Here is a 72,089-nt window from a genome sequence, read left to right on the forward strand (position 1 = left end):
TTTAGAAAGTCACCTACAGCTTCCGCTGCCCTTGCCGTGTTTCAGCAGCGTTTGCAGCTTCCGGCTCACAGACTGGTGTGTGATGTCCCCACGCATTGGAACTCTATACTGCAGATGTTGGGAAGGATTTGTGAGCAGAAGAGGGCAGTTGTTGAGTACCAGCATCAACAAGGCCGTCGGTATTCAGTTCAGACTCCACACATAAGACCTCAGGAGTGGACATAGATGTCAGACATATGTACCATCCTCCAAAACTTTGAGGACTCCACCAAGATGGTGAGCAGCGATGATGCCATAATTAGCATCACCATCCCGCTTCTCTGTCTTCTGAAATGCTCACAATCAAAGAGAATGCATTGCAGGCAGAGCATGATGAGATGGAGCAAGGAACCATACAGGGTGATTACACACAGCCCAGCCTCATCTCATCCCAACGTGGATTGGGTGATAATGAGGAAGAGGAGGAGGAGGAGAAAGAACAGGAGCTAGTTTCATGCGCTATAGACGGTACTACCTGCACAGCTGTAATACCGTCTGTTCAGCATCGATGGCCAGAGGACAGAGAGGAGGAGGAAGAGGAGAGCATGGTCAGTCACCCTCTTGGTGAGGACATGGAAGTCTTGCCTGTTAGTAGTCTGGCACGCATGGCTGAGTTTATGTTACGCTGCCTTTCCCATGACCCTCTCGTTCTCAAAATTTTGGGTGACAGTCATTACTGGTTGGTGACACTTTTAGACCCACGCTACAAGGAGAACTTTATATCTCTTTTTCCTGAGAAGGACAGGTCTACAAAAATGGGGCTGTACCAGAAGGCCCTTGTTTGGGAACTATTAAAAAAATTCCCATCTGAAAACGCTGGCGGCAGAGGGCACACTTCATTGGACAACCAAGGAGTACAGGCGAGAGAGGCACAACTTCAATCCAGCAGAGGTAGGGGAACACTGTCAAAGTTCTGGGAGAATTTTCTCAGCCCCTCCCATTACACAGGCCCTGAGGCGCGGGGTACTCTCACAAGGAGTGCAAAGTTTGGGAAGATGCTGAGGGAGTACCTTGCCGACCGTGCCAATGTCCTCCCTGATTCCTCTGTGCCTTATAATTATTGGGTATCCAAGCTGGATATGTGTAATGAACTGGCTCTCTATGCCTTGGAGGTCCTGGCCTGCCCTGCCACCAGCGTTTTATCAGAGCGGGTTTTTAGTGCCGCTGGTGGAATTATAACTGATAAGCGCATCCGTCTGTCAACTGAAAATGCTGACAGGCTGACTCTTATAAAAATGAACAAGGGCTGGATTGGGCCAGACTTCTCAACACCACAGAATGATAGCAGCGTAACATAAACTCAAATCCAGTGTCTTTTCTTGGGAGGTGTATTCCCATGCACCTTTTCACACCCAGACATGGGTATACGCTTCCTGATTTTGGTTATTTGCTCTTGTCCTCCTCCTTCTCCTCATCCTCCACCACCATATCACCAGGGTGAACATGGTCCGTGATGCAACACCCACATAATTTTTTTAAAGGGTGTTTATGATGCCCGTAAAAAATTTTTTTTATACAGTATGTTCATGTATACCTCCCAGGGGTAAATGTTTGTCAGCCCATACACTTAGTGCATGGGCATTACAAGTATAGGAGGCCCACTCCTTTCTAATGGGAAAATTTTTTTATGAGGCCCTCCTCCCCATCTCTTCCAAGGGGCATTGGAGTGCCTCCAATTTTTGGCAGCCCTTGCACTCACTGCATAGGCAAACACAATGGGAGACCCACTTCCTAATAATGGGAACATTGTTTTGAGGAGGCCCTCTGACCTCCATGTCTCTTCCAAGGGGCATTGGAATGCCTCCAAATTTTTGACAACCTTTGCATTCACTGCATAGGCCAGCACTATGGGAGACCCACTTCCTAATAATGGGAGCATTGTTTTGAGGAGGCCCTCTGACCTCCATGTCTCTTCCAAGGGGCATTGAAGTGCCTCCAAATTCTTGGCAACCCTTGCATTCACCGCATAGGTCAACACTATGGGAGACCCACTTCCTAATAATGGGAACTTTTTTTTTATGAAGCCCTCCTCCCCGTCTCTTCCAAGGGGCATTGGTGTGCCTTCAAATTTTTGGCAACCCTTACATTCACTGCATACGAAACACAATGGGAGACCCACTTCCTAATAATGGGAACATTGTTTTCAGGAGGCTCTCCTCTAAGTCTCTTCAAAGGGGTATTGGGGTGCATCCAAATTTTCAAAGTGGTATTGGGGTGCGTCCAAATTTTGGGCAGCCCTGCCACTAACTGCATACGCAATAACAGTATAGGAGAGCCACTCTTTAGTAATGGAACAATAAAACATAACCGGCTGATGGCTCTCTAAAAATAGTGAGGGCCGCCTGATGGCCCTATAAAAATAGGCTTTGTGACTTTCAGAGTCCCTCCTTCATAAATGAAACACAATGTGTCTGATGATATCTCACATACCACATGGCCAGATAAGGTTGTAAAATGTTAAAATAACATTTCCTGGTAAATGCATTTGTCATGGTTGAAAGCAATGCAAAAGTAAAAAACGCATAAAAAACGCAACATGTGAACATAGCCCAAGGTGAGGAGGAGCATTTTTGTTTTTGGTTATTTATTTTGCTTTATATACAAGTCATTACCCTGGAAAGGATGTTCCTTAACATATTTCCCAGGAAAATCCATTTTGGTTTCGTTTTGGTATGTTTTATTGTGAGTCCGTAAAAGTGGCATAATACCTGCTTCCAGGGGTCTTCCCCATGCTGTTCCCATGTCATTTGAGCACTGTTCCCATCGATTGGGCAATTTTTAGGCCCTCTGCAGACCGCCGGGGGTAGCCGCCTGAAAAATGCTCGAGTTTCCCATAGACTTACATTGGGCTCATTGCTCGGGTTGAGCACCCGAGTATTCCAATGTGCTCGACCCGTGCATCGAGCACCCGAGCATTTTAGTGCTCGCTTATCACTACATGGCATTTCTCGATCAATTAGAATCACTATTTCTAATCCTTACTTAATATTGGTTTCTTCCCACCAAATTAATTTTTTTCTGGGTGGAAGATTGTCAAACTTCATTACCGTTACGGGGGGGATGAAATAAAGCTCTTTTATTGCTTTGCATTTTGGCCTCTTTCCAACATACTTTTTTCACATACAGTTAGGTCCATATATATTTGGACAGAGACAACATTTTTCTAATTTTGGTTCTAGACATTACCACAATGAATTTTAAACAAAACAATTCAGATGCAGTTGAATTTCAGACTTTCAGCTTTCAGTCGAGGGTATCCACATTAAAATTGGATGAAGGGTTTAGGAGTTTCAGCTCCTTAACATGTGCCACCCTGTTTTTAAAGGGACCAAAAGTAATTGGACAGATTAAATAATTGTAAATAAAATGTTCATTTCTAGTACTTGGTTGAAAACCCTTTGTTGGCAATGACTGCCTGAAGTCTTGAACTCATGGACACCACCAGACGCTGTTTCCTCCTTTTTGATGCTCCGCCAGGCCTTCACTGCGGTGGTTTTCAGTTGCTGTTTGTTTGTGGACCTTTCTGTCTGAAGTTTAAGGCCCCGTCACACTAAGCAATGCAGCAGCGATCCCGACAACGATACGACCTGTCAGGGATCGTTGCTGCGTCGCTATGTGGTCGCTGGTGAGCTGTCAAACAGGCAGGCTCACCAGCGATCAGGGGAGCAGCGATATCGTGGAAAGAATCTTTCCACGATGTCCTGCTCCCGGTTACCAGCCTGCTGCTGAAGCAGGAGCAGGCTGGTAACTATGATAAACATCGGGTTACTAAGTGCGCGTGTGCCCCTAGTAACCCAATGTTTACCATGGATACCACTCTGCTATGGTGCGCGGGAGGTTACCGTTCACCTTAGCAGAGTCGTATCCATGATAAACATTGGGTTACTAGGGGCATACCTGCACTTAGTAACCCGATGTTTATCATGGATACGACTCTGCTAAGGTGAACGGTAACCTCCCGCGCACCGTAGCAGAGTGGTATCCATGGTAAACAGCGGGTTACTAAGTGCGCGCGTGCCCCTAGTAACCCGATGTTTACCATGGATACCAGCCTGATCGTTGGTCCCGCTGGTCACACACAGCGATGTGTGCTGGCCAGCGGGAGGCCAACGACCAAAAAATGGTCCAGGACACTTTGCAGCGATCAGTGACCTCACAGCAGGGGCCTGATCGCTGCAAAGTGTCACACATAGCGACATCGCTGGTGAGGTCGCTGTTGCGTCACCAAAACCGTGACTCAGCAGCGATCTCGCTAGCAATATCGCTATGTGAGACGGGGGCTTTAGTCTTTAACAAGTGAAATGCATGCTCAATTGTGTTGAGATCAGGTGACTGACTTGGCCATTCAAGAATATTCCACTTCTTTGCTTTAATAAACTCCTGGGTTGCTTTGGCTTTATGTTTTGGGTCATTGTCCATCTGTAGTATGAAATGACGACCAATCAGTTTGGCTGCATTTGGCTGGATCTGAGCACACATTATGGCTCTGAATACATCAGAATTCATTCGGCTGCTTCTGTCCTGTGTCACATCATCAATAAACACTAGTGACCCAGTGCCACTGGCAGCCATGCATGCCCAAGCCATCACACTGCCTCCGCTGTGTTTTACAGATGATGTGGTATGCTTTGGATCATGAGCTTCGCCATACTCTTGATGCGCCCCCTGGGCCTGTGCTGTGCAGGGGGATACCAGGAGCCGGATCGCTGGGGGTTGTAGTCTCAATGTGGCGGTGACCCGGTCCGTGCCCAGGGCGGTCAAACCAGTGGCAGTCTATTGGTATTGTAATTGTCCGACTATGCCACCCGTGGATTGCGGTCAGTGGGGACCGCCGCTGCGCTGCAGACCGCTGAGGCTGATGTTGTTTGCACAGCCGAGTATGGGATAACTCCCCACGGGAGAAGTATTGCCTCAGGGCAGCTAATGTGGATGATGGGAGTGATGGTGTGAGCGTCCCAGTAGTAATGGTGCTGGTGCGGCAAGGAATCACAGAGACGTGTGGTGCAGTTCAGGGTCTTTACTGATGGTATAAAGCAGACCCTCCCGGGAGTACTGGTTAGCAGTAGGGGCCTGGTCAGTCTGTGAGCAAGCAGGATCTCCCCTGGCCAGGTGGAGTTGTAGGCCTCCCCGACTATCTGCACTCTTTCCTGGCTACCTTGCTGTATGCGGGTAGAAGTAGCCCACGTCCCTGAGTATACCGTGTGGTGCTCACCCGTATGGCCGGTGACTTGGGGCCTTCCATTAGCCTTCGCTTCACGATGGCGGTGCTGGTCCCTTGCTTGTGACCGTGCCTTCGGGTTTCTAAGGCCAGAGAACATGGAATCCCCTGCCGGTTGGATTCTGCTGCTGGACCTGGATGTCCCCACAGCCTCGGACTCCGTGTCCGAGTTAGTGTCTTCAGCCAAGGCGAGCCTTCTAGCTTCCAGCCTCTGGCACTCGCTCCTGCTCCTACAGAGCTCCTGGTTCTTCCTTTCCCTGTGTCTGGAACTCAACTCTTTCTCTCACTTAATCCCGCCCCACACCCAGTTTATAAGGGCAGATTCCTCCCCTCCCAGGTCTGGGTGGGCCGTGTTGCATGCTTAGGGCTCCTGACCAGAGAAACCTCCCACTTGCTCTCAGACATAATATCTCCATTACTGTGGCAACCAGACCCCTGGGGTGTCACACTTTTCTCTTTCCATCATTCTGGTAGAGGTTGATCTTGGTTTCATCTGTCCAAAGAATGTTCTTCCAGAACTGTGCTGGCTTTTTTAGATGTTTTTTTTTAGCAAAGTCCAGTCTAGCCTTTTTATTCTTGATGCTTATGAGTGGCTTGCACCGTGCAGTGAACCCTCTGTATTTACTTTCATGCAGTCTTCTCTTTATGGTAGATTTGGATATTGATACGCCTACCTCCTGGAGAGTGTTGTTCACTTGGTTGGCTGTTGCGAAAGGGTTTCTCTTCACCATGGAGATTATTCTGCGATCATGCACCACTGTTGTCTTCCATTGGCGCCCAGGTCTTTTTGCATTGATGAGTTCACCAGTGCTTTCTTTCTTTCTCAGGATGTACCAAACTGTAGATTTTGCCACTCTTAATATTGTAGCAATTTCTCGGATGCGTTTTTTCTGTTTTTGCAGCTTAAGGATGGCTTGTTTCACCTGCATGGAGAGCTCCTTTGACCGCATGTTTACTTCAAAGCAAAACCTGCCAAATGCAAGCACCACACCTCAAATCAACTCCAGGCCTTTTATCTGCTTAATTGAGAATGACATAACGAAGGGATTGCCCACACCTGTCCATGAAATAGCCTTGGAGTCAATTGTCCAATTACTTTTGGTCCCTTTAAAAACAGGCTGGCACATGATAAGGAGCTGAAACTCCTAAACCCTTCATCCAATTTTAGTGTGGATACCCTCAAATGAAAGCTGAAAGTCTGAACTTCAACTGCATCTGAATTGTTTTGTTTAAAATTCATTGTGGTAATGTCTAGAACCAAAATTAGAAAAATGTTGTCTCTGTCCAAATATATATGGACCTAACTGTATGTGTTCTAGCCATGGTTTTCACGGATTAACCCATTAAGGTCTATGGGGCTGTTCATATGTCTGTGCTTTTTTTGCGGTCTGTTTGTGACTGGCATCAAGGATAAAAAGGACCATTACAAGTTTATGGGTCCGTGAAAATCACAGACAGCAGAAGGATGGCGTCAGTGTGCAGCCCACATGCTGTCCGTGTTTAACATTGCAACGGATAGTAGAAGCTTTGTAATTTATTTATTCCTACATGAGAAAATCTCTGATGAAAATCTGATGGTAAAAACTGACATTGATCAAACACTGATGAACCTCGGACCCAAAACACTGATGACACTCATGACATTTTTTTGCGTACTGAACAAACATGGATTTTGGAATGAAGCCGAAGGTGTGCATATGTAGTAATATCATAGTAATACTGACAGTTCAGTATCTGATAATTGCATAAAAATCAAGGGTATAAGGGTATGTTCACACATTATGTTTTTGCAGCATTTCTATTTGCACCTAAAACAACTGTGGTGGCAGGGAAAATGCTGAATACAATACACACGTTTTTGTCATGTTTTTACATGCGGTTTTTGCAGGGTTTATTCTTGCATTTTTAACCCATTCATTTGAATAGGTGAAAAGCGCAGAAATAATTTACATCTTGGCAAAAACGCAGCAGGGCTCAGCAAAACGCAAGGAAAATTAACCTAGCCTGTGGACTTAGATTTGAGAAATCTCATTGATTATGCTGATACTTTAAACAGAGTATTTTATACACCGAATACGCTTAGTTAAATATGCAGCAAAAATGCCACATGTGAACATATAAGAAGAAGAGATCTCATTTTGGTAGATATGTGGTGACCAATCTGTGTACCTGGTCACTAGGCTTTTCTGGGAAAAATATGTGAGAACCAGTATGAATGATATTACTCACTGGAGTTGTCATTTAGTTTTCAAGACTCCTGAACAGGAAAAATTAGCATAACATGTGTAGAGGTAGCCAGTGTCGGACTGGGGAGCCAAGGGCCCATCAGTAACCAACTCCAGAGCCCCACTTTTCAGCTTCATGCAAATGTGACATTATCCTCAATCACAAATTTATATAACAATGAACTGGGTAGATTGATAAATGAATAAGATGCTGCCTCTGTCTGTACATAGTGATTCAGGTATATTGTGCCAAGTACTGCTCATATAAGCGGGTGGTGGCTCACTCTTGTATAGGGGCCCACCGGAGGATTCTCCTGTTCTCCCGTGGGCCAGTGCAAGCCTGGAGGTAGCTGTTACACATGGACCCTGGTCTAAGAGGGCTCCCTACAACATAAGAAGAGTCCCTTATACAGTAGGTACGGAAAGTATTCAGACCCCTTTAAATTTTTCACTCTTTATTTCATTGCAGCCATTTGGTAAATTCTAAAAAGTTAATTTTTAGTTTTTCCTTTTTAATAAATTAGCAAAAATTTCTACCTTTCTGTTTTTTTCTCAGTCAAGATGGGGTGCAGAGTGTACTTTAATGAGAAAAAAAATGGACTTTTTAGAATTTACCTAATGGCTGCAACGAAATAAAGAGTGAAAAATTTAAAGGGGTCTGAATACTTTCCGTACTCACTGTAAATGGTAAATCGTAGATGGGAAGACCTTCGCCAGATTTTGCATTGGGGCTTAAGTGATACTCATATGTCTTCTGACCCTGCATATCCATGCAGATTTTGATTCTGACTTCTCAGTACGAGCTGTCACTTCCTCTGTGTCTGGCATTTACCCTATAACAAAAACAAGTTGGATTGGGTGGGTTTTCATTTGTTCGGAAATCTAGAGCATTGCTTGTTAATGTCAAAGCCAGTGATGAAAGGTCACCGGTTCCACCCTAGGAGGAGTCCCGTGGTGCATCTTTGCCTTTCTAGAGTTATTAATTCTCAGTCTCCCCCTCAGGAAGCCCACTCGCAGATGATTCCTGTACAATGTTTTCTTCAAACAAAAGATTTCAGGGAGATTCTGCTGCCCGGTAAGGAGGTCAGCTTTTTCTCAATGGGATGATTGAAAAATACCTTTCTTAAGTAAACACTTCTTTCCTTTCTTCCATGAGAGCGGACATGCCACACGTCTTCCCTAAGCAAAGAGTTCTGCAGCTATCTGTCTACAAGAGCGGTACTTGGGGTCTCTCATGAGAGAGGTCAATTCCACTATGTAGAATTTCTTTCTTTCATCATATAACAAGTAGTTAAATAAAGAATAAAGTCTGATAGGTTATGAATGGTATCTCAACTTGGAGTAAACGATCAAAGGTGGCCACAGGCAAAAAAAATAGTGGCCTCAGTCACTGTCACACAGAAGCAAGGTTTATTTTTGTAAACATTTGTTTAGGCAGAATTTCCTAAATGTAATGTTCTATGATAACCGCATTAAAGAGATCTTATCATGAACATAACACCTCCTCTAATAGCAGCTCAGAACTTTTGGCTGGACTCCTGGAACCCCCAATGATCAGATGTTTTGGCTGGTGGAAGGTCTACACACTCATTCATTTCCCCTCTTGTAGGCACTAGAGCAAAAATGGGGTATTTCATTCAAATTAATGTAAAACCAAGTAATACATGGAGGAGTTTGGTCTACCAGATAGGGAGCCACTCTTACTTCACCAATGGTGGTTAATAACACTAGCCGGTGCCTGCACTTAGACGGACTCTGCAGGGAGAAAATTAACTTTATTCCTCCCGGCAGCATTTGGCTTCCAGTCATAGGGGCGGCTGTAACCATGCCCCCTGCACTGACTGATACTGGCTCTGCATTTCAGCCGGCTGTCAGTCAGTGCGGGTGCGCGGTTACAGCTGCAGCGCTCTGTACACAGAGCGGTGACTGAACCCACGCCGCCCACCGTGAATGGAAGCCGAACGCTGCCGGTGGGAATAAAATTTTCTTCCGACAGTGTTTGGTTAAGTGCGTGTGCTGAGCAGGTTAATAACACTATTAACCTGCAGATTAACCGCATCTCTGCAGGTCAATAGCGTTTTTTCTGGTAACAGGTTCCCTTTAAGGGGAATGTATTATTAGATTATTTTGATTAAATCAGACTTTTGTTACATGTATTTTTTTTTTTTTTAATTTGCATTTTTTTCATATCACAACCTGTATTAAAGGGAATCTGTCAGTGGGGTTTTGCTATGTAATCTGACAGCACCATGATGTAGGGACACAGACACTGATTCCAGCAATGTGTTACTTAGAATACTGAGTGCAGCAGTTATGATAGAATCATTTTTTTCTGCTGCAGATCTAGCAGAGCTCAGTTGTTGACTTTGAGCTGTGTATAATGCTGTCTGCACCACAGCTTTCTGTGTACATGGTATTGTGACAGATTCTCTATGGGGTTAAGGTCAGGCGAGTTTTCTGGCCAATCAAGCACAGTGATACTGTTGTTTTTAAACCAGGTATTGGTACTTTTGACAGTGTGGACAGGTGCCAAGTCCTGCTGGAGAATAACATTTCCATCTCCAAATAGCTTGTCGGCAGAGGGAAGCATGAAGTGCTCTAAAATTTCCTGGTAGACGGCTGCGCTGACTTTGGTCTTGATAAAACACAGTGGACCTACACCAGCAGATGACATGGCTCCCCAAACCATCACTGATTGTGGAAACTTCACACTAGACCTCAAGCAGCTTGGATTGTGGCCTCTCCACTCTTCCTCCAGACTCTGGGACCTTGATTTCCAAATGAAATGCAAAATTTACTTTCATCTGAAAACAACACCTTGGACCACTGAGCAACAGTCCAGGTCTTTCTCCTTGGCCCAGGTAAGACGCTTCTGGCGTTGTCTATTGGTTATGAGTGGCTTGACACAAGGAATGCGACACTTGTAGCCCATGTCCTGGATACGTCTGTGTGTGGTGGCTCTTGAAGCAATGACTCCAGCAGCAGTCCACTCCTTGTGAATCTCCCCCAAATTTTTGAATGGCCTTTTCTTAACAATCCTTTCAAGGCTGCGGTTGCTTGTTCACCTTTTTCTACCACACTTTTTCCTTCCACTCAACTGTCCATTAATATGTTTGGATACAGCACTCTGTGAACAGTCAGCTTCTTTAGCAATAACCTTTTGTGGCTTACCCTCCTTGTGGAGTGTGTCAATGACTGCCTTCTGAACATCTGTCAAGTCAGCAGTCTTCCCCATGATTGTGGAGTCTACTGAAACAGACTAAGGGACCTTTTTAAATGCTTAGGAAGCTTTTGTAGGTGTTTGTTGTTAATTATTCTAATTTACTGAGATAATGACTTTTGTGTTTTCATTGGCTGTAAGCCAATCATCAACATTAACAGAAATATACACTTGAAATAGATCACTCTTTGGTAATGACTCTATATAATATATGAGTTTCACTTTTTGTATTGAAGAACTGAAATAAATTAACTTTTTGATGATATTCTAATTTAGTGAGAAGCACTTGTATATACACAGTCATACACACTGACATACACAGATATTCCTATCATGCTTGCACACACAGACATCAAAATATTTTCAATATGGGGATTGGGGAAGCCGGCAACAAGCCTCGCTCACCTGCCCCGGCCTGCCTCCCATCCAGCTCCTCAAGCATCTGGCAGTGCAGGGCCGCCAGCGTGTGTTTGATGGCCGTCACAGACAAGGCTCTGGACCATCAGGTGGGCCCACTCGCCGCTCCCCCAGCATCTGAGCAGGACCGCTGGCGCTGTTTGATTGCTGTCACTTTACCAGACATGGGCGCGTGCAGTGTGCTGTGCGGCTGTGTCTGCTAGTAAATGAGGGGGCTGGAGACAGCACAGCTAGGGGGAAGCCACCCATGACCGGGATTGGCCTGGAGGTTTCACCTCCCCTTTTTTAAAAGTGGCGGTTGTGGGGATTGGACAATGGGAAGTTGGGAGCGGGCAGTGGGAGAGACGGATATATAGGGAAAAGTGCGGGAAAACCGCCATTCCCTGAGGAGCAGCAGAGAGAGTTTACCTGGAAAATGGAATCCCTGGTGGTCCAGCTGAGAGACGTCACCCGGTCATGCAGCGGAGGATGGCTAGAGGCCCAGCTGTCTGCCCTGCTTGAAGCAGCTGGAAATCAGGAGGCGCCGTCAGGAGCGGGGAGAAGAAGCAGGAGGACCAGGCCCTCGGAGAGACTGTCACCGGAGGTATCCACACGCAACAGGCGCAGGCTCCGGAGCCCCTCCGGTCCCTGCCCGCCACGCTCGCCCTGGCAGGAATCCGCCCAGCCGGTCTGTTGGCGCTGCACAACGACGAGCGCGGCCCGCACCGGAAGTCAGGGCCGCGCCGGAAGTAAAGGCCGTACCGGAAGTGAGGGCCGCACCAGAAGTGCGGCCTGCGGGAGCAGCGTTGCCGGAGCTGGAGGTCCGGGCCCCGGCCGACCGGCGCATGCGCAATGCAGCTGAGCCGCGCAGGCCAGCTGTTACTAGTAGAGTGGGCCACAGTACCGGGAGGGGGGACCAGGAGAAACTGGGGAGCTGTACATCATGCGGCAGGCACCACTGGCGTTACTCCTGTCGGGGTGCCTGCTGGGAGTAACACCAGGAGACCAGGGAGCAGTGCATCTGCGGGCAGGCAGCACTCCAGGGAACCCCTGCTGCCTGGCTCATGTGGAAGATGAGGAGTGGAGGTAGAGGCGGGCAGCGGCACCGCTTTGCCCAGCAGCGTTCATCTAGTCGGAGCCCGTGTGTCTGGGTCTGGAAGTCGGAGGACGCCCACAGCTGCATCCAGGAGTGCAAGGAGGTCCGGCGGGAGGCGATCCTCGGTGAGAAGCCCATCTGCAGCGTCTGTTCAGGTCCCCCCTGGTGATGTGGAGGCCAGGGTCATGGGCCTTGAGCAGCGAACTGATTCAGAAGGATCTGATTCCAGCGGCGACCGTGACGGAGGGAGAGATCGTCAGGACTCAGGATTTGCGGCTGGCGGGGACACAGCACCTGCGCAGCAGCGTGAGTATGAATCTATGTCTGGTTTGTCGCCCACAGGGGCTGTATTGCTTGGGGAAGGTAGTGGTCAGTTTGCAGGGCCAGGGTGGAGGACTTTAGGTGGTTCCGGGGGTGCAGAGGTATCAGGGATTAGGGATATCTTGCATAGTATGTCACACATTTTGTTAAGAATGGAGGGCGGGGCGGCGAGAGGGTCAAGGGCATCCCCCGTAGGAGCCTGGTTGCCAGGTCAGGATGTATTGCCACAGTCTAGTAACGGTGTGGCTGGGTCTGCGGCGGGCACAGAGGTAGCATCTATGGGTGTTTCAGTGTCGGTTCAGACGGAAAAAGACAAGGGCGATACGGTGTAGCTGGATGACAGGGCAAAGGGTGAGGTTTATGTGTGCTTCGAGGGGCCGCTGGGGGCACATTTAAAAAAAGAGGTGAAGGAGAAAATTTGGCGCGATGAGAATGTCGAAATTTTCTCCCTCCTTCCCTTGGAGAAGTTTAATTTAGATAAAGGGAAGAAGGATGATGGCAAAATGGAGGAGGAGGAGCAGCGCAGGTAGCGCTTGATTCCTCAGACATTTGTTAATTGGCTTCAAGCGTTTGCTATATTGGCCGGGGTCATTGGGGAGAAGTTTCCTGAGAATTGCTCGGGTTTATTCTGTTATTTAGATTCTATTGGAGAAGCGCATCGTACATACGGGGGACAGACATGGCTGAGGTACGACGAGCAATTCAGACAGAGGAAGGCGGTGCGGCTTGAGATTAAATGGGACCAGAAAGATATTGGCCTTTGGTTGAAAGTCATGGCCCCCGCTAGGTACGGGCAGTCCTTTCATGGGTGCGGAGGAAGCGGGAGTCAACCGTCAGGGCAGGGGGGAGGTAGTCAGGGAACACAGGGAGGAAAAGAGAAGTCTGGAACGTGCTGGCAATTTAATGACGGCCAGTGCAAATACGGGAACACCTGTAAGTTCAAACATGTTTGTTCCCATTGCAATGGGAGCTCCCATGTGGCCGCAAAATGCTTTAAAAAAGGGAAAGGAAAGCTGCCTATGGGTGCCGGTCAAGGGGGTGACTCCAGTGAATCTGGTAGGGATGGCCCCCTTTCTAAGTAGATATCCTGATCAATTGAAGGCTACTATTATTAGGAATGGGTTTTTGGAAGGTTTCAGGATCCCGCCACTGGATCATAAAGTCCCTTTCTCTATTAAGAATTTGAGGTCTGCTTTGTTGCATCCAGAGGTTGTTAGTGCTAAGTTGTCGAAGGAGGTGGAGTTAGGTCGTATGGCTGGACCGTTTGATAGTCTACCGGTTGAAGGGGTGATCATTTCTCCCTTGGGGTAGTTCCTAAGAAGGAGCCGAATAAATTTCGTTTGATTCAGCATTTGTCGTATCCAAAAGGTTGTTTGGTCAATGACGGTATCGCGCCAGAATTATGTTCGGTTGAATATACATCATTTGATGCTGCGGTGTCTTGGGTGCGGCGGTACGGGCGGGGGTTGTGATGAACCTGTAGCCGCCATCTTGGTAATGATAAATCATATCCAGGGATGGCCACACTTCAGCAGCCCCCACCCTTGGGACCTTCTGTTAAAACGTCAACTAGATAGTTTCCCCCCATCCAGGCTCCTGTAAGATAAGAAGCCTACTTCACACTTGAATGCTAGGAGCTTCAAAGACTTCGAGAGGAAACACAGCCAGCAGGGGGGGGTGCTTCGTCTATCTGTACCTGACCATTTGTCCCATAGGACTAGTTTCTTTGTCTGTCACAAGCATGGAGGCATAAGATATAGAAACATGAATAGTACACGCATGTTGCGTGGGATGGGCCAATAAAAAAATATCACGGCGTCCCGGAGCCATTGCGCACACAAGCCTCCGCGGTAGACGTTTGTACGTGCTCTGGAAGCCAAGATATAGCGCGGAGCCATTCCTGAGGACCGTATGGTATCATAATTGATATCAAAAGGTCGGTTACGGCGGCCCGAATCCATGGGAACCCCTGGGGGTATCATGAGACCATCCCAGAAGAAGTTATTGGGTTCCATAGAATTTGGGCTTCTGATCGAAGTTAGACCTGAGGGTGGAGACTGAGCCAGCTGACCTCACCAGCAGTGGGCGGGACGGGGCAGGTAAGATAGCAGGACAGACAAGAGACAAGTCAGTCTTGACCCAAGAGTGGTGTGCTGAACATCTGAGCACCAGCTGAGGCCACCAAGGGGAGGAGCAGTTTGACCATGCGGTGGTAGGCCTCAGCCTGTAACAAAGAACCGTGCCTGCGATCGCAGAATCCTCTCCCTGCGTCACAAGAAAATCAAGAAACCGGTAACTGATATGCTGTGGTGATTCTGTGTGTTGTATTCCATTGTTGTATAGTTTAGCCTGACCTTATACCTGTGTATATTTAGTTGTATATCGTGTATCTAGTGTATTATTATAATCAATTACCTCAAGTAATTGTGGGCCTGCCTTTTATTCTGCATAACGAACGCACGTCCGGGTGAGCTCGGCTCAAGCCAAAACGCTACCCAGGGTTGGTTCCTGACCCGATATAGGCCCATTCACGGACTGGGCGTATATCTAAAATAGGGACTGGTGGCAGCATACCAACTGGGGATTGGGGAAGGCTGGTAGTGACGGTCGGAGGTTCAGATATATATATTCCTGGCGCGGCCAAGGAAGATATATATACCGCCCTCACTACAGAGGGCCCCGATACCCAGTAGGTTACAGGACAGTCTCCCTGGCGACCGCTTATCCTAGGTGCAGTTCCTTGACTGACCTGAGGCTAAGAGGGCGCTAGCGAGTTGTGCTGTGTAGTGACGTTACGGTTTAGTGACGTTGAAGGGATAACACACTACCGTGTTCCCTGCGCTGGTTGCAGCTTCCTGGCACTACTTTCTCTAGGTGCAGTACCTTGACTGACCTGAGAGGTAAGGGGGCGCCAGAGAGCTGCACCCACCGGCCGGCTTTCATCACATTGGTGGCAGAGCGGTGGGATTGCAAAATAATAGTGTTGTGGGACCCCTACTCCCAGGCACTAAAGACTGCCAGTGGTAACTTCCACTGCTGGAGTCTTAAGGTCAGCCCAACATTAGACGGTCAGGCTAAAAGTATAACAAGGTGTGTGCAAACTCAGGGTTGCAGCGGTGTCGGTTACCAAGATGGCAGACGGCACCAGGAGCAAGACCCTGCAGGAGGCTAATGCTACGGTCCGTGTGGCAGGAGGGGAGGACATTGTTACTCATGGCGAGGAGGAGTCCAGCCCGGGCACCTCAGGGAGCCAGTCCCCAGTATACGGTCCCGCAGTGGGCTGCCCACCACCTACCCAGCCCAGCCTGTCCAGATCACAAGCCCTTTTACAAGCGGCTATGGCAAGTCTCCAGTCTCATGGCGATGCCGTCTACAAAACCCTCCTGGCAGCATCAGAGAAGGCAGCGGAGGAGGAGCGCGAAGCTGCGGAGCGCCGGGAGGCTGCGGAGCGTGCAGAGCGGGCTGCAGAGCGCCGGGAGGCTGCGGAGCGTGAAGCTGCAGAGCGTGCAGAGCGAGCTGCGGAGCGCCAGCACCAACTGGACCTGGCCCAGCGGGGGCTTCCGCTAGAGCAACCAACCCATCAGGAGACCAAGTCGTCCAAAGTCCGAGCTGAGGACTTCCCTCTACTGGAGAAGGATGGGGACCTGGACTCCTTTCTGGTGGCATTTGAACGGACCTGTCTTCAGCACCATCTGGCCCGGGATCAGTGGGCCAGATACCTGACCCCCCGTTTGAGGGGTAAGTCCCTGGATGCCTTGGGGGACTTACCTGCCGGGGAGGTACAGAACTACGACTGCATCAAGCGGGCCCTGATCCGGCAGTACAACCTCACTCCCGAGTCGTACCGCCAGAAGTTCCGGAGCCTGCTGCGTGGCCCCAAGGACACCTGGACCGATCATATGCGGGCGCTGTTGAGAGCCGCAGAGCACTGGACCTCGGGTCTAGCGCTTACTACCCGCCAGGAGGTCCAGGAACTGTTCGTCACGGAGCAGTTCTTGTGGAACTGCCCAGAGGACCTCCGACAGTTCCTCCGTGACCGAAAACCAACAGGGGCTTCTGCTACAGCCGCCCTGGCAGACGAGTATGCCAATAACAGGGCGCCTGAGCTGAAGAAGTCTGCCAGCAGCACCTGGAGAGGGGGTAAGCCCAGTCATGCCCCTGTTTCCCCGGCCCCTAGAACACAAGGGGTGTATCCCCCTGTTGCCCTCTCCAGGCAAGGACCAGACGTAAGACGTTGTCATCTATGCAACAAACCAGGACACTTTAGGGCTGAGTGTCCCCAGCGCCAAAAGACCCCATCCCAGTCCCAGAGAGCGCCCAATGTTTTGTGTGTGGGAGGGGGTGGTGGTAGGTCCCTGGACAACATCCAACCCGTCACCATAGGCCGTTCTGCGGTCATGGGACTGCGGGACACGGGCGCTGAACGAACACTGGTACGGCCTGAGGTGGTGTCCCCCCAGGACTTGGTACCAGGAAAGACTCTTTCCGTCTCCGGGGTTGGAGGCGTGGAGCCGGCACTTCCCGTTGCCATGGTGTATTTGGACTGGGGTGCCGGAAGGGGGATGCGGGAGGTGGGAGTAACGCCAAATATTCCCGCAAATGTTTTATTAGGGACCGACTTGGGGCGTCTAGTATCGCAGTATGTACCCTCTGAACCCCCAAGTTCGGCCCCCCAAGAGTGTATTGATTTGTCTGCTGCTAATGCCAACCATGTTGTATGTAGTGTGTGTCCTGCTGAGGAGGAGGGAGTGAAACCTGAGGGTAACACCTGCACAGACACAACACAAACAGGGTTAGTGAAAGCAGGTGGGGAGTGTGGGGATGCCCGCAGAGGTGCTCAGCCGGCGTGCCGTGACCTCTTGTCCTCCGGTGAGGGAGGGGGCGGGCAGGATTCTGTAGAGGGAAGCTCAGGGATGGAGAGGGGGGCAGCTACCGGCAGTGTAGGGCTCCCAGGGGTATCCAGGCTGCTGAGTATAGGCCCACTGCAGGGGGAGGAACAGGCCATGGGAGGTGGGGGTGTCCCAAGAGAGGAGCCGCCAGGTAAGACCCCAGGGCAGGAGTTCCCCACATCCGAGATGTCCAAAGGCCTAGGAAGCCTGCCTGATCGGGCGGCTTGGTCAGAAACAGAGGGGAAGCAGGCACTACCCACGGTCACAGCGGTCATAGCCGCTGTCACCAGGAGTGGGAGCGCCGGAGCCCAAGGAGCCTTGCAGAGGTCCGACGGCTTCCCCACTTCTGACCAAGTGTCTGCCGGGTCAGACAGCGGCCAGGTGACATGCCCGGAGGGGCTGACAGAGGATGTGGCAGTTTCGTCGATTCTGGCCACATCAAGTCAGGAATTTCAGGCTGCGTTGGAAGCAGACGACAGCCTGAAAGCTCTCAAGGAACAGGCGGCACAGCCTCCCATGGAGTCAGACTGCGAGCGGGTGGTCTGGGACCAGGGACGGCTGTACCGGGTAACGGTCCAGCAGGGTTCACCGGAGGCGTGGCCCAGGGACCGACAGTTAGTGGTACCCTATCCGTTCAGGGCGGAATTGTTGCGGATCGCACACGAGATTCCGATGGCCGGACACCTAGGGATCGCTAAAACCAAGGCCAGGATAGCTCAGCATTTCTACTGGCCTGGGATGGGAGCCGCGGTGGGTGCCTACTGCCGTTCGTGTGACACCTGTCAGAGGGTGGGGAAGGCGGGGCCGCGCCCCAAAGCCCCACTGGTAACTCTGCCAATCATCGAAGAGCCTTTCTCGAGGGTTGCTGTGGATCTTATTGGACCTCTGTCCACTCCCAGCCACTCCGGGAAATGCTTCATACTCACGGTAGTGGACTATGCCACCCGGTACCCGGAAGCGGTAGCTTTGTCGTCCATTCGGGCCGACAAGGTGGCTACCGCCTTACTGGAGATCTTCTCCAGAGTGGGTTTCCCCCAAGAAATGCTCACCGACCGAGGGACCCAGTTCATGTCGCGGCTGATGGAGTCCCTCTGTAAGCAAATGCAGGTGCAACATCTGGTGGCCAGCCCGTATCACCCACAGACTAATGGCCTGTGTGAGCGGTTCAATGGCACCTTAAAGCAGATGCTTAAGATGTTGGTCGACTCCCACGGGAGAGACTGGGAGCGTTACCTCCCACACCTCCTATTTGCTTACCGGGAGGTTCCGCAGGCCTCAACGGGGTTCTCCCCCTTTGAGCTCCTGTACGGGCGACGGGTACGGGGCCCCCTGGCTCTGGTGAAGGAAGCATGGGAAGGGGATTTGGCCACCCCCGAGGTGTCGGTCATCGAGTATGTCGTGCGCCACCGGGACAGGATGATGGCCTTGGCAAAGCTGGTGCAGGACAATATGGCCCAGGCCCAGGCCGACCAGAAGCGGTGGTACGACCAGAATGCTTGTGAGAGGACCTACCAGGTGGGTCAAAAGGTGTGGGTACTGGTCCCCGTACCACAGAACAAGCTTCAGGCAGCCTGGGAAGGTCCCTACTTCGTGCACCAGAAACTCAATGCCGTCACCTATCTGGTCACCCTGGATCACGCCCGTGGAAGGAGGAAGGCCTTCCACGTGAACATGATGAAGGCTCATCATGAGCGGGAAGCGACTGCCCACCCAGTGTGCAACCTTCCCGAGGAAGGAGAGGTAGAAACCCTCCTGGATCTGCTCACCCAAGCCAAGGCGGGTGGGTCCATCGAGGATGTGGGGGTTGGCCACCAGCTCACGGAGGACCAACGGTCCCAGCTGGGGACCACCCTGCACCCCTTCCGGGGGCTGTTCAGCAGCCTGCCCGGAAGGACTGAGATGGCTGTCCACGACGTGGACACTGGCGATCACCCGCCGATCCGGCGTTCAGCATATCGGGTCTCTTTCGAGGTGCAGGGAAACATGCGCCAAGAGATAGACGAGATGCTGAAGCTGGGGGTGATCCAGGCATCCAGCAGCGCGTGGGCCTCGCCTGTAGTCCTCGTACCAAAGAAGGACCGAACTACACGGTTCTGCGTGGACTACCGGGGGCTCAACGCTGTAACGGCCACCGATGCGTTCCCCATACCACGCATCGATGACCTGCTCGATCGGATGGCCGGGGCTAAGTACCTGACCATCATGGATCTGAGCCGGGGGTACTGGCAGATTCCTCTGACCCCCGCGGCAAGGGAACGCTCTGCCTTTATCACCCCTTTTGGACTGTACGAGTCCACAGTGATGCCATTCGGCATGAAGAATGCCCCTGCCACTTTTCAGCGGATGGTCAATACGCTGCTTGAGGGACTTGAAGGGTACGCGGCTGCGTACTTGGACGATATTGCAGTCTTCAGTCCCACTTGGGAGGATCACCTAGAGCACCTGCGGCAGGTGCTCGGTCGGATCCACCGGGCAGGCTTGACCATCAAGCCGGAAAAGTGCCAGCTGGGCATGAGTGAGGTCCTCTACCTGGGTCACCGGGTAGGCGGGGGGGTTCTGAAGCCAGAACCGGGGAAAGTGGATGCCATCGCATCCTGGCCCACTCCTAGGACCAAAAAGCAGGTGATGTCCTTCTTGGGGACCGCCGGGTACTATAGGAGGTTCGTCCCACACTATAGCACCCTGGCCAAGCCCCTGACGGACCTCACCAAGAAGAAGCTGCCCGTCGCAGTCGACTGGACAGTCGCCTGCGAGACAGCTTTCGGGGCACTCAAGGCCGCCCTAAGTAGCTCCCCTGTACTGCAAGCTGCCGACTTCGACCGGCCGTTTGTGGTACAGACCGACGCCAGTGACTTTGGCCTCGGTGCTGTGCTAAGTCAGGTCAACACGACAGGCCAGGAACATCCTGTCTTGTACCTGAGCAGGAAGCTACTGCCCCGGGAGGTGGCTTACTCCACGGTGGAAAAAGAATGCCTGGCAATTGTATGGGCCCTGCAGCGTCTGCAGCCCTACTTGTACGGGAGCCATTTCACCGTGGAGACGGACCACAACCCCCTCAGCTGGTTACACACGGTCTCTGGGTCGAATGGCAGGTTGCTACGCTGGAGCCTCGCTCTCCAGCAGTACCACTTCTCCATTCGCCACAGAAGAGGCCGTGACCACGGTAACGCTGACGGGTTATCCCGGCAAGGGGAGGGTGCAGAAGGACGCACGGGGGAACACAGGAATGTGCTACCCCCTCGCGCCCTCGTATAGGGGGAGGTGTGATGAACCTGTAGCCGCCATCTTGGTAATGATAAATCATATCCAGGGATGGCCACACTTCAGCAGCCCCCACCCTTGGGACCTTCTGTTAAAACGTCAACTAGATAGTTTCCCCCCATCCAGGCTCCTGTAAGATAAGAAGCCTACTTAACACTTGAATGCTAGGAGCTTCAAAGACTTCGAGAGGAAACACAGCCAGCAGGGGGGGGTGCTTCGTCTATCTGTACCTGACCATTTGTCCCATAGGACTAGTTTCTTTGTCTGTCACAAGCATGGAGGCATAAGATATAGAAACATGAATAGTACACGCATGTTGCGTGGGATGGGCCAATAAAAAAATATCACGGCGTCCCGGAGCCATTGCGCACACAAGCCTCCGCGGTAGACGTTTGTACGTGCTCTGGAAGCCAAGATATAGCGCGGAGCCATTCCTGAGGACCGTATGGTATCATAATTGATATCAAAAGGTCGGTTACGGCGGCCCGAATCCATGGGAACCCCTGGGGGTATCATGAGACCATCCCAGAAGAAGTTATTGGGTTCCATAGAATTTGGGCTTCTGATCGAAGTTAGACCTGAGGGTGGAGACTGAGCCAGCTGACCTCACCAGCAGTGGGCGGGACGGGGCAGGTAAGATAGCAGGACAGACAAGAGACAAGTCAGTCTTGACCCAAGAGTGGTGTGCTGAACATCTGAGCACCAGCTGAGGCCACCAAGGGGAGGAGCAGTTTGACCATGCGGTGGTAGGCCTCAGCCTGTAACAAAGAACCGTGCCTGCGATCGCAGAATCCTCTCCCTGCGTCACAAGAAAATCAAGAAACCGGTAACTGATATGCTGTGGTGATTCTGTGTGTTGTATTCCATTGTTGTATAGTTTAGCCTGACCTTATACCTGTGTATATTTAGTTGTATATCGTGTATCTAGTGTATTATTATAATCAATTACCTCAAGTAATTGTGGGCCTGCCTTTTATTCTGCATAACGAACGCACGTCCGGGTGAGCTCGGCTCAAGCCAAAACGCTACCCAGGGTTGGTTCCTGACCCGATATAGGCCCATTCACGGACTGGGCGTATATCTAAAATAGGGACTGGTGGCAGCATACCAACTGGGGATTGGGGAAGGCTGGTAGTGACGGTCGGAGGTTCAGATATATATATTCCTGGCGCGGCCAAGGAAGATATATATACCGCCCTCACTACAGAGGGCCCCGATACCCAGTAGGTTACAGGACAGTCTCCCTGGCGACCGCTTATCCTAGGTGCAGTTCCTTGACTGACCTGAGGCTAAGAGGGCGCTAGCGAGTTGTGCTGTGTAGTGACGTTACGGTTTAGTGACGTTGAAGGGATAACACACTACCGTGTTCCCTGCGCTGGTTGCAGCTTCCTGGCACTACTTTCTCTAGGTGCAGTACCTTGACTGACCTGAGAGGTAAGGGGGCGCCAGAGAGCTGCACCCACCGGCCGGCTTTCATCACAGGGGTCATTGTTAGCAAAAACCGACATTGATTCAGCTTTTCAGTTACTTCCGGTTCACCCGGCTAGCATTTCGTTATTGGGTTGTTTTTGGGACAAAGGTTATTTCCTGGATAGGTGTTTGCCTATGGGTTGTTCAATTTCATGTTCATTGTTTGAAACTTTCCGTACTTTTCTGAAATGGGTGGTCAGGGAGGTTGCGGGGGTGCAGTCTGTCATTGATTACCTGGATGACTTTTTGTTCATAGGTCCCCCAGATTTGTTTGTTTGTGGTAATTTGTTAGCAGCCATGGTGTGGGTTGCAGAACGTTTTGGTGTTCCTTTGGCTAAAAAAACCCCCGAAGGTCCTTGTACCGTTTTGAGTTTTTTGGGAATACTGATTGATGCGGAACAAATGGAGTGCCGATTGCCCGAGGATAAATTGTCATTGCTCAGGCAGGAGGTTGAGCGAATCGGTAAGTTGCGCAAGGTAACATTGAAGGAGCTGCAGTCGCTGTTTGGGAGATTGAACTTTGCTTGTAGGATTATGCATATGGGCAGAATATTTTGTCATAGGCTGTCAAGGGCGACAGCCGGCGTGCGGGCATCTCATCATTTCATTCATTTGAATAGAGAGCACAGGGAGGATTTGTTGGTGTGGAAGCGTTTTTTGGACAATTACAATGGCAGGTCATTGATTCAGCAGGAGTTTTTGAATAGCTTTGATTGCGAGATTTACACGGACGCTGCAGGCGGTGCTGGCTATGGGGCTTTTTGTAAAGGGAAGTGGAGTGTTGGAAAATGGCCTGATTCATGGAAGGAGAAGGGTTTTACAAAGAATCTTGCTCTTTGGAGTTATTCCCAATTGTAGTCCTAGTCTCGATTTGGGGGGAGTTCTTCTTGAATCGGAGAATTAGGTTCCACTGTGATAATATGGGTGTGGTGGCGGTGATTAACAGCTTGTCGGCCTCGTCTCCTCCAGTTATTAAGTTGGTCAGGGAACTGGTACTCCGGTGTTTGGAGTTGAATGCATGGATTTCGGAGGTACATGTGCCAGGTGTGCAAAATTCTATAGCGGATGCTTTGTCTCGTTTCCAGTGGGAGCGTTTTCGGGCACTGGCACCGGAGGCAGAAGTCGCAGTAGTCGAATGCCCTTCGCAGTTGTGGCAGCTGATTATGGATGAGCTGGAAGATTGATCCAGGAGTCAGTTGCGAGTTCGACCTGGTCTTCTTATGAAGCATCGTGGCGAGTATGGCAAAGCTGGGTGTCCCAGTGGGGGGCGGTAGAGAGTGACGAAGACAGGACACTGGCGGTCTTGTTTCTTGTGGGTAAGGCTGTAGAGTTAGGGTGGTCGGCATCCAGAATCAGTAAATTTGTTGCTGGGCTTGCATTCGGTTTCAAATTGCAGGGATTGTCTGATGTTACGAAATCATTTTTAGTCAAGCAGGCACTTAGAGGTTTTCGAAAAGGTAGCAAAAGTTTGGATAAGCGTAGGCCAGTCACGTTTAGTATGTTGGAAAGGTTAGGTCATGTTTTGGAGAGGATTTGTTGTTCTATTTTCGAGTCGGATCTGTTTAAGTTAGCTTTTTCCTTAGCCTTTTTCAGAGCAATGAGAGTAGGCGAGTTGGTCTCCCCCAGCAGGAACAGGGCGGGAGGTTTATTAGCTGAAGACGTGAGTTGCCGGGCCAGGGGTATCGATTTTTGGATTAGACGTGCAAAGACTGATCAGTTGGGTAGAGGCAAGCGCGTTGTGTTGGGCAGAGTGGATGGGGCTCTGATGTGTCCAAGAAGGTGCTTGGAGGCTTATTGGCAAGTGTGGTCAGGTAGATCCGGCCCACTGTTACGTCATTGCGACGGGGCATTTCTTTCCCGTTTTCAATTTATAGCGGTCCTAAAAAGGAGGGTGCAGGAGTTGGGCCTTAGTCCAGGTGTTTATGGTTCACATTCTTTTAGGATTGGTGCAGCGTCTGAGGCTGATTGGCGCGGCTTGGGGGCGGAGGTGATAAAGCCGATTGGAAGGTGGAGTTCGGACCGTTATTTGACGTATGTTCGGCATTAAATACCGCAGGACTGTGTTATTTGCGAGTTGTTGAATAGTTGTTGAATATGCTTGTTTATTATTATTCTTTTAGGTGGCGTTCTCTTGTTAGCCTGGATTTTCGGACATTCACATGTGCATTGGGCTTTCCGAGGGAACAACTGGTTATCAGGTGGTTAGGCTTTAGGGGGATGGTATGGAGCCGGTTTATGTCGGAGTTTCACAAAGCGGCTAGATTGGACAGAACATCTGATATTCTGGTTGTAGATATGAGGGGGGAACGATTTGGGGGCTAGGCCCATGAGGGAATTAATTCGGGATATTCGTTTTGATAATTTGAGGTTGTGGTCTTCGTTTCCGGGGGTGCTGACGGTTTGGTCAGATATAGTGCCTAGGAAAAAATGGCGGGCAGCCAGATCGGTAAAAGGAATAAATAGGGCACGAGTTAAGTTAAATAGGGCCGTGTCCAGTTTTGTGTCAAGGAATGGTGGGATAAGTGTTAGGCACTTTGAGTTGGAATCGGGGGTTGGTAATTTCTGGTTGGAGGACGGTGTTCATCTGAATGCAATCGGTATCGATCTTTGGGCCCTGGCAATACAGGAGGGGATTGAAAGGGCGTTGGTGGTTTTGGGGCGCTCACGAGCCTAAGGTTTCAGGGCTGTTCGTGGTTGGCGGGGGGTGGGGTTCTTGGAGTTGGTACCGAATTGTCGGTGGAAGGAATTGGGAAAATTTCAGGTCGTTTAAATTGAGTGGGGGGTGATCTGGCAGTCGGTTCTGGGCTCTGGACGGGGTTTTACCTCGGGAGCATTTTAGTTGGTTTAGTCTTTCACGGACTGTGGAAGTTTTTGGTGCCCTCGAGCTGGTGGTGCACGGCTGAGGGTAACATGGCGGTTGAGTTCTTATAGTTGATTTAAAAGCCAGATCTATTAGCTCCAAGAACCCTCCCTCCACATATATATATATATTTATTTATTCATTGTTATTTTGATTGTTATTTGTTGTTTGTTAATAAACTGCCGCTGTGGCCAAAAATTTATCCAACAAATAACAGGTTGTAGCGTCTTTATTTTGAGGGCGGGATCACGGGATCCTGGGTATGGTGGGGAAAAGGTAAGCAAGCCATCAGGTAAGAAACCATATTGGATGTACCAGGTCATGACGCGGCAAGGGCGACACACAAGCAAAATTAAAGGCGCAGTGCCGACCCTGCCATGTCATTACTACCAGACACAGCTGCACACCGCACTGTGCGCGGACATGTGTTGTGAAGTGACAGCAATCAAACAGCACCAGCGGTCCTGCACAGATGCTGGGGGAGCGGCCCGGGCCCCGACGGCCAGTGGGCTCCCCTGATGGTCCAGGGCCCCGGCACTTACACAGGTGTGCCGGGTGCTGACGCCGGCCCTGTGTAGGAATACCCAATTAAAACAGGTGTCATGCATACGTAATGCCCAATAATGTTTGACATGGACCCTGGGTCGACTACTTGGCCATACACTTGTTACAGCCTTTAGAGCAGCTCCTGCTCGGGGTAAGCAATATGCTCATTACATGTTAGGGCTAAGGGGTAAGGTTTCTCCTTGTGGCGTGACATGCCAGGTCTGGCACACCACTATGATGAGACTTAAACACCTTGCATGCTCCTCTGGGAAATTAAATATACAAATTGTCCCTTCAGAGAGGAAGAAGACTAGAACTCTATAGTGCCACCTATTAGAAGTAGCAATCCTACAAGTCATTATTGACCCTTCAGGGCTAGACAGCTGTATATTGTCCTATACACAAAGCAAATATAATCCTGCCATAGACCTTTTCTCTGTCGCCATGACATAATTATAAGGCCTCATGAAAGAAATCATTTATTATAGAAAAACAAACAAGACATCCTGTTTTCCGGGCTCGGTACCAGACAAACTTTGGTTAAAATAACACCTTGCGTCCAGACCTTTCAGTTTCTGCAATCAGCCTCCATTAAATAGTTAAAATGTGTTTATGAAATGTTCAAGAACAAAGGGGAAACCTCCCAAAAATGGAATACCTCCCCTGCCCTAATACTCATTGGGATGATGCATTTAGATCTGAGCTACCTGTCCAGGAGGTTGTAGTGTTTACTGTCGACACGAGGCGCGGAGCAGAAATAAAACAGCTGTTACTATGGGAACAGGGCTCAGAGGATTAAGGCCGCCTTGTGGCAGGATACGGATGTCTTGCCAATAGGATGCCTTAATTACACGGCTGGAAGGCGGGCAAGGAGTCATGTAAAACTGCAAACTACTTACTTGCATGCAACAGGTTAGAAAGTCTTCTGAATGATATGTTTGTCATTATCATCAGAGGAATAAATGGCAGCAGTGTTATGCCCGCAGACTGTACAGGAACCCATGTGATATGTGGCGGGTGCCAGACATATTGTTTGCAGACTTAAGATAGCTGCACACTTGTAATTAGACTGCCGCTTGGCTTATTCCTTCTGCTCAGTCTTATAGGTCAGGACCTCTTCTAGAAGAAAAACTTCATGCATATATATTGGGCATCATTTCTTCATAGAAACAAAACTGACTATGGAGATCCGCTAAACGTGAATCTATTGTACACAAGACATCTGGCCCACCAAGTATTAATAATAATCATTTCCACAGCATTTTACATTTCATAGGGGACTTGTACTGACAACAAAGATATTACTGAGTAACACATAATTCAATATATAACAAAATGATTGCGGACCCTGCTTATAAGCTACAATCTATGAGGAAATATGGGGGAACATGAAAGGTGTAGGTAAAAAGTCATTGTATTGAACGGTCAACCATCAATATAATAAATAGGGTATTCACATAACGCTGTATGAACCAGTCACCAGTCAGTGTGTGTACAAGTACAGACATAGAGGGCTATTAACTGCATGGAGGGTGTGTAAATAGATGCTATGAGGGTCCTGATTCTGAGGAAATTTTAATTTAGGAAGGGCGAAAAGGGAATAGTTAGATTAGTGAGGTGATAGTCCAGTCTAAAGAAATACACTTTTAGGGCACGCTTAAAACTGTGGGTATTGGGATCGAATTGTCTGGGGTAGTGCATTCCAGAGAACTGGTGCAGCATGAGAGAAGTCTTGGAGACGGGAGTGGGAGGCTTGGATTATTGACGATGTTAGTCTTAGGGTACGATGACATTGTCGTTCTTTCGGGCCGATAATGCTAATGACACTCATCTCAAAATCTGTCAGAGATTGATCCAAGTGTTATGTCAGTGTGATCAGATTCTCTCGCATGAGAGAATCGCAGCACATGTGCAGAGAAGATAGAAAAATATATTTCTCCATCTCCTCCATGTCTATGTGCGTGTACATTGGACTGCACTCGGATGACATTCCCCTTGTAAAAGAGGATTGTAAAAGAGGATTTTTGGACTTAGCAAAAACATTACTTTTTTGTAGCCTTCACTGGGGACGCAGGAAACCATGGGTATACTCTGCTGCCACCAGTAGGCTGACACTAAGAATTACTACCTTAAGAAAAAGTCAGCTCCTCCTCAGCAGGTTAAACCCGCCCATTGGCAATTAATCTATTCAGTTAGTGAGAAAAGCAGCAGAAGAAGCAGAAAATAATATGAAAATGTGTCACCCTGGCCTGGATGCCACAAGTGTAATTAAAGCTGTGTCTGAGAGCAAGGGGGAGGTTCTCTAGTCAGGGGAACATTAGCATGCAATGCCTCCTGTCTCAGGCCAGTAGGGGGAGCTGGCTGCCCCTATAAAAGCTGGTGCTGGGGGCAGGGTTAGGGAGAACTTGATGGCCTGTCTCAGCACTGAGACGTGTCCCAGAGCAGAGCAGGGACAGACAGTTGCACTGCACCTAAGAGGAAGTGTGGCAGGAGGAGAGCCACAAGCCAGAGACAAGAGGCGAACAGAGCCTGTCTTGGCAGAAAGAGGACTTAATTTACCAGACTTTGGTGTCTGAGGCTGAGAGGATTCTACATCCTCCAGCAGATAACCAGTCCGCAAGGGACTGTATATTCCTTGGCCTAAGAAGCCTGGAGGCCCTGCCACAACCGAAGGGACCAGTAAAGCCGTACGAGGCTGGGAGCAGAAAGGAACCCACGTCGCAGGCCATACAGGCGAGAATACACGGAAAGCTCGGAAACGTGGGCTGTTACCCTATAACGAGGAGATAGCCAGAAGGAGCGCAGAAAGCACGGTAGGCCTACACCCTCACCCTGACCAGGGCCAATTTCCCCGTTGCTCTCAGACATCCAGGTCCCCTCCTAGCTGGGACTGTTTATGGGTCAGTTTACCTGTTTCAGTAAAGACCTGGACTGCAACCTATTGTCTGTGTGCTCCTTCGCGCCTCCAGCACTACCGGTACTGGGACTCTCACCACCATCACTCCCACCATCCACTACACTGCCCTGGGGCCGCACTCTTCCCGTGGGGAGTCACACCATCCCAGCTGCACATATCATCAGCCCCAGCGGTCTGCCTTGCAGCGGCAGTTCCTAATGACCGCAAATCCATGGGTGGCGTAGTCGGACATAATCAACAACACGTAACGGACTACCACTGGCCTGACCACCCTGAGCCACGGAACCGGGTTGCCACTACTACTCCCATCGTTCCCCCTATTGCCCAGATCCGAGTGCCCCACGGCCCAGGGGGCGAGTCAACTTTGGCGTAGTCGGCAGGATTTCGTGCCCGCAACCACCGGGTACTGTGTGCCTGAAAAAGACTTTTGTAACTTACCTGTGGCGAAGTTTCCCGCCGTCCGGAGTCGTTTCCCGCCATCCGGAGCCGAATCCCGCCATCAGACGCCATCTTGGACCGTTTCCCGCCGTCTTCTGCCGTCTTCCCGCCATCCGAAGAAGAGGGGCGTGGACGTCAAAACCGCACGAGATCCGAAGCTCCGCCCCACGCACCGACGCTGCGCAAGGTCCTGGAAGGGAGAGAGAGCGACGCTGACGTCATCAGGACGCGACGCCAGGTCCTCATCCATAGCAGCAGCAGCGGAGCCGCGGCCTACAGAAGAGGATCGTCGGAAGGTAGGCCACGCTTAACTAGGGGGGAGGAAGATGTCGGACACAGAGGCGCCCACTACCACCAACGCGGCTGCAGCAGCAGTAATGCCCTTTTCCCTGCCCTACATCCCTGGAGCGGCCTGGCTGCCCAAATTCTCAGGGGAGCCCCATGCCCTAACTGACTTCAAGGAAAGGCTATACAGTTTGTTCCACGTTTACCCCCTGACAGAGGAACAGAAGGTCAGCATATTAACAGGGCAGTTAACTGGCGCAGCCCAGCGGGAGGTAAAATCATGGCCCACTGAGGAGAAAAGGACTGTGAAGGGTATTCTGGCCCGGCTGCGGGGTACCTTTGACACACGTACCTCCGCTGAGATTAAAATGAGGTTCTATGGATGTAAGCAGCGGGCACAGGACAGCATCAGAGACTATGCCCTAAATCTGCAGGAAGCCTTGAGGGCTATTCAACAAACTGACCCTGGCAGTGTGCAGGAAACGGATAAGCTGCTAACAGAACAATTCATAGAAGGTCTGCTGTCTAGCGCCCACAGGGCCCAACTGCGCCTCATGTTCTTTCAGAACCCTGACCTGACCTGTGCCCAATTTAAGGACAGGGCCATAAGGGTGCTCCGTGAATCTGCAACCAGTGGCGCTATAAACCCCCGGCGCCCTGCTCTCACCTACCACCAGGAGGCAGCGCCCTCCTCTATGGACCCCGTGGGGGCTGATGCACAGGCCCTGAACCAAGCCCCGTCGAAAGACCTGCACCACCAAGTCCAGGAGCTTACCAGGAGCGTCGAGGCGTTGACCAGGACCGTCCAGGCGTTGCAAGTGGACCCGTCAAGACCCATCGAGTCGACTTCAAGTCCAGAGGATGTCCCGTGGCGTCGACAGAGGAGGATCCCGTCGTTCCGGGGGAGGCCCACAGACCGCTACGCAGAGGATGGACAGCCCATTTGCGGTCGATGCAACCAGCCCGGACACATTTCCAGGTACTGTAATTTAAACGGGCCTAACCTGGGGCAGAGGGCCAACCCCCAGGCATAAGATCACCAGGCCCTTATAATTGGCGTGATAAGTACGTTGGGGGGCGCCTGGTTTTACCCGTGGTGCTGGACGGTATCCCCATGAGCGCCTTGCTGGATACTGGGTCACAAGTAACCACTATCCCTTATGTACTTTTTAAGCAGTATTGGACTGATGCTGATATCACACGGTATCCAGACAGTAACTTGAGCATCATCGCCAGTAATGGCTTACCCGTGCCGCAGATGGGGTTCAAGGAGATGACCATTAAAATTGGTAAAGTTGAACTGCCGGCACAGGGGGTGATTATTGTGGACATTGACCGTCGTGAAAGTCACCCTAAAATAACTGTGGGTACTAACGTAATTGAAAATTGTCTTTCAGAGGTAATTGTAATCTTACAACAGGTGGCGGTGAATGCTAGTTCCAGCCAACAGAGAGTCCTCAACAAGGAGATAAAAGCCCTGATGAGACGGCAGCAGGTAGAACTGTTTGGTGGTGAGATCGGTAGCGTAAGACTGAGTGACCCATTCCCCATTTCCATGCCTCCCAAAAGTGAAATGATGATCTGGTGTCGGACTGCAATCGGGTTGAGAGGTAGAGACTACCAAGCCATGGTAGAACCCGTGTACTCAGACAGCAGGCCCACCATTTTGACAGCCCGGGGGGTGGTTGATGTCCGTCATGGGAGGGTGCCCGTCTGCATCCTCAACATTGGGGAGAGGGAGGTACACTTACCCAGGTACGCTACACTCGCCAAGCTGTTTGTGGTCGAACACAAAGCTATCAGGGCCGTGGAACCCTTGCCTCCATCTCCTCAGGCGGAGGGTAATGGCTCCCAGAAACAAAAGGAGGACTGGTGCCAGAAACTCCATGTGGGTGCTGACTCCACTCCCCTGCACCAAAAACAAGGAGTCTACCGGGTGGTTCAGGAGTACGAGAGAGTCTTTAGTAAGCACCCGCTAGACTTCGGCAGAGTAAAGGGGATAGAACACCACATCCCCACCGGGAGCCACCCACCAATAAAAGAGAGGCACAGACCTGTACCCCCTGCACATTATCAGAACGCAAAGGGCATGCTAAGAGAGATGAAAGAAGCTGGGGTTATTAGAGACAGCTGTAGCCCCTGGGCAGCCCCCTTGGTTCTGGTCAAAAAGAAAGACGGCACCATGAGAATGTGCGTCGACTATAGACAAATCAACCGTATCACTCACAAAGACGCATATCCGCTGCCTAGAATAGAGGAGTCTTTAGCCACACTAAAATCAGCTAACTTCTTTTCTACTTTGGACCTTACTAGCGGGTACTGGCAGGTTCCTGTGGCAGAGGCTGACAAGGAGAAGACCGCCTTCACCACCCCGATGGGACTGAGTGAGTTCAACTGTATGCCTTTCGGGCTCTGCAACGCACCAGGGACCTTCCAGCGGCTGATGGAATGCTGTCTAGGGCACCGAAACTTCGAGACGGTCCTCCTTTACCTGGACGACGTGATCGTCTATTCGAAGACCTACTAGGACCACCTAAAGCACCTGGCCGAGGTGTTCGAAGCCCTGGCAGGCTATGGCCTGAAGGTGAAACCATCGAAGTGTCACCTGCTGAAACCAAAGGTCCAGTACCTAGGGCACGTGGTAAGCGCGGAAGGAGTGGCCCCCGACCCTGACAAGGTCACTGCAATCAAGAGCTGGCCAAGCCCCTCGAACATCAAAGAGGTGAGACAGTTTCTCGGGTTGGTAGGCTACTACCGAAGGTTCATCCCCGGGTTCACTAAGATGGCAGCTCCTATGCAGGACCTCCTGATCGGACAGTCTAAGTCCCGAAGTCAAAAGCCACCCTTCAAGTGGGATAAACCGGAAGAGGAGTCCTTTCGCCAGCTAAAGATGGCCCTCATGGGGGATGAGATCCTGGCCTACCCTGATTACGGCCAGCCTTTCATTCTCCACACAGACGCCAGTAATGTGGGACTAGGAGCCGTACTGTCCCAAAACCAACAGGGCAGAGAACGGGTGATCGCATACGCCAGCCGGAAGCTGAGGCCCACTGAGAGGAACCCGGAGAATTACAGCTCCTTCAAGCTAGAATACTTGGCGGTGGTGTGGGCCGTGACGGAACGCTTCAAGCATTACCTGGCCTCCGCAAAGTTCACCGTGTACACGGACAACAACCCGTTGACACACCTGGACAATGCAAGACTGGGTGCCCTAGAACAGCGGTGGATGGCCCGTCTCTCCAACTATGACTTCGTGATCAAGTACCGGGCCGGCAAAACCAATGCCAACGCAGACGCCCTGTCGAGGATGCCTCACTTACCTGAAGGTGACGAAGACCCAGAAGAGCTGGAGGAGGTAGAACTCCCCGCGTTTCACCGGTATGGAGCCGCTCAATACTCCCACCGCGTGAAAGAGGAGGATCTAACAACCGTGATGATCAATCCCCTACCTCACCACAGCTGGGCCGAGACCCAAGATAGTGACCCTGCAGTCCGCCTGGTGAAAGATCTGCTGACCCGGGAAGACGCCCGCCTAGATCCAGATGCCCCAGAGGAAGCCAAGCAGCTATGGAAAGAGAAGAGCAAGCTGTTCCTCTACGAAGGCAAGTTGTGCAGAAGGATTGTCAATCACCGGACGCATGAGCTGACCTGGCAAGTCGTGGTTCCAAGGCGGGATGCAGCTATGGTCCTGGGAGCTTACCATGACAGAGCGGGACACTTCGGTTGGAAGAAACTGGAGTTCCTGCTAAGAGGAAGGTTCTTTTGGGTCGGCATGAGAGGAGCTGTAGAAAAGTGGTGCAGAGACTGTGGCCCTTGTCACCTAAGGAGGAAGGACCGTGCCAGCCAGAAGGCAACCTTGAGGCCCATCGTCACCACGCAGCCTCTTCAGCTGGTAGCTCTAGACCACGTCAAGTTGGCTCCAAGCCGGTCTGGATACATCTATGCCCTGACAATCGTGGACCACTATTCCCGTTTTCTAGTGGTGGTCCCGGTAAAGGACTTGACAGCCCAAACAGCGGCCAGAGCCTTCCAGCAATATTTCTGCCGTCCGCACGGGTATCCGGAACAGGTCCTGACAGACCAGGGTCCAGCGTTCGAGGCTGAAATCTTCCAGGAGTTCTGCAACCTCTATGGCTGTAAGAAGATTCGTACAACGCCTTACCACCCCCAAACCAACGGGATGTGTGAGAAGATGAACAATATAGTCATTGATCTCCTGAAGACGTTGCCCCTGGAGGAACGCAGCCTGTGGCCAGAAAAACTTCCGGACCTGATAGACCTATACAACAATATCCCGGTGAATGCTACAAACTGCACCCCGGCTTACCTGATGCGAGCTAGACCAGGTAAGCTGCCCGTAGACCTGGAGATGGGAGTCCTAATACCTGAGGACACCTCCCCGGATGCGGACTGGGATACGGAAAGGCAACTGCAGTACATAAAGGTACAGGAGAGTGTGGAGAAGAGCCTGGCCCAGGTGAGAGAGAGGCAAGAAAAACTCTTCAATCAACACGCCCCTGCTGGTCCCCTAGAACCTGGTGAGCAAGTCCTGAAGCGAAAAAGAAGGCTACATAAGTTGGACGACCAGTGGGAAAGGGAACCCTACACCGTACTGCAGTCTGACCACGACAACCCAAAGGTGTGCGTAATCACCAAGGACGGAGGAGAAACCACTAGTGTCGTCTCCAGAGACCACCTCAAAAGGTGCCCGGAGCAACTCCGTAGTGCAGAAGAGGATCAGAGTGACCTTGAACCCGCAGAGGACAAGGAAGAAATGATCAGCACCGTTCTCGGAGAGTTCCCTCAGTCCTGGACTCGCATAAATGATGCCCTAGTGGTACCCGTCCTGCATTTCCTGCAACCGGCACAGCAACAAGCAACACCAGAGCCGGAAGGTGAAGAGGAGCAAGCAGTTCCAGAGGCAGAAGAGCCTGTACCAGCAGCCCAGGAGAGTCAACCCTCTGCTGACAGTGAGCCTGCCATGCCTGCGGTAAGCCAAAGGACCCGCAGACAGCTGCCTGCCCTACCTGTACACCCAGCTGGTAACTGTGCCCCTAACGCTAGTTGGGAAAGCCAGGTTGGTCCACCACCAGACAGTGGGTTAAGGAGGTCAAGCAGGAGCACAAAGGGGCAGATACCCGCTCGCTGGAGAATATAGAGCGCGCTAAAATTGTAAATAACCCTGTTGTCAAATGTTGAATTGTTTGCAAAGTTACATGCATGTTTGGTAATTCTGTGTTTCAGTTTCTTGCAGCTACCGTAAGGACTCAAAGGTTATGGACTTTTTATAACCGGGACCTTGTATGGACTGCATTCGGAGCCTAACCCAGGAATGAACTAAGACTGTAAAGGACTTGGGGTAGGACAGACCCCCACCTGGTTAAGGCTCCCCGTTGTGCTGGTGATATGGACACCCGGTCACAGACCACACTGTGACCTTAAGAACTCAATTTGTGCGTCGTCTGTCTATTAATGTTTATTGTTATGCATATTGTCTTTGTTTATTGTTTAGTCCCGGAGTACTAAATTTCACTAGGGGGGAATGTGTCACCCTGGCCTGGATGCCACAAGTGTAATTAAAGCTGTGTCTGAGAGCAAGGGGGAGGTTCTCTAGTCAGGGGAACATTAGCATGCAATGCCTCCTGTCTCAGGCCAGTAGGGGGAGCTGGCTGCCGCTATAAAAGCTGGTGCTGGGGGCAGGGTTAGGGAGAACTTGATGGCCTGTCTCAGCACTGAGACGTGTCCCAGAGCAGAGCAGGGACAGACAGTTGCACTGCACCTAAGAGGAAGTGTGGCAGGAGGAGAGCCACAAGCCAGAGACAAGAGGCGAAGAGAGCCTGTCTTGGCAGAAAGAGGACTTAATTTACCAGACTTTGGTGTCTGAGGCTGAGAGGATTCTACATCCTCCAGCAGATAACCAGTCCGCAAGGGACTGTATATTCCTTGGCCTAAGAAGCCTGGAGGCCCTGCCACAACCGAAGGGACCAGTAAAGCCGTACCAGGCTGGGAGCAGAAAGGAAACCACGTCGCAGGCCATACAGGCGAGAATACACAGAAAGCTCGGAAACGTGGGCTGTTACCCTATAACGAGGAGATAGCCAGAAGGAGCGCAGAAAGCACGGTAGGCCTACACCCTCACCCTGACCAGGGCCAATTTCCCCGTTGCTCTCAGACATCCAGGTCCCCTCCTAGCTGGGACTGTTTATGGGTCAGTTTACCTGTTTCAGTAAAGACCCTGGACTGCAACCTATTGTCTTTGTGCTCCTTTGCGCCTCCAGCACTACCGGTACTGGGACTCTCACCACCATCACTCCCACCATCCACTACACGGCCCTGGGGCCGCACTCTTCCCGTGGGGAGTCACACCATCCCAGCTGCACATATCATCAGCCCCAGCGGTCTGCCTTGCAGCGGCGGTTCCTAATGACCGCAAATCCACGGGTGGCGTAGTCGGACATAATCAACAACACGTAATGGACTACCACTGGCCTGACCACCCTGAGCCACAGAACCGGGTTGCCACTACTACTCCCATCGTTCCCCCTATTGCCCGGATCCGAGTGCCCCACGGCCCAGGGGGCGAGTCAAAAACACACACGCCCAACAGGGAAACAGGAACAAAAGGGTGGGTGCTATGTACCCAAAATAAGGCTTAGTGAAAGGGATTTTACGGTAAGTCCAAAAATCCCCTTTTCTCAGATGCCTCATTGAGGGACACATTAAACCATGGGACATCCCAAAGCAGTCCCTAGCAGAGACGGCGTCAGCTCCTGGCACACCCGGGCAAGTGCCAGGGCCCTGGACTATCAGAGGGGCCCACTCACTGTCGGGACCCGGGCCGCTTCCCCGGCACCTGTGGAGGGCCGCCGATGCTGCTTGATTGCTGGCACTTCACCAGACATGGCCGGCCGCAGTGCGGCTGTGTCTGCAAGTAATGACACAGCAGGGGCGACACTACACCTTTAACTGTGCTCTTGTGTTGCCTCTGCCAGGTGATTACTACCAGACACAGACGCACAGTGCACTGCGCGCGGCCATGTCTGGTGCCAGCAATCAAGCAGTCCTGCACAGGTGCCGGGGATGGTCCAGGGCCATGTCTGTGACACGCCGGCGGCCCTGCACAGCCACATGCTTGGGGATCTGCTGGACAGGACACATCCCGGGAGCAGGTGAGCGAGGCTTGTTGCCGGCTTCCCCAATCCCCATATTAAAAATACTTCTAATGTGTATGTGTGTGCATCAATGATATGAAAGTCTGTGTATGTCAGTGTGTATGACTGTGTATATATATTTATGTCCGTTTTATATGTGTTTTTAAGAATTTGTGTTAAAATATGTACGTATGTCTGTATGCATAGGTATTTATGTATATGTTTGTGTATGTGTGTGTCTGCGTATTGTATGTGTGCATATCTGTGTACCATGTGCATGCCTGCGTGTGTGCATGCCTGCATGTGAGTGCATGTCTGCATACCGTGTGTGTGCGCGCATGTATGCGTACTGTGTGCATGTCTGCATACCGTGTGTGTGTGCATGTCTGCGTATCATGTGCATGCATGTCTGCACACCGTGTGCGTTCATGTCTGTGTACTGTGTGCGTGCATGACTGTGTGTGTGTGCATGTCTGTGTACTATGTGTGTATGTCTGCAAACCATGTGTGTGCATGTCTGCGTACCATGTGCGTGCATGTCTGTGTACTGTGTGCGTGCATGTCTGTGTACTGTGTGCGTGCATGACTGTGTTGACGCGCCCCGGGGCAATGGGGTACTCGGCAGCCGGGCCTATGGATGCTGGTGGGGGATAGGTCACAGTGGCTGGCCCGGTCCGTGGCCCAGGGCGGTCAACCAAAAAGGGGATAGTAACTTGGATAGGAAAAATAAAAAATAAAGTAATTAGTTCGTGACGCCACCTGTGGTACCTGGTAAGGTTTACCAGCGCTGCTGCAGACCTCCGGGGGGTGATGGAATGGCAGCTGAGGTGTTTCTGCTCCCCACAGGCGGAGCGGGCCCCTGGGACAGTGTGGAGTTTGGTGGGTGGTGATGCTGGGGCTTGTAGTGCAGGCGGGATGGCGCAGCAGGAGTAACTGACGGAGACAGGGGATTCGCTTCAATACCTTTACTGGTGTGGATGTCAGGTATGGTCCAGGGTACTCAGTAGGATGGGTGCACTTCAGGACTTCTCCCCAGTGAGCGGGTATAAGGCCTCCTGGTCCGTGTCTGCCTCTGTATGCTCCTGGCCAGCCTGCAACTGGGCCTAGCTTATGTGTTGTGCTGTTCCTTCACCTGTCGCTCGGTAGTAGGACCTTCTGCTGGCAACTACTATCCCTGGTAACGCTGGGGCCTTCGTGGTTCCTGGTCCTGTGTGGGTCTAGCTTCAGGTCTGCCAGGGACTTGTAGTCCTCCTGGAATGCCGGTGGTCCCTACTGGGTATAAAGGGACCCTGTAGGCGTAGACCCGGTGTGCGGTTTGTATACCATGGTGTGCCTATGATCTCCTCTGCCCCCTCAACTCCTCTCTCCTTTCTCCTCTTGCCTTCGGCCACACTCAGGGCCCTCAAGACGGCAGCAGCAGACACGTTGCATCTTCGCTGCTCTCAGCGTCAGCACGCTCTCAGACTCTCTCTTTGTCTGACTGACTCTCACTGAACTAACTGCCTGGCTCCACCCTCCATATATATATATATATATCCCTAACCGGCTCCCTCTGGTGGTGTGAGGTGGAAGGGTGGAGGTGTTTGTATGTAATGAGGGCCTCTTGTGGAGAAGTCCGTCCATGCACCCTGGGTCCTGTGGTACCTGTGCACAGCAGGGTGCCACAGTGCGTGTGTGCATGTCTGCGTACTATGTGTGTATGTCTGCGAACCGTGTGTGTGCATGTCTGCCTACCGTGTGCGTGCATGTCTGCGTACCGTGTGCGTGCATGTCTACGTACCAAGTGCGTGCATGTCTGCGTACTGTGTGCGTGCATGACTGCGTATGCGCGCATGTCTGCGTACTGTGTATGCGCGCATGTCTGCGTACTGTGTGTGTCTGCGTACTGTGTGTGTATGCCTGTATACTGTGTGCATGCATGTCTGCGTACCGTGTGCGTGCATGTCTGCGTAGTGTGCGTGCATGACTGTGTGCATGCGCATGTCTGCATGCTGTGTGTGTGCATGTCTGTGTACTGTGTGTGTGTTCATGTCTGCATACTGTGTGCATGCATGTCTGCGTACTGTGTGCGTGCATGTCTGTATACTGTGTGCATGCATGACTATGTGAGCATGTCTGCGTACCGTGTGCGTGAAAGTCTGTATACTGTGTGTATGTCTGTGTACTGTGTGCGTGCACGTCTGCGTACTGTGTGTGCATGTCTGCGTACCGTGTGCGTGTATGTCTGCGTACTGTGTGTGTGCGCATGTCTGCATACTGTGTGTGTGTGCATGTCTCCATACTGTTTGTACGTGCATGTCTGCGTACTGTGTGTGTGCGCATGTCTGCGTACTGTGTGTGCATGTCTGCATACTGTGTGTGTGCATGTCTGCGTACCATGTGCGTGCATGTCTGCGTACTGTGTGTGTGTGTGTGTGTCACCCTACCTGGATGCCACAAGTGTAATTAAAGCTGTGTCTGAGAGCAAGGGGGAGGTTCTCTGGCCAGGGGAACATTAGCATGCAATGCCTCCTGTCTCAGGCCAGTAGGGGGAGCAGGCTGCCCCTATAAAAGCTGGTACTGGAGACAGGGCTAGGGAGAACTGGATTGCCTTTCTCAGCTTTGAGACGTGTCCCAGAGTGGAGCAGGGACAGACAGTTGATTGCACCTAAGAGGAAGTGTGGCAGTAGGAGAGCCACCAGCCAGAGACAAGAGGCGAAGAGAGCCTGTCTTGGCAGAGAAAAGACTTAATTTTACCAGACTTTGGTGTCTGAGGCTGGAAGGATTCCACATCCCCCAGCAGAGAACCAGTCCGCAAGGGACTGTACATTCCTTGGCCTAAGAAGCCTGGAGGCCCTGCCACAACCGAAGGGACCAGTAAAGCCATACAAGGCTGGGAGCAGAAAGGAACCCACGTCGCAGGCCATACAGGCGAGAATACACGGAAAGCTCGGAAACGTGGGCTGTTACTCTATAAGGAGGGGATAGCCAGAAGGAGCGCAGAAAGCACGGTAGGCCTACACCCTCACCCTGACCAGGGCCAATTTCCCCGTTGCGCTCAGACATCCAGGTTCCCTCCTAGCTGGGACTGTTTGTGGGTCAAGTTTACATGTTTAGTAAAGACCCTGGACTGCAACCTGTTGTTTGTGTGCTCCTTGCTCCTCCAGCACTATCATCACTGGGACTCTCACTACCATCACTCCCACCATCCACTATACTGCCCTGGGGCCGCACTCTTCCCGTGGGGAGTCACACTACCCTAGCTGCACACCTCATCAGCCCCAGCGGTCTGCATGCAGCGGCGGTTCCTAATAACCGCAATCCACGGGTGGCGTAGTCGGACATAATCAATATCACATAACGGACTACCACTGGCCTGACCACCCTGAGCCACGGAACCGGGTTGCCACTACTACTCCCATCGTTCCCCCTATTGCCCGGATCCGAGTGCCCCACGGCCCAGGGGGCGAGTCAGCTTTGGCGTAGTCGGCAGGATTTCGTGCCCGCAACCACCGTAACTTACCTGTGGCGAAGTTTCCCGCCGTCCAGAGTAGTTTCCCGCCATCCGGAGCGGATTCCCGCCATCAGACGCCATCTTGGACCGTTTCCCGCCGTCTTCTGCCGTCTTCCCGCCATCCGCAGCTGTTTCCCGCCATCGGACGCCATCTTCAGGACGCCGCGCGGGAAGAAGAGGGGCGTGGACGTCAAAACCGCGCGAGATCCGAAGCTCCGCCCCACGCACCGACGCTGCGCAAGGTCCTGGAAGGGAGAGAGAGCGACGCTGATGTCATCGGAGTGCGACGCCAGGTCCTCGTCCAGAGCAGCAGCGGAGCCGCGGCCTACAGAAGAGGATCGTCGGAAGGTAGGCCACACTTCACTGGGGGGAAGAAGATGTCGGACACAGAGGCGCCCACTACCACCAACGCAGCTGCAGCAGCGGTTATGCCCTTTTCCTTACCCTACATCCCGGGAGCGGCCTGGCTGCCCAAGTACTCAGGCGAGCCCCATGCCCTAACTGACTTCAAGGAAAGGCTATACAGTTTGTTCCACATTTACCCCCTGACAGAGGAACAGAAGGTCAGCATATTGACAGGGCAGTTAACTGGCGCAGCCCAAAGGGAGGTAAAATCATGGCCCATTGAGGAGAAAGGGACTGTGAAGGGTATTCTGGCCCGGCTGCGGGGTACCTTTGATACACGTACCTCCGCTGAAATTAAAATGAGGTTCTATGGATGTAAGCAGCGGGCACAGGACAGCATCAGAGACTATGCCCTAAATCTGCAGGAAGCCTTGAGGGCTATTCAACAAACTGACCCTGGCAGTGTGCAGGAAATCGATAAGCTGCTAACAGAACAATTCATAGAGGGTCTGCTGTCCAGCGCCCACAGGGCCCAGCTGCGCCTCATGTTCTTCCAGAACCCCGACCTGACCTTTCCCCAATTTAAGGACAGGGCCATAAGGGTGCTCCGTGAATCTGCAACCAGTGGCGCTATAAACCCCCGGCGCCCTGCTATCACCTACCACCAGGAGGCGGCACCCTCCTCTATGGACTCCGTGGAGGCTGATGCACAGGCCCTGAACCAAGCCCCGTCGAAAGGCCTGCACCACCAAGTCCAGGAGCTGACCAGGAGCGTCGCGGCGTTGACCAGGACCGTCCAGGCGTTGCAAGTGGACCCGTCAAGACCCATCAAGCTGGCTTCAAGTCCGGAGGATGTCCCGTGGCGTCGACAGAGGAGGATCCCGTCGTTCCGAGGGAGGCCCACAGACCGCTACGCAGAGGATGGACAGCCCATTTGCCGTCGATGCAACCAGCCCGGACACATTTCCAGGTACTGTAATTTAAACGGGTCCAACCTGGGGCAGAGGGCCGACCCCCAGGCATAAGATCACCAGGCCCTTATAATTGGCGTGATAAGTACGTTGGGGGGCGCCCGGTTTTACCCGTGGTGCTGGACGGTATCCCCATGAGCGCCTTGCTGGATACTGGGTCGCAAGTAACCACAATCCTTTATGTACTTTTTAAGCAGTATTGGACTGATGCTGATATCACACGGTATCCAGACAGTAACTTGAGCATCATCGCCAGTAATGGCTTACCCGTGCCGCAGATGGGGTTCAAGGAGATGACCATTAAAATTGGTAAAGTTGAACTGCCGGCACAGGGAGTGATTATTGTGGACATTGACCGTCATGAAAGTCACCCTAAAATAACTGTGGGTACTAACATAATTGAAAATTGTCTTTCAGAGGTAATTGTAATTCTACAACAGGTGGCGGTGAATGCTAGTTCCAGCCAAAAGAGAGTCCTCAACAAGGAGATAAAAGCCCTGATGAGACGGCAGCAGGTAGAACTGTCTGGTGGTGAGATCGGTAGCGTAAGACTCAGTGATCCATTCCCCATTTCCATGCCTCCCAAAAGTGAAATGATGATCTGGTGTCGGACTGCAATCGGGTTGAGAGGTAGAGACTACCAAGCCATGGTAGAACCCGTGTACTCAGACAGCAGGCCCACCATTTTGACAGCCCGGGGGGTGGTTGATGTCCGTCATGGGAGGGTGCCCGTCCGCATCCTCAACATTGGGGAGAGGGAAGTACACTTACCCAGGTACGCTACACTCGCCAAACTGTCGTCGAACACAAAGCTATCAGGGCCGTGGAACCCTTGCCTCCATCTCCACAGGCGGAGGGTAATGGCTCCCAGAAACAAAAGGAGGACTGGTGCCAGAAACTCCATGTGGGTGCTGACTCCACTCCCCTGCACCAAAAACAAGGAGTCTACCGGGTGGTACAGGAGTACGAGAGAGTCTTTAGTAAGCACCCGCTAGACTTCGGCAGAGTAAAAGGGATAGAACACCACATCCCCACAGGGAGCCACCCACCAATAAAAGAGAGGCACAGACCTGTACCCCCTGCACATTATCAGAACGCCAAGGGTATGCTAAGAGAAATGAAGGAAGCTGGGGTCATTAGAGACAGCTGTAGCCCCTGGGCAGCCCCCTTGGTTCTGGTCAAAAAGAAAGACGGCACCATGAGAATGTGCGTGGACTATAGACAAATCAACCGTATCACTCACAAAGACGCATATCCGCTGCCTAGAATAGAAGAGTCTTTAGCCGCACTAAAATCTGCTAACTTCTTTTCTACTTTGGACCTTACTAGCGGGTACTGGCAGGTTCCTGTGGCAGAGGCTGACAAGGAGAAGACCGCCTTCACCACCCCGATGGGACTGAGTGAATTCAACTGTATGCCTTTCGGGCTCTGCAACGCACCAGGGACCTTCCAGCGGCTGATGGAATGCTGTCTAGGGCACCGAAACTTCGAGACGGTCCTTCTTTACCTGGATGACGTGATCGTCTATTCGAAAACCTACGAGGACCATCTAAAGCACCTGGCCGAGGTGTTCGAAGCCCTGGCAGGCTATGGCCTGAAGGTGAAACCATCGAAGTGCCACCTGCTGAAACCAAAGGTCCAGTACCTAGGGCACGTGGTAAGCGTGGAAGGAGTGGCCCCCGACCCTGACAAGGTCACGGCAATCAAGAGCTGGCCAAGCCCCTCGAACATCAAAGAGGTGAGACAGTTTCTCGGGTTGGTAGGCTACTACCGAAGGTTCATCCCCGGGTTCACTAAGATGGCAGCTCCTATGCAGGACCTCCTGATCGGACAGTCCAAGTCCAGAAGTCAAAAGCCACCCTTCAGGTGGGATAAACCGGAAGAGGAGTCCTTCCGCCAGCTAAAGTTGGCCCTCACTGGGGATGAGATCCTGGCCTACCCTGATTATGGCCAGCCTTTCATTCTCCACACAGATGCCAGTAATGTGGGACTGAGAGCCGTACTGTCCCAAAACCAACAGGGCAGAGAACGGGTGATCGCATACGCCAGCCGGAAGCTGAGGCCCACCGAGAGGAACCCGGAGAATTACAGCTCCTTCAAGCTAGAATTCTTGGCGGTGGTGTGGGCCGTGACGGAACGCTTCAAGCATTACCTGGCCTCCGCAAAGTTCACCGTGTACACGGACAACAACCCGTTGACACACCTGGACAATGCAAGACTGGGTGCCCTGGAACAGCGGTGGATGGCCCGTCTCTCCAACTATGACTTCGTGATCAAGTACCGGGCAGGCAAAACCAACGCCAACGCGGATGCCCTATCAAGAATGCCTCACTTACCTGAAGGTGACGAAGACCCAGAAGAGCTGGAAGAGGTAGAACTCCCCGCGTTTCACCGGTATGGAGCCGCTCAACACTCTCACCGCGTGAAGGAGGAGGATCTAACAACTGTGATGATGAATCCCCTACCTCACCACAGCTGGGCCGAAACCCAAGATAGTGACCCTGCTGTCCGCCTGGTGAAAGATCTGCTGACCCGGGAAGATGCCCGCCTAGATCCAGATGCCCCAGAGGAAGCCAAGCAGCTATGGAAGGAGAAGAGCAAGCTGTTCCTCTACGAAGGCAAGTTGTGCAGAAGGATTGTCAACCACCGGACGCACGAGCTGACCTGGCAAGTCGTGGTCCCAAGGCGGGATGCAGCTATGGTCCTGGGGGCTTACCATGACAGAGCGGGACACTTTGGTTGGAAGAAACTGGAGTTCCTGCTAAGAGGAAGATTCTTTTGGGTCGGCATGAGAGGAGCTGTAGAAAAATGGTGCAGAGACTGTGGCCCTTGTCACCTGAGGAGGAAGGACCGCACCAGCCAGAAGACACCCTTGAGGCCCATCGTCACCACGCAGCCTCTTGAGCTGGTAGCTCTGGACCACGTCAAATTGGCTCCAAGCCGGTCCGGATACATCTATGCCCTGACAATCGTGGACCACTATTCCCGTTTTCTAGTGGTGGTCCCAGTAAAGGACTTGACAGCCCAAACAGCGGCCCGTGCCTTCCAGCAATATTTCTGCCGTCCACACGGGTATCCGGAACAGGTCCTGACAGACCAGGGTCCAGCGTTCGAAGCTGAAATCTTCCAGGAGTTCTGCAACCTCTATGGCTGTAAGAAGATTCGGACAACGCCTTACCACCCCCAAACCAACGGGATGTGTGAGAAGATGAACAATATAGTCATTGATCTCCTGAAGACGTTGCCCCTGGAGGAACGCAGCCTGTGGCCAGAAAAATTGCCGGACCTGGTAGACATGTACAACAACATCCCGGTGAACGCTACAAACTGCACCCCGGCTTAACTGATGCGAGCTAGACCAGGTAAGCTGCCCGTAGACCTGGAGATGGGAGTCCTAATACCTGAGGACACCTCCCCGGATGCAGACTGGGATACGGAAAGGCAACTGCAGTACAAGAAGGTACAGGAGAGTGTGGAGAAGAGCCTGGCCCAGGTGAGAGAGAAGCAAGAAAGACTCTTCAATCAACACGCCCCTGCTGGTCCCCTAGAACCTGGTGAGCAAGTCCTAAAGCGAAAAAGAAGGCTACATAAGTTGGACGACCAGTGGGAAAGGGAACCCTACACCGTAATGCAGTCTGACCACGACAACCCAAAGGTGTGCGTGATCACCAAGGACGGAGGAGAAACCACTAGTGTCGTCTCCAGAGACCACCTCAAAAGGTGCCCCGAGCAACTCCGTAGTGCAGAAGAGGATCAGAGTGACCTTGAACCCGCAGAGGACAAGGAAGAAATGATCAGCACCGTTCTCGGAGAGTTCCCTCAGTCCTGGACTCGCATAAATGATGCCCTAGTGGTACCCGTCCTGCATTTCCTGCAACCGGCACAGCAACAACCAACACCAGAGCCGGAAGGTGAAGAGGAGCAAGCGGTTCCAGAGGCAGAAGAGCCTGTTCCAGCAGCCCAGGAGAGTCAACCCTCTGCTGACAGTGAGCCTGCCATGCCTGCGGTAAGCCAAAGAACCCGCAGACAGCTGCCTGCCTTACCTGTACACCCAGCTGGTAGCTGTACCCCTAACGCTAGTGGGGAAAACCAGGTTGGTCCACCACCAGACAGTGGGCTACGTAGGTCAACCAGGAGCACAAAGGGACAGATACCCGCTCGCTGGAGAATATAGAGTGTACTAAAAATTGTAAATAACCCTGTTGCCAAATGTTGAATTGTTTGCCAAGTTACTTGCTTGTTTGGTAATTTTGTGTTTCAGTTTCTTGCAGCTACCGTAAGGACTCACAGGTTATGGACTTTGTATAACCGGGACCTTGTGTGGACTGCATTCTGAGCCTAACCCAGGAATGAACTAAGACTGTGAAGGACTTGGGGTAGGACAGACCCCCACCTGGTTAAGGCTCCCCGTTGTTTTGGTGATATGGACACCCGGTCACAGGCCACACTGTGACCTTAAGAACTCAATTTGTGCGTCGTCTGTCTATTAATGTTTTATTGTTGTGCATATTGTCTTTGTTTATTGTTTAGTCTCGGAGTACTAAATTTCACTAGGGGGGAATGTGTCACCCTACCTGGATGCCACAAGTGTAATTAAAGCTGTGTCTGAGAGCAAGGGGGAGGTTCTCTGGCCAGGGGAACATTAGCATGCAATGCCTCCTGTCTCAGGCCAGTAGGGGGAGCAGGCTGCCCCTATAAAAGCTGGTACTGGGGACAGGGTTAGGGAGAACTGGATTGCCTGTCTCAGCTTTGAGACGTGTCCCAGAGTGGAGCAGGGACAGACAGTTGATTGCACCTAAGAGGAAGTGTGGCAGTAGGAGAGCCACCAGCCAGAGACAAGAGGCGAAGAGAGCCTGTCTTGGCAGAGAAAAGACTTAATTTTACCAGACTTTGGTGTCTGAGGCTGGAAGGATTCCACATCCCCCAGCAGAGAACCAGTCCGCAAGGGACTGTACATTCCTTGGCCTAAGAAGCCTGGAGGCCCTGCCACAACCGAAGGGACCAGTAAAGCCATACAAGGCTGGGAGCAGAAAGGAACCCACGTCGCAGGCCATACAGGCGAGAATACACGGAAAGCTCGGAAACGTGGGCTGTTACTCTAAAAGGAGGGGATCGCCAGAAGGAGCGCAGAAAGCACGGTAGGCCTACACCCTCACCCTGACCAGGGCCAATTTCCCCGTTGCTCTCAGACATCCAGGTTCCCTCCTAGCTGGGACTGTTTGTGGGGCAAGTTTACATGTTTAGTAAAGACCCTGGACTGCAACCTGTTGTCTGTGTGCTCCTTGCTCCTCCAGCACTATCATCACTGGGACTCTCACTACCATCACTCCCACCATCCACTATACTGCCCTGGGGCCGCACTCTTCCCGTGGGGAGTCACACTACTCTAGCTGCACACCTCATCAGCCCCAGCGGTCTGCATGCAGCGGCGGTTCCTAATAACCGCAATCCACGGGTGGCGTAGTCGGACATAATCAATATCACATAACGGACTACCACTGGCCTGACCACCCTGAGCCACGGAACCGGGTTGCCACTACTACTCCCATCGTTCCCCCTATTGCCCGGATCCGAGTGCCCCACGGCCCAGGGGGCGAGTCATGTGCATGTCTGCGTACTGTGTGTATGTGCATGTCTGCGTACTGTGTGTACGTGCATGTCTGCATACTGTGTGTGTGCATATCTGCGTACTGTGTGTGTATGTCTGCGTACTGTGTGTGTGCATGTCTGCGTACTGTGTGTGTGCATGTCTGCATACTGTGTGTGTGCATGTCTGCGTACCATGTGCGTGCATGTCTGCATATGTGAAGGATGAGGGGACAGCCTGGGCCCTGTGTTGTATACCTATATTTCTTCACCGTATCTGTGCATCACCAATCGTGGTATGTGTTAAAGGGGCCCACTGAGACTCTTTCACCCAGGGCCCACAAAAACCTGGAGCTGGCCCTGGTCCCTAGGGTGGGAAATATATAAAAATGTGTCAGCCAAGTCCCTCAGGTAGTAACCCGAGCGACTGCTGCTTGCAGCACCTTTGTGTTTGTAAGCCAAAGCCAGGTGAGGAACGATCAGAGAAAAGGTATAGTAGAAACAAGTCATCAATTCTGCATTTTTGACCCACTCATGGTTTTGGCTTATGATTATCTGAGGAAAAATACTGATCAAATACTGATAGTGGGGCTGTAGCCTAAAGCTGCAAGTTTGATGCCTGATGGCGCACATCACAGGAAGCTCACACTGCCAGAGTGGAATGAGCCTTGACCCCCAATGGGGGTGCTTTGTTCTTAACTTTATAAACTTCAAGAATGGCAGACCAAATCCAGTGGGCAATGGTCCCCTTAGAGCATGGATGTCAAACTCAAACACACAGAAGGCCAAAATGAAAAACTTGAATAAAGTCGCGGACCAACCAGTATACAGTATAATGGGCCCCACAAAGTCCTCTGTACAGAATAATGGGCCCCATGTAGTCCTTCATACAGAATAATGGCCCCACATCTAGTGTCGCGGACCAAATAAAACCACCCTGCGGGCCAGATTTGGCCAGAGTTTGACATGTGTACCTTAGAGGCAGAGAGACATTGACAAAGTCCTTTTGGAAAGACAAACAGGAAATCTAAATGTTTGAAAGAATATACCTTCAGGTATTAACGCACAGCTCTGATCAGACTCAAACAGTATAAGGATTTCTCCACTGGATTAAAAGGAGAAAGGATAGAGTGAAGGCAGAATGATCTCTTCATTAAGGTGGAAGGAAGAAACCACCTTGAGAAAGATCGAAGGCTACAGATGTAAAGCCACCTTGTCCGGGTAATGGCCAAGAAAAGGAGAGGGCAAGACAAAGACACAAGTTCTGATACTTGCCTGATGGCAATCAGGAACGTCACCTTTCAGAAAAGTCAGAGCGTGGAAATGCTGTGGATTGGCTCAAAAGGAGGACTCTGTAATGCGCTAAGCAATAGGGTAAAGATCCAAGGGACCCAAAGGAAGCCAGTAAAGAGGAACAGAGTGGTCCACCTTGAAGAAAAGTCCTGAATTGAGTGTTTAAAGCCAGATCTTTCTGCAAAAGAATGGACAGGGCTGAGACCTTTTGTCTACTCCCGGGATGTGGATCGCTGAGATTAATGGGATCCTTTCAAGAATCTGAGAGACCTCTGCCATGGCTTGACAACTTAGAGTCCCTACAGACCAGTTAGACTCTCCTAATCAACTCGTTGCCTGCATTAAAGAAAGCTGTCTTACATAGTCACCTGTATAAAAGACTCCTGTCCACAGACTCAATTAATCAGTCAGACTCTAACCTCTACAACATGGGCAAGACCAAAGAGCTTTCTATGGATGTCAGGGACAAGATCATAGATCTGCACAAAGCTGGAATGGGCTACAAAACCATAAGTAAGACGCTGGGTGAGAAGGAGACAACTGTTGGTGCAATAGTAAGAAAATGGAAGAAATACAAAATGACTGTCAATCAACATCGATCTGGGGCACCATGCAAAATCTCACCTCGTGGGGTATCCTTGATCATGAGGAAGGTGAGAGATCAGCCTGAAACTACACTGGAGAATTTGTTAATGATGTCAAGGCAGCTGAGACCACAGTCACCAAGAAAACCATTGGTAACACATCACGCCTTAAAGGTTTAAGATCCTGCAGTGCCCGCAAGGTCCCCCTGCTCAAGTAGGCACATGTGCAGGCCCGTCTGAAGTTTGCCAGTGAACGCCTGGATGATTCTGTGAGTTATTGGGACAAGGTGCTGTGGTCAGATGAGACAAAAATTGAGCTCTTTGGCATTAACTCAACTCGCCGTGTTTGGAGGAAGAAGAAGGATGAGTACAACCCTAAGAACATCATCCCAACTGTGAAGCATGGTGGGGGAAACATTATACTTTGGGGGTGCTTTTCTGCCAAGGGGACATGACAACTGCACCGTACTGAAGGGAAGATGGATGGGGTCATGTATCGCGAGATTTTGGCCAACAACCTCCTTCCCTCAATAAGAGCATTGAAGATGGGTCATGGCTGGGTCTTCCAGCAAGACAATGACCCAAAACATACAGCCAAGGAAACAAAGGAGTGGCTCAAAAAGAAGCACAGTAAGGTCATGGAGTGGCCTAGCCATTCTCCAGATCTTAATCCCATAGAAAACTTATGGAGGGAGTTGAAGCTCCGAGTTGCCAAGTGACAGCCTCAAAATCTTAATGATTTAGAGATGATCTGCAAAGAGGAGTGGACCAAAATTCCTCCTGACATGTGCGCAACCCTCATCATCAACTACAAAAAATGTCTGACTGCTGTGCTGCCAACAAGGGTTTTGCCATTAAGTGTTGTTTGCCAGAGGGATCAAATACTTATTTCTCACTGCAAAATGCTAAAAAAATTATCTAATTTATACAATGTGATTTTCTTGATTTTTTGGGGATATTCTAACTCACAATGTTAAAATTAACCTACCCTTAAAATTATAGACTGTTCATGTCTTTGTCAGTGGGCAAACTTACAAAAACAGCAAGGGATCAAATAATTATTTCCCCCACTGTAACTCCACCATTGAGGACAATATTGACACTACATACATCCCGTCTGTATCTTCGGTGTCAGACCTATTGTGGAATAGTTATTTATACAATTCACTCATATATAGTCAGCAGGGTTTAAAATGAGGAGAGGGTACATTTTCATCTGACCAGAAAGCTTTTATTCACATATAAATTATATAACTGGAGGATGAATTCATTTATGTGGGTTTGATAAAAAAAACATTTATGGCCCATAACACTGTTATGACCTCATGGAAATAACAGCTTTATATTATCAGCACACGTGCAAGCTACACACGTTTCAGAATCCAAATAAACCTTAGGTTATTTGAATGCCATTGTGCCAAGACTAGATGTCATGAATAATGGCAACGCTGCCAAATAACTGCCACTGCCAGACTGTTGGCTGTTGATGTATACTATATGAACATTTCTCTTATATGTATTCTAATTATAAAATGGTTCAAGAGCAACTACATGAAACTACATGAAATGCACCATGATGCAAGGGAACGGACAACCATAACTTGTCCAATTATTGAATAATTGTCACTCTAGGCTTAAAAGGAATCCATCACCAGGTTTTTGTCACCTAATCTGGGACCAGCATAATGTAGAGACAGAGACCTAGATTCCAGCGATATGTCACTTACTGGGCAGCTTGCTGTAGGTTTGCTAAAATCACAGATTTATCAGCAGGAGATTATTAGTAGAGGATAAGCAAACCTGCTGCCATGTACTTTTCCATGTTCATGAGCTCAGTATAACCCCGCCCCCACCACTAATTGGCAGTTTTTTCTGCCTATGCAGTGTACACAGAAAGCTGCCAATCAGTGGTGTGCATGTGTGTGTGTGTGTGTGTGTGTGTGTGGGGGGGGTATACAGAGTTCAACATTCAGAGAACTGCAGCAGATAAAACTGTGATTTTCTAAAAAGTAAAACAAGCAGCCCAGTAAGTGACACCTCTCTGGAATCAGGGTCTCTGCCCCTACATGATGCTTCTCTCAGATGGGATAGCAGAAGCCTAGTGATAGATTCCCTTTAATAGCATGTAGGGCTAGAGGCAGGGATGGCAGACAGTGTTTTTTCAAACTAGAAATTTATAAAGCTCGGGCCTCGTTGAAGGGTTTTTTCTCCTGTTGAAGAGGTCCTTTTACCACTTACCAGAATCCTCAAGTTCTTGGACCTTAATGGTAGGGTTTTAAATCTCACAGGCTCTTTCTTCATTTGTGATTTTTTAAAGTCACTTTTCTTTTTATGTCTCGTGGTATTCGGTGACATTTATTATGCCAAATAAATGAGCTAGGAGTTAACAAAAGCACACGTAGGGCATTAACCAGATAACATGCGGTTTTTATGTGTTTTTTGGGCTCAACTTGTGAGGCTGTGAGAATCACAGCACTTATAGAGCTTAATAACAATGATCCAGCTGGTTGGAATATCCAACGTCAGTATCCTCGGAGAAAGGAGTATGGGTTTCCTGCGCTGCTTCCTCAGGGGAACCCCAATTATAGAAGGATGATTTTATGACTGTGGTTCTCCAGAGAAAGTGGTCGTTTTCGACCTGAAAACGCGTTGAGAATAATCTACAACTGATTCTTATATATCTGCATCCCGAGATTTCTTCATCAGCAACGCAGGAAACCCACACTCCTTTCTCTGAAATTAAACAAATTGGTGCACGTGGTTCATGAATTTGGTGCAAAGTAAAAAATTGGCTTTTTTCTCTTAATTAACCATTATTTGTGGCTTTGTGAGCAAAAACTCACATCTTTTTCAAAATGATGCAAGACATGCAAATTTTGAAAGACATGAATAAAACCCTACCGGGGGTGACTGGAGTAGAGTTGTGCCTAATTTTGCGACGTTTTTAATAAGTCGCAATTGATGAATCAGTCGAAAACATCAGGAACGACTACAATTCGCCCTTAAAGCAAAAAAAAAACGAGCACATATAAAATACACCTGATTTGTTTATTTATTATGCGTTGCTTATATTATATAGCGCAATGATAATCGGTAGCGCTTTACAGACATCATCATCACTTTCCCCATTGGGGCTCACAATCAAGATTTCCTATCAGTATGTCTTTGGAGTGTCGGAGGAAACCGGACAACTAGGAAGAAACCCACGCAAACACGGCAAGAACATACACTACAAAAAAGCTGCAAATAGAATAATGAATTGGGTACAAGGGAAAAAAAGGTGCAAAACATGCAATACAAGACAAAAAAATACACAAACATGAATAAAGGTGATAATGAATCGGGGCCACAGTTTCAGAAACCATGGCCTCTTTCTAGAATGGTTGAATACTTGATTACTTGGCAGCTGCCTGTCCCAACTCCCCCATAAACATGCATGCTGGGCTTGACTTGAGCTTGCATATGTTCTCAGCAGAAGAAGACTAGTAAGCGGTACCATATTCATTCAGTAGCAGCTTATCCAACGTCAGCTATTTTAGGAAAGTCAGTGAGCTCCCATGGATATTAAGTGGTAGGCTAATCCTTCCTAAATTGGTGCGTTTGGTCCAGTATATTTGACGCGCCCCCTGGGCCGTGGGGGTACCCGGCCTTGTAGATGCTGGGGGTTGTAGTCACCGTGGCGGCGACCCGGTCCGTGACCCAGGGCGGTCAAACCAGTGGCAGTCTATGTGTATCTATTTATATAGTCCGACTACGCCACCTGTGGATTGCTGTTATGGAGAACCGCCGCTGCGGAGCAGTCCACTGAAGCTGGTGATATGCGCAGCAAGTGTAGTATAACTCCCCACAGGAAGAGTGTAGCTTCAGGGCAGCGCAGGTGAATGATGGTGGTGATTATGCGGGCGTCCCAGTGCAGTGAGTGCTGGCGCGGTAAGAAGCGCGGAGACAAAGTGTTGCAGTCCCAAGGTCTTTACTCACTGTTGTTGTAGTTCAGATTACAGGTACCAAGCAATCTTTCCCCATCGTGCTGTGCGTACTCAGTGAGGGGCTCAGTCCACCCTCAGGTATCTCCAGAGCTCTTTTCAGGACCCCGTTCTATGTACCTTTCTCTGGCCCTTCGTGCCTCACACCTTACACCGCTTTTGTCCAGCTGCCTTGGGTCTTGGCGGGCGACGTGTGTTCCGTCCCCTGGACCCTATGTGGTGCCTTCCTAGCGTGGACTGTGAGGGGCTGTGACACATGCAATGCCACAGCCTCCGGTGACTAGCTGAGCGTGGTTTCTGCCTCCACTAGTTAAGGGAACCGGTTCCCTGTCTTGGCCTGACCCCTCTACCTCCTGGTAGCGGCGGGCGTACGGCCGGCTTGCTGCATGGCCCGTACCCCTGGGGTCCCTTCGGTTCCTGTCCTGGAGCCTTCCTGCTCCCTCTTTCCTCTCCTTTCTCCTTCAGGCTCAGGCCTCTTGACCAGGCCTGCCTGTGGAGCAGAGCTCGTACAGAGCCCCTGCTCCCTGTCACTTCTCCTCAGACTGAACGCTAAACTAAGATGGCTACTCTCTTTTATATGCTCCTACTCCAGTGCTCCCCTTAACTACTTCCTCCACCCATCCACTACCTAGTCCCCCCTTTCTAGGTGGTTCCTCCCCACTCCAGCCAGGGATCAGGGACAGTTGTGCTTCCCCACAGGAGCATTGTCGCCCTGTCCCCCGGAAATGTGGTGTAGTGGATGTAGTGTTAGGGTCCTGAGCTGTACTCCTTTCTTATCTGAGAGTGAGATACCACAACTCTGGGTGAGATGCAATACCTCTGTGGCGACTGAACCCTCAGGGGCGCCACATATTTGTAACATTTATAGCCTGCTCATGGCGTTATCTACAGGCCCCAAAAGTAAGTAATAAATGCCATCTTTATGCAGCCTATAATAGGTGCTTCATGGCGGTTTTCCTTTCTTAAGTGTGTGCACAGTTGTTATTTTTTTGAGCCATGAACTTTTAAGGTTACTTATTTCAGAGTAAACAATAAATGGAAAGGAAAAATCCATCCCGTCCAAAACATTCTTCCTCCATCATCAAACGTTGGGTGATATTAGGTCAGTGCTGGCAGCATGCTTTGTATTTGATTTCCCATCAAGACGCACAGGTGTACAGGTTAAGGTCAGGACAATCATTTTTTTTTTCGGTTCAATCTCATGTGAAGTAATGAAGTCTACTGACTTCAGCAACACAGAAATAATAGAGAATAAAAATATCAGCAAGAGGAAATATTCGTGGACCTAAAGTTTTCTATTCAACCATATAATAGAGGTTTATGTTTTTCATTCAAGCTCACTAGTTCAATGGACTGAGACACTGAAAAGACATTTCCAGTAATAGAACTGTCATATCTTATCAAAACATCTATCTTAGTCCTGCAGCGTCTTCATGACACAGGAGCCTTTCTTAAAACAATTTTGTGTACTCTAATTTTGCCATTTGATATGACCATCGTATATAATGGGATTTTCTTTTTTGTATCCTAATGTCAGATCAAGTTCTGTGCCTAAACCCACCACTAACTTTAGATCTAAAATTACCTGCAGCTCAAATAAATCTCACCTGTAGTAGTAGTGTTACCATTTTCTGCTCCTCTCACCTTCCAAAATTTAGACTTAGGCCACAGCCCCACAATCAGTATTTGGTCAATATTCGGTCAGTATTTTTTCTCAGGAGTGGGAGACAAAACCAGGAGTGGGTGATAAATGTAGAATTGGTGACTTGTTTCTATTATACCTTTTCTCTGATTGTTCCTCACCTGGTTTTGGCTCCCACTCCTGAGAAAAAATACTGACCGAACACTGACCAAATACTGATTAATAGTGGAGTTGTGGCCTAAGCCTACTTCACATAATCATCCCTGCACCTAAAAAGAGTGGCTGCTTTTGACAAGCTCTTTTCTTTAGAGGAGTCTCACAAAAATAAGATTAAATTGGAGTAATGCCCAAGGGTCTACTGCCTCTTAGAAGTGTAATCCAGGAGAAGAACAAAAAAAAACAACTAAAAAATAACTAAAGGAAATATCATTATATATAGATTCCTATATACATTGAATTAGCAATTGTTCTTTCTAGGGAGGTAATTACTATAGAATTAAAATGGCTGCCACCTTATTAAACTAACAGAAACCTGTCCTAGAATGTTAGGACAGTGACCATTTTCAGAAGATCCCCCCTCCCTTCATATGTAGGAAGATGTTCTCCTCTAATATTACCTCAGCGCCTCTGGTATCTCCAGTAGCAGGGGCTGGCTGGCAAATGTTAGCCTGGGGGGAAGCACACAACAGTGGCCCATGAGTTGCAGCCCATCAGTATCATTTACTTCTAACTGCTTCATAAAGTAGAGGTAACAAGGCTTTAAAAATACAATAACTGGTTGTGTGATTGGGATCGCACACACTTATGCAATTATAGAAAAATTTTGCCGTCTGTAAGGGTATGCTCCCTAGATCAATGTTACTAGCATTATGGATGCAACGTATTTTCGTTGCGTTATACAGTTCAAGAACAGTAGACGGGATTAATAGAAATCCCATGCCCACTGTGCTTTTTTGTTACCCTGCTTAAACTCACCTGCGGTGCGGGCTTCTGAACCACAGCATGTCAATTTCTCTTGCGGATTCACTAGTCTTCTGTGCAGAATTTCCCCATAGACTTGCATTAGATGCGGAAAATAGACAGTTAAAAACAGCACATGCGTTATAAGGGCGTTACACAGGTTTTTTTAGCCTGGGTTAACCTAATAAATAAATTATTAAAAAAAATGTTGTGGGGTTTTCCCTATTTTTGTTGACCAGCCAAGGTAAAGCAGAAAGCTGTGGGCTTATTGTCACTAGTGTGTCAGGTGTAAAAGATCGTCACTCTGGATTTGTTTGTAGAAGGTCGCTGGGCCTGGCATTGCAGACACCTTCTTAACCTTTCTGCATTTAGGACCCAGCAGATACCTCACTCCTGTTGTTAATTGACACACCCTTGCATGGGAGTTAAAAACTGTAAGTTTGCTGCAGGAGATCGCCGGTGATATTCACATGTTCCCTTGTGAAGGCTTGGAGCTATAGCAGTCTGCTTACTTCCTCTCTGGTGCGCTTGGAGGGTGTTTGGTGTTATTTCTCTGGAGTTTACTGCTAGTCACAGTCGCCAGAGTCAAATTCAGGGAACATAGACTACATTGGAGCTTCGTGGGAAAACTTTTACAAATTGATGATCGAGGGACAGTCTCTTGTGTTTATTTTTATCTTTTTATATTTTTCAGGTATCCTTTTCTGGACTACATTGGATTCGGTGAATTATTGCGGACCTGCATAGGATTTTTTTTCATTTCAAAAAGTGGCGAACGAGGGATAGTGTGGAGGCATCTTTATTCAAATAAAGTATTTTTTTTTGTGCATGTGTATTTATTTTTTATTACCAAGTTAGTAATGAAGGTGTTTGATAGACACCTCTCCTTTACTAACCCAAGGGCTTGATGACAGCTGTGATTTTTGAGAAATCACAGCTTTCATCAACCATAACTACTATTACCCCAATTGCCTCCGCACCAGGGCAATCAGGAAGAGCCGAGCAAAGTGCCAGAATCTCATGTGATGCGCCAATTCTGGGGCGGCTGCAGGCTTGTAGTTTTAGACTGTGAGAGGCCCAATAACCAGGGGCCTTCCCAGCCTGATAATACAAGCCCACAGCTGTCTGCTTTACCTTGACTAGTTATAAAAAGTAGGGGGGACCCCACATCGTTTTTTCCATTTATTTATTAGCTAAATACAAGTGCAGTAAACTACACACAGACACTAATTATATATCTCATGGATATCTATCTATCTATCTATCTATTATTCATCTACCATCTACCCCATATCTATCTATTAACTCTCTATCTACCCCATATCTATCTATTTCATAATCTATCTATTTCATAAGCTATCTATCTAGAAAAAAGAGATTTGAAAGCAGCACTAGCAAACAATTGCAATAATATGGGTGCAAAGCCTTCCAGGCATAGACCAATCCCCCAAATAATTTTAAAAAAACTGAAGGCAGCACACCATTTTGGGAAAAAGTAGAAAATGTGATTTTATAGCCCATTGGGGCTCAGTGACATTTCGATTTAATTGAGAAAAAGGTTCTCATTTGAACTGAAACGGTGCTGAGCCCCATTGGGCTCTAAAATCACATTTTCTACTTTTTCCCAAAATGGTGTGCTGCCTTCAGTTTTTTTAACTGTTTATCAATCTATTGTGCATCTATCCATCAATATGTTTGCACATCTAATCTAACATACCAAAGAGAGACAAAAATGCATCAGCAACGCAAGGAAATACGCAAGTGAGCTGAAGTGCGGGATTTATGTAGAAATTCTGCTGTCTGTAAAAGACTGAATAAACACTGATCGTGGTAACGTACCCTAAAAGTGCAATCAGTGACATAAGATAACATACTCTAAAAGTGGTCACGTACCCTAAAAGTGGTCAGTGACATAAGATCTTAATGACGTTATCCAGGGGCAGACTGGCCTGGGGGACAAAGGGGTAATTGCCCCCTGGGCTGATCTCCTAGCTGCAGCTTTGAGCAGTTCAGCCACACATTACTTTAGCAGCCGCACTGTATGTTTACGCTGATTGGTGGAGCAGAGGTCACTAGAGGCTGCAATGTCCTTTCTGCTCTCTGATTGGTGGAGCAACCGTCAGTAAAGGCAGCACTGTCTTCTTCTTGCTCAATGTGACTGTGCTGCCCCACCAATTGGAGAGCAGGAAGCAGACAGTGCAGCACCGCTGAGGAGGCTGCCGGCTGCCCCACAACTTGTGTAAGAACCTTCACACAGAAGTGCGAGTAGCTACAGGCAATCAAGGAGGCTAAGGGTGTGTGCGGACAATCCGGAGCCGCTGTGGGTTTGAAGCTGCGGACTTATGCAGCGTCAAACCTGCAGCGGCCATATGTTACAGCATAGTGGATGGGATTTGTAGAAATCCTATGCCCACTATGTGTCTACGGATCACCCGCGGAAACTGACATGTAGTACATTTTTCCAGACTGCAGCATGTTAATTTCTCTGGCGGGTCCGCATGCAGGCTTTCCCCGTAGACCTAACCTCTATGGGGAAAGTCCACAGGTAAAAAAAAAAAAAGCCGCCGCTCATTTGCATATCCACCGACGGCTCTTCCGCAGTGTCTGGGCCGCAGGCCCGGACGCATCATGGGCACATACCCTTTATAATAAGATGTCTCTCTGCTTATTACCGTATATATATATACATATACATTATAGGAGTATATATATATATTTACAGTATATCCCATACTCTATACTTGTATAATATACAGTATATACACTCTGCTGTATATCCCTATAATGTATATATACAGTATATATGTATATCCCATACTCTATACCTGTGTAATATGCTGCTATGTGTCTCATGCTGCACATAACACATCTGCATCTCTGGCTGATATGGGCATAAAAGGGGACAAACTTATGGTGTGGCACCCATGCTCCCCTGACCTCAACCCCATTGAGAACCTCTGGAGCATCATCAAAAGGAGTGTCTATGATGGCGGGAGGCAGTTCACATCTAAGCAACAGCTCTGGGAGGGTATTCTGTCCTCATGCAAAACAATTGAAGCAGAAACCATCCAAAACCTGACAAATTCAATGGACGAGAGAGTTCAGAAGCTCCTTTCGAACAAGGGGTCCTATGTGCAAATGTAACATCACCTAGAATAAAGTTTTGAGTTGAAAACTGTTTGATTTCAGTTTGATTTCCATTTTTTTGTTCTTTATTAAAATGAAAAGGTTGAAAACTCTGCTGTGCATAATAATTTGGAACATGCATTTTGAGTGCAGTTTGAGTTTTTTATTTTTTAAAAAATATACTGTTATCATAGGCAGTTTGTGCAAAAATCTTTCAATTGTACTCTAATAGTTATTTGACTGGAAAATTACAATGACTGCAATTCATATAGGTAATTTGGGAAAATCTGAGAAAATATTATTTGCATAATAATTTGGAACACAGTGTATATATATGTATTTCCCATACTCTATACTTGTGTAATATATACACACCATGCTGTATATCCCTATAATGTATATAGGTACACCCCCTGCTATATACCTGTGAAAAATATATAATAATATATACAGTATATGTACACCCCCTGATCTATACCTGTGTAATGTATATACACCCTCCTGTATACTCCTATAATGTATATGTAAACCCCCTGCTATACACCTGTATAATATATATAATAATATTTATGTACATCCCCTGATCTTATCTATACCTGTGTAATATACACACAGACACTGCTGTAAACCCCCTATAATGTACCGTATATATATGTACACCCGCTGCTATATACTTGTGTAATATATATAATAATATACACTGCTCAAAAAAATAAAGGGAACACTTAAACAACAGAATATAACTCCAAGTAAATCAAACTTCTGTGAAATCAAACTGTCCACTTAGGAAGCAACACTGATTGACAATCAATTTCACATGCTGTTGTGCAAATGGAATAGACAATAGATGGAAATTATTGGCAATTATCAAGACACCCTCAATAAAGGAGTGGTTCTGCAGGTGGGGACCACAGACCACATCTCAGTACCAATGCTTTCTGGCTGATGTTTTGGTCACTTTTGAATGTTGGTTGCGCTTTTACACTCGTGGTAGCATGAGACGGACTCTACAACCCACAGAAGTTGCTCAGGTAGTGCAGCTCATCCAGGATGGCACATCAATGCGAGCTGTGGCAAGAAGGTTTGCTGTGTCTGTCAGCATAGAGTCCAGAGGCTGTAGGCGCTACCAGGAGACAGCCCAGTACACCAGGAGACGTGGAGGGGGCCGTAAGAGGGCAACAACCCAGCAGCAGGACCGCTACCTCCGCCTTTGTGCAAGGAGGAACAGGAGGAGCACTGCCAGAGCACAGCAAAATGACCTCCAGCAGGCCACAAATGTGCATGTGTCTGCACAAATGGTTAGAAACCGACTCCATGAGGGTGGTATGAGGGCCCGACGTCCACAGATGGGGGTTGTGCTCACAGCCCAACACCGTGCAGGACGCTTGGCATGTGCCACAGAACACCAGGATTGGCAAAGTCGCCACTGGCGCCCTGTGCTCTTCATAGATGAAAGCAGGTTCACACTGAGCACATGTGACAGACGTGACAGAGTCTGGAGACGCCGTGGAGAGCGATTTGCTGCCTGCAACATCCTTCAGCATGACCGGTTTGGCAGTGGGTCAGTAATGGTGTAGGGTGGCATTTCTTTGGAGGGCCGCACAGCCCTCCATGTGCTCGCCAGAGGTACCCTGACTGCCATTAGGTACCGAGATGAGATCCTCAGACCCCTTGTGAGACCATATGCTAGTGCCCTGGGTTCCTCCTAATGCAGGACAATGCCAGACCTCAAGTGGCTGGAGTGTGTCAGCAGTTCCTGCAAGATGAAGGCATTGAAGCTATGGACTGGCCCGCCCATTCCCCAGACCTGAATCCGATTGAGCACATCTGGGACATCATGTCTCGCTCCATCCACCAACGTCACGTTGCACCACAGACTGTCCAGGAGTTGGCGGATGGTTTAGTCCAGGTTTGGGAGGAGATCCCACAGGAGACCATCCGCAACCTCATCAGGAGTATGCCCAGGCGTTGTATGGAGGTCATACAGGCACGTGGAGTCCACACACAATACTGAGCCTCATTTTGACTTGTTTTAAGGACATTACATCAAAGTTGGATCAGCCTGTAGTGTGTTTTTCCACTTTAATTTTGGGGTGACTCCAAATCCAGGCCTCCATTGGTTAATAAATTTGATTTCCATTGATGATTTTTGTGTGATTTTGTTGTCAGCACATTCAACTTTGTACAGAACAAAGTATTCAATGAGAATATTTCATTCATTCAGATCTAGGATGTGTTATTTGAGTGTTCCCTTTATTTTTTGAGCAGTGTATATATACACCCCCTCATCTGTACCTGTGTAATATATACATGACGCGCCCCCTGGGCCAGTGCAGTAGGGGATACCCTGAACCGGATCTCGATGGGGGTAGTAGTCCTTGTGGCGGTGACCCGGTCCGTGCCCAGGGTGTCAAACTAAGTGGCAGTCTATGGCAGTAGATGTTTAACTTGATTGTCGACTACGCCACCCGTTGAGTGCGGCTTTGAAGCCGCCGCTGCAGAGCAGTCCACTGAGGCCGGTGGTATATGTGCAGCAGTGATGGTATAACCCCCAACGGGAGGGGTATGGCCTCAGGGCAGCAGGTGTAGATGATGGGGGTTGTGATGATGCAGAAAGAAGATTCAGAGTCAGGAGATGCAGTTCAGGGTTTTTACTTACTGGTGTTCTTTTGGTCACTCTGGCCTTGAGTGACCACCCGAGCCGTGCTGCGTCCACCAGGTCCTGGACTCGGCCAACCCCCAGGCAATTCCGGAGCGTGGTCCTGAGCTCCTTTCTGACTCTCCCTTCCTCTGGCCGTTCCCACCAGGGATCCACTTTTGGCCGGCTCCCTCGGGTCTCTTGGTGGTCAAGCCTCCTCTGGGCTCCCTGACCCTATACTCGGTGTGCCTTTCTAGTGGATTTGGTGAGGGTCGTGGCAGATCCTGCCCACAACCTCCGGTTCCTGGTTAAGGTTCGTTTTGGCCTCTGCCAGCTTGGGTTCCGGTACCCTTGTGCGCCAACCCTTCACCCTTCTGTCCTTATTCTGGGATCTTGGGGTTCCTTCTTGTTTCCTCTCTGGGTCCTTCTGACTCCTCTCTCTCTCTCTCTCTCAGCAGGCTCTGTTCTGGAGCTGGGCCCAGCCGGAGCCACAGCTCCCTGTCAGCCCTCCTGGCTGAGCTCCTCTGCTCTGCTCCTCAGGCTAAAGACTCACTCTGTTCTAAGATGGTGCCCACCTTATATACTCCCTCTATGTGTGAGCTCAGGTGACCAGCACCCAATGAGCTCCTATCTTTACCCAGACTACTCCCCCTATCTGCCCCTACACTACTGGGATGTTCCACCCCCCTCCCACTCCAGCCAGGGACAGACGCAGTCGTACCTGCACATAAACTGGTGGGAGTACCGTTGATCTGTCCCCCGGAAATGGGATGTATGTAGTGCATGCAGCCTACTAGCTCAGTTCCACACTCCATCCTTACCCGGGAGTGGAATACCACACCTCTGGCTTGAGGTGTAATACTCCTGTAGCAGCCGAGTCCTCAGGGTGCTACATTCCCCCCTGGTAAATCACAGCACGTCCTCGGGCTGTAAAAGAATAAAAACATCCACAAACATACAATTTTTTTTCAAAAACATCATAAACATATAAAACATTATATATATCATCAGCATAAAACTTTTCATATAAAACTTTTCATAGTAAACATTCTTGTTCCTCCGGCCACGGTGCAACTTGTGACCGGGTAAAGTGCAACAGTCTCTTGTAGTAAAAACAACAGTTTCCTATAAAACCGGTAGGGGGCGCCTTAGAAAGCGCAACTATATACAAGGGAAGGTGTGGCCGCTCTCAGTCCTCGGCCAGTGGGATTAGGGATGGCTGCTCACAGTCCTCAGCCTGTTAAGGGAGATGGGACACACTGGAACAGTTCACTGGTCCCAACGGGGACTATATTTTAACTTAGCAGCATGGCATATACCCTACGGGTAACTATTTTACAGTTTCAGTTCACCTCTTAATGGTGACGATGCCCTCCTGCTCCTTCCTGAGTTTAGGCTTCAGACCCGTCCGGGTCCTCTTGACCTTCCTCACACCGCAACTCCTCTTCCGTCACGCGATGTACATGAAGTGCATAGGGTCCTTTGGCACACTGGTGCCGGGTAAAGGTGACCTCATCACTCAGGTAAAGGTCACGACCTCTGTGTCCCTCCGGTAGGTGGGACTCGACATCTCTTCTGGTCACAAAGACGTCGCCGGGGGTGTGATGATCTCGAATGAAGCCCCAACCGTGCTGCAACTGTTATTTAATTACAGTCCCGGTGGCACGGGGACCGTGGGCTGCACGGGGGTTCCTCCTGGTCCGGCTCTTCTGTTCTGCACTTTTTATTTGCAGCCGCTGCTCGCGGACCCGTCTCTCTCTTCGTTCTCGATCAAAGGCTTCCAACTGCTGGCGGCAGCACTCTGCACGCTCCGCTGCAGCCGCCCGGGTTTCTTGAGTGAACCCGATGAGGTCTCCTCCTGCGGGGTCCCACTCAAACTGCGCCTCCTCTAACGAGAGCGGGGTCATCTTGACGGGCGCCGGAGCCGGGATCAGGGGCTCATCCAGAGGTCTTTCTTTCCGGAGTCGGGGATGGTGGAACTCCGGTGGCCACACAAAGGGCTGCCCATCCGGGCAAGTGTGCTGGGCAAACAAGTCCTCACCCAGGTGCGGCACAGTGGAAGTTGAGGGCGCGGTGGTGGTAGCGGCGCCCAGGTTTACCAGGCCTTGCGACCAGGCTTGGGGCACCCTGAACGTAAAGGGCACCGTGAAGACGGCGGCGCCCGGGGTTACTTGACCTTGCGACCAGGCCGGTGACTCAGCAGAGGTAGAGGGCGCTGTTGGTACTGCGGCGCCCGGGGGTACTCGGCCTTGCGACCAGGCCGATGGCGCTTCCTGTTTGGTCGCACTCTGATTTGAGGCGCGTGACGTCACGGTGAGCGCGGCCGCGGCTTCTGTTTGAGGCCTAGTCGGGAGCGGTGACGGTGCAACGACGGGCACGGCAGGGGAAATTTCGGGCTCTGCGACGGGGAGCTGGGGCAGGCTCACGGCTTCTCGGCTCGGGGTAGTGACGTCCCCTTTACCTGCCTCCGTTTCTTTAGCTCCTTCCTCAGCGTTGTCTCCGGCCTTGATTCCTCCTGCGCCATCCTCAGAGGCGGTCTGACTCCTCGTCTCGGGTGGCGTGCTTCGCTGGCGGGTTCCAGCCTGCTGGGCCATCTCTCTGCTCCATGCGGCCAGTACGTCCCGCTGCACTCGGGCCATCCTCTGAGCCAAGCCCTCCAGTGCGGTCTGTGCACGCTCCCGGTCTCGGGGGAGCTGTGCCAGGATCTCCACCAGGCCTTCTGGGGTTGTCGCTTGCAACAGGCTCCTGACCACTGGGTCGGTGCTGCCTGCCTCTCCCTCCATCTCCGGGTACGGCTCCTCCAGACTCCTCCAGGCTGCTCCCATCTTCTCTCTTTTGTTCTGTCTCTGCCCACTTTGAGGGCGGTCCTGGGGCAACTTGGTGATTGTCAGTTCCAGGGGCAGACCCCTCACGCTGATGGACATCTCTAACATCACAGTCTCTGCTGGTGGGGGCGGTTTCCGCTTTTGGCGCCATTCCTTGACCTGGCCCACGATGGGAGGTGGCCTCCCGCCACCCCCCGGCACGCCCATAATGGCGTCCGCTCTGCCAGGGCGGGAAATCTTCTGAAATGGCGGGAATCGTCTCCCAGTGGCGGGAAACCTCGTGGAAGGCGGGAATCTTCACCGATGGCGGGAAGAAGGCTGAAGATGGCGCCGGATGGCGGGAATCTTCACCGATGGCGGGAAAACTTCACGGATGGTAAGTTTTAAAAGTCTCTTTTTCAGGCACGCAGTACCCGGTGGTTGCGGGCACGAGATCCTGCCGACTACGCCAAAAGTTGACGCGCCCCCTGGGCCAGTGCAGTAGGGGATACCCGGAGCCGGATCTCGATGGGGGTAGTAGTCCTTGTGGCGGTGACCCGGTCCGTGCCCAGGGTGTCAAACTAAGTGGCAGTCTATGGCAGTAGATGTTTAACTTGATTGTCGACTACGCCACCCGTTGAGTGCGGCTTTGAAGCCGCCGCTGCAGAGCAGTCCACTGAGGCCGGTGGTATATGTGCAGCAGTGATGGTATAACCCCCAGCGGGAGGGGTATGGCCTCAGGGCAGCAGGTGTAGATGATGGGGGTTGTGATGATGCAGAAAGAAGATTCAGAGTCAGGAGATGCAGTTCAGGGTTTTTACTTACTGGTGTTCTTTTGGTCACTCTGGCCTTGAGTGACCACCCGAGCCGTGCTGCGTCCACCAGGTCCTGGACTCGGCCAACCCCCAGGGAATTCCGGAGCGTGGTCCTGAGCTCCTTTCTGACTCTCCCTTCCTCTGGCCGTTCCCACCAGGGATCCACTTTTGGCCGGCTCCCTCGGGTCTCTTGGTGGTCAAGCCTCCTCTGGGCTCCCTGACCCTATACTCGGTGTGCCTTTCTAGTGGATTTGGTGAGGGTCGTGGCAGATCCTGCCCACAACCTCCGGTTCCTGGTTAAGGTTCGTTTTGGCCTCTGCCAGCTTGGGTTCCGGTACCCTTGTGCGCCAACCCTTCACCCTTCTGTCCTTATTCTGGGATCTTGGGGTTCCTTCTTGTTTCCTCTCTGGGTCCTTCTGACTCCTCTCTCTCTCTCTCAGCAGGCTCTGTTCTGGAGCTGGGCCCAGCCGGAGCCACAGCTCCCTGTCAGCCCTCCTGGCTGAGCTCCTCTGCTCTGCTCCTCAGGCTAAAGACTCACTCTGTTCTAAGATGGTGCCCACCTTATATACTCCCTCTATGTGTGAGCTCAGGTGACCAGCACCCAATGAGCTCCTATCTTTACCCAGACTACTCCCCCTATCTGCCCCTACACTACTGGGATGTTCCACCCCCCTCCCACTCCAGCCAGGGACAGACGCAGTCGTACCTACACATAAACTGGTGGGAGTACCGTTGATCTGTCCCCCAGAAATGGGATGTATGTAGTGCATGCAGCCTACTAGCTCAGTTCCACACTCCATCCTTACCCGTGAGTGGAATACCACACCTCTGGCTTGAGGTGTAATACCCCTGTAGCAGCCGAGTCCTCAGGGTGCTACATACACACCCTGTTGTATACCTCTATAATGTATATATATATATATGTGTACACCTCTTCTATATAATTGTGTAATATGTACAATATATATATGTATATCCCCTGATATGTACCTGTGTGATATATTTACACCCTGCTGTATACTCCTATAATGTATATATGTACATTCCCTGCTATATACCTGTGTAATATATATAATAATATATTTGTACACCCCCTGATCTATACCTGTGTAATATTATACACACTCTACTGTATACCCCTATAATGTATATATGTACACCCCCTGCTCTATACCTGTGTAATAGATACACACCCTGCTGTATACTCCAATAATGAATATATGTACACCCCCTGCTGTATACCCTGTGTGATATATATTCACCCTACTGTATAACCCTATAATGTACTGTATATACAGTGGGGAAAATAAGTATTTAATACACTGCCAATTTTGCAAGTTTTCCCACCTACAAAGAATGGGGTTATAGGAAGTTTCGCCCCCAGCAGTTCGCCCCCAGCAATTTGGCCGCAGCAGTTCACCCCCATCTGTTCGCCCCAGTTACATTTCGCCCCCACACATATCGCCCCTATCATTTCGCCCCCAGGAAGATTCGCCCCCGGACATTTCGAACTGGGGGCGATATGTGCGGGGGTGAGATGTGCAGGGGCAAAACAGCCTGGGGGCCAAATGCTGGGGACGAAATGTACCCGGGGGCGAATTGCTGGGGGCAAACTGCTGGGGGCGAACTGCTGGGGGCGAAACATCCAATTCCCAAAGAATGGAGAGGTCTGTAATTAGTATAGTAGGTACACTGCAACTGTGAGTGACCCATGAGTCTGTGAGGGTATTCTCCAGTATTCCGTGGTTGGGGCTCCAGGATGGCTGACCTCAAAGACCTCGTGCCAGTCTCTCCCTGCTCTCCACCATGGTTCGACAAAGCCCCATCTCTCATGAACCACACAGACCGCATACCACCCGCAGCAACCATCTGACGCGCCCCCTGGGACATATTCCTTTTTGAGGGGAATACCCGGCACCGGATCAGATGGGGGGTTGTAGTCTCCGAGCGGCTGTGACCCGGCCCGTGCCCAGGGCGTCAAACTCAGTGTTATGTGGCAGTCCTACAGATGTTATTAAGAGTTCTTTTGTGTCGACTACGCCACCCGTTGTGATGCGGTCACTGTGGCCGCCGCTGCAGCAGGGTCCGCTGAGGCTGATGGTGGGTGCGCAGCTTGGTGGGATAACCCCCAACGGGAGGGGTATAGCCTCAGGGGGGACAGGTGCAGAGGATGGGGGTTGTGGTGGTGCAGTGCAGACGGCAATGAAGACAGAGTCGGGTTGTGCAGTTAAGGGTGTTTACTTACTGCAGATGTTGTGCTGGTCACTCCAGCTTCGAGTGACCACCCGAGCCGTGCTGCGTCCACCAGGTCCTGGATCCAGCCAACCCCCAAACAAGTCCGGAGCGTGGCCCTGAGCTCTCCTTCTGTCCCGTTCTCTGGCCGTCCCCACCAGTGATCCACCTAGGTCCAGCTCCCTCGGGCCTTCTGTTGGGACACCCTTGGCCTTGGGTTCCCTGACCCTTCATGTGGTGTGCCTTCGGGGTGGATGTGATGGGTGGCCGTGGCAGATGCTGCCCACGGCCTCCGGTCTCTGGCTAGGGTGTGTTTTCTGCCCCGCCAGTTTGGGATCCGGTACCCTGTGCCGACTCTTCACCCGGGGATTTAATTTGGGTTCTTGGAGTCCTCTTTTCTGTTTCCCCCTCTGGGTCTCTCTTCTCCTCTCTCACTCTGGGTCTCTCTTCTCCTCTGCTGGCTGACTTGTTCTCTGCATCTGACCCTGTTCTTAGTTGGTGCCCACCTTATATACACCCTCTATGTGTGAGCTCAGGTGACCAGCACCCAATGAGCTCCTATCTTTACCCAGGCTGCTCCCCCTATCTGCCCCTACACTACTTGGGATGTACCACCCCCCTCCCACTCCAGCCAGGAACAGACTCGGTCGTACCTGCACATTTCTAAGTGGGAGTACCGTCGGTCTGCTCCTCGGAAATGGGATGCGTGTAGTGCATGCAGCCTACCGAGCTCAGTTCCACACTCCATCCTTATCCGGGAGTGGAATATCACACCTCTGGGTTGAGGTGCAATACCCCTGTAGCAGCCGAATCCTCAGGGTGCTACACATCCATTTTCAGGAACCTGACCTTCGTGCTCCTCTTGTGGCGGATGCTCTGTATTCACTATCCACCTCTCCACATACTCAATACTTTTTCCCTGTGTGATTTCTAATTATTACACATAACTTAGAGGGGTTTTCCCATGAACAAAAGTTCATTTTAATCAATAGTTCTTGGAATAATAATAACTTTCACAATTGGTTGTGTTTAAAAACCTCTTTACGACGTGGTCAGTAATAGTACGCACCAGGTCGGAAAGGCCGGTTCAGCCGGGGCTCCGGCACTGAGCCTACGCTGAACCGGGCACATGTCAGCTGATTTATACAGCTGACATGAGCCCGGAACAGCCCCTCGTGGAATCGCGATCCACCCGTGGCTGTTATCCAGTTAAATGCCGCTGTCAATCTCTGACAGCGGCAATTAACTCGCGCTTCTGGGAAGCGCGTCCTAGGCCCCGCCCAATACACTTGCATTGAGTGAAGTTGTGCAAATCTAGTTCTCACGTGACCACAACTGTGCAAATCACATACTTGCAGTCACCCACCTGCTGCTCCCGACACTAGATAATGTGAGGATTCACAAGTCTGCAGTTGTACAGAGTGACTGCAGACTTGTAGCCTAAGACCGGAGAGCCCCTTTAACATATTTGCTTCTGGCTGCTTCATAGGCTATATTCATACAACCGTACTGTTTGTCTGAGTGCTGCCCGTGGAAAGAACTGACAGCACTCTGACCAGTTCAGATGAGCATTTTTACTGGTCAGCTGCAGTACATATTACACTTACGTGTTACTTTCTATAAGCCGGATATACTGTACGTTTTCAGATATGTAGTAAAACAAGGTACACTGTGCAGGTCTACTAGATAGATACGTATGAATATTCTTTTGTGTATTTTTTAAAACATACTTGATCAATCAAGATATCATTGTAAACTTCAACTTCACAGCAATGAAAAAAGGTTCTAGTACTGTATATGATGTACCAGTCAGTTATTCTCCTGAGTATCCCATCTGATGTACTGTATATAGGAGACTATATTACTGGTATATAGAAATGAGCAACATAATTTGCAGGACTGTGGTATAGCGGTCAGATCAATCTTCAGTGGCTGCTGGACAGGAGCCCTGTGACCGCCTCCTACCTGGCGGCATCCTCTTTCTCTTCCTTTTATTGTAGCCTGGCACAATGGCCCGTATGTGTCACTCAAGGTCTACAAATCAAAAGAGGAGCCAGGATAGTATGTGACCGTTATATATATCACTATAACTACAGACATCAGATGTTATACTAGTCACACATTATTATCTATATATATAATCGTCTTATCCCGTCTGTCTGTCTGTCCTGGAAATCCCGCGTCGCTCATTGGTCCGTCAGTGGCCAATCAGCGTCGTGGGATTTCTGAAAAAAGATGGCGGCCGTTAGCGGCTCATCTGAGGGACGGAGCTCAGCGGCGATGCAGCTGGGAGATGACCGGCGCGAGGCGCTCATCTCCCGGCCGCTACCAGCAGAAGGACCTCGACCGCCGGACCCATCTGCGGGACGGAGATGCAGCCGGGAGATGCGCGGCGCGAGGCGCTTATCTCCCGGCCGGTAGCAGCGGAAGGACTGCCGGCGTCGCTGACCTCCATGCGGAAGGGAGGAACGGGGAGCGGCGCTACAGGTCAGGATACTTCTGCTGCGAGCGCCCGCTCATGTCCCGGGTTCTCGCAGAGGAAGTACCCGCACAGGCAGCGCCGCTCCCCGGTCCTCACCAAGACGATTTGATGATTGGTCGCGGTCTTCGGACCCGACCAATCACTGATCTTACCGCAAAAGTTAAACACCGCTGTGCTGATTGGTCGCGGACGCTGCCCGCGACCAATCACCGATTTGGGCGCCACATTTAAATATCGGCCGCGACCAATCACCAATCTTGGCTCCACATTTAAACACCGCTATGCTGATTGGTCGCCGACGCCGGGCGTGACCAATCACCGATTTTGGCGCCACATTTAAATTGCGTCCGCGACCAATCAGCACAGCGGTGTTTAAATGTGGAGCCAAGATCGGTGATTGGTCGCGGCCGATATTTAAATTTGGTGCCCAAATCGGTGATTGGTCGCGGGCAGCGTCCGCGACCAATCAGCACAGTAGTGTTAACTTTTGCGACAAGATCAGTGATTGGTCGCGGGCCAAGACCGCGACCAATCACCGATTTGTGCGGCACATTTAAATAGCGGCCGCGACCAATTGGATGTCAGCGCCGCTCCCCGGTCTTCCCTTCACACCCTAGGCGCATGGATGTCAGCGGCGCTGGCTGTGCGGATACTTCCGCTGCGAGAACCCGGGACATGAGCGGGCGCTCGCAGCAGAAGTATCCCGATCCGCAGCGCCGCTCCCCGGTCCTCCCTCGACACGCTAGCCGCTGATGTCCCCACAGTATCAGCATGGTGTTACAAAGGTCCGGACATTTGTGTTAAAAATCACCGATTTGGGCGCCAAATTTAAATATCGGCCGCGACCAATCACCGTTCTTGGCTCCACATTTAAACACCGCTGTACTGATTGGTCGCGGACGCTATTTAAATGTGGCGCCAAAATCGGTAATTGGTCGCGACCAATCAGCGATTTTGAACACAAATGTCCGGACCTTTGTAACACCATGCGGATACTGTGGGGACATCAGCGGCTAGCGTGTCAAGGGAGGACAGGGGAGCGGCGCTGCAGGTCGGGATACTTCTGTTGCGAGCAGTCGCTCATGTCCCGGCTTCTCGCAGCGGAAGTATCCGCACAGGCAGCGGCGCTCCCCGGTCCTCACCAATACGATTCCGCTCCCCGGTCCTCACCAATACGATTCGCTGATTGGTCGTGCTCTCCGCCCGCGACCAATCAGTGATCTTGGCGCTAAAGTTAAACACCGCTCTGCTGATTGGTCGCAGCCGCTGCCAGCGACCAATCACCGATTTGGGCGCCACATTTAAATAGCGGCCGCGATCAATCACCGATCTTGCCGCCACATTTAAACACTGCTGTGCTGATTGGTCGCGGACGCCAGCCGCGACCAATCAGCGAACTTGGCGCCAAATTTAAACAACGCTCTGCTGATTGGTCGCGGATGCCAGACGCGACCAATCAGCGAGATTGGCGCCAAATTTAAACAGCGCTCTGCTGATTGGTCGCGGATGACAACCGACCACGACCAATCAGCGAGATTAGCGCAGAATTTAAACAACGCTCTATTGATTGGTCGCGGCCGCCAGCCGCGACCAATCAGCGAGATTGGCGCCAAATTTAAACAACGCTCTGCTGATTGGTTGCGGCCACCAGCCGACCGCGACCAATCAGCGAGATTGGCGCCTAATTTAAACAGCGCTATGATCTCCCGACGGCAAGTGTGAACGGAGGACCGAGGAGCGGCGCCGCCGGTCGGGATACTTCTGCTGTGAGCAGCCACTCATCTCCCAGCTGCTCGCAGCGGAAGTACCCGCACAGGCAGCGCCGCTCCCCTGTCCTCACTAATACGACGCTGATTGGTTGCGGCCGCCGGCCCCTACCAATCATCGATATGGGCGGCAAATTTAAACCCCGCTCTGCTGATTGGTCGCGGTGGCCGGGCCCGACCAATCAGCGATTTTGGTGGCAAATTGAAACACCGCTCTGCTGATTGGTCGCTACCGCCAGCTGCGACCAATCAGCGATTTTGGCGCAAAATTTAAACAACGCTCTGCTAATTGGTCGCGGACGCCAGCTGCAACCAACCAGCGAGATTGGCGCCAAATTTAAACAACGCTCTGCTGACTGGTCGCGGACGGCAGACGCAACCAATCAGCGAGATTGGCGCCAAATTTAAACAATGCTCTGCCAATTGGTCGCGGTCGCCGGCCGCGAACAATCAGCAGTATTGGCGCAAAATTTAAACCCCGCTCTGCTGATTGGTCGCGACCGCCGGGCGTGACCAATCAGTGATTTTGGCGCCAAATGTAAACCCCGCTCTGCTGATTGGTCGCAGTGGCCGGCCGCGACCGATCAGCAATTTTGGTGCCAAATTTAAACAACGCTCTGCTGATTGGTCGCGGTCGCCGGCCGCGACCAATCAGCAGTATTGGCGCCAAATTTAAATACCGCTCTGCTGATTTGTCGCGGTCTCCGACCGCGACCAATCAGCAGTATTGGCACCAAATTTAAACCTCGCTCTGCTGATTAGAGGCAACCACCGTCCGTGACCAATCAGCGATATTGGCGCCAAATTTAAACACCGCTCTGCTCATTGGTCGCGGTTACCGGTCACGAATAACCAGCATTATTGGCGACAAATTTAAACACCGCTCTGCTGATTGGTCGCGGCTGTGACCAATCACCATTTTTGGCGCCAAATTTAAATACCGCTCTGTTGATTGGTCGCGACCACCGGCCGCAAACAATCAGCATTATTGCCGCCAAATTTAAACCCCGCTCTGCTGATGGGTCGCGTTCGCTGGC

At 50.6% G+C, this 72,089-nt stretch overlaps 1 long non-coding RNA gene across 1 annotated transcript; it reads left to right on the plus strand.

Moving 5' to 3' along the window:
• The first annotated feature begins 9,900 nt into the window (after positions 1 to 9,900).
• LOC141271043 (uncharacterized) lies at positions 9,901 to 56,016 on the plus strand. Its single transcript, XR_012321808.1, has 2 exons — positions 9,901 to 10,343; positions 55,884 to 56,016. It is a non-coding gene; the product is annotated as an uncharacterized lncRNA (long non-coding RNA).
• The last annotated feature ends 16,073 nt before the right edge of the window (positions 56,017 to 72,089 follow it).

The sequence above is a fragment of the Phyllobates terribilis genome, unplaced genomic scaffold, assembly GCF_046119375.1.
Source record: "Phyllobates terribilis strain yellow unplaced genomic scaffold, ASM4611937v1 Scaffold_5__5_contigs__length_657084704, whole genome shotgun sequence".
Classification (NCBI taxonomy): domain Eukaryota; kingdom Metazoa; phylum Chordata; class Amphibia; order Anura; family Dendrobatidae; genus Phyllobates; species Phyllobates terribilis.